Here is a 72089-nt window from a genome sequence, read left to right on the forward strand (position 1 = left end):
CCGTGAGTCCCCTTGAGCCTGTCTCCCTTATGCTTGTGTCCCCATGTGCCAGTCTCCCTTGCCCATTAGTCCCTGTGTGTCCCCATGTGCCTGTCTCCCTTGTCCCCTTATGCTTGTGTCCCTTGTCCCCGTGTGCCAGTCTCCCTTGCCCATTAGTCCCTGTGTGTCCCCTTGAGCCTGTCTCCCTTATGCTTGTGTCCCCGTGTGCCAGTCTCCCTTGCCCATTAGTCCCTGTGTGTCCCCATGTGCCTGTCTCCTATGTCCCCTTGTGCTTCTGTCAGTCTCCTTTGTCCCCTTGTGCTTGTGTCAGTCTCCTTTGCCCACTAGTCCCTGTGTGTCAGTCTCCCTTTCCCACTTGTCCCTGTGTGTCCCCTTGTGCTTGTATCCCTTGTCCCCTTGTGTCAGTCTCTTGCTCACTAGTCCCTATGTGTCCCCTTGTGCCTGTCTCCCTTGTCCCCTTGTGCTTGTCCCTTGTCCCCGTGTGTCAGTCTCCATTGCCCACTAGTCCCCTTGTATCAGTCTCTCTTGCCCACTATTCCCCGTGTGTCAGTCTCCCTTGCCCACTAGTCCGTGTCCCCGTGTGCCAGTCTCTCTTGTCCACTAGTCCCCGTGTGCCCTTTGTGTCAGTCTCCCTTGCCCACTTGTGTCAGTCTCCCTTGCCCACTAGACCCCTTGTATCCTTCTCCCCTGCCTCCTAGCCCCCATGTGTCCCCTAGTGCCTGTCTTCCTTGCCCCCTTGTTCCCTCTCCTCTGCCCCCTCGTCACCATTTGCTCGTGTCTTTGTCACTGCCCTTTGTAGTTACGCCACTGATTAGATACACAGCTCAGCAGACAGTATCACACAGGATAGGATTAGATACACGGCTCAGCAGTCAGTATCACAGAGGAGAGGATTAGATACACTGCTCAGCAGATAGTATCACACAGGAGAGGATTAGATACACGGCTCAGCAGACAGTATCACACAGGATAGGATTAGATACATGGCTCAGCAGACAGTATTACACAGGATAGGATTAGATACACAGCTCAGCAGATGGTATCACACAGGATAGGATTAGATACATGGCTCAGCAGACAGTATCACACAGGGTAGGATTAGATACATGGCTCAGCAGACAGTATCACACAGGATAGGGTTAGATACACGGCTCAGCAGACAGTATCACACATAATAGGATTAGATACACGGCTCAGCAGACAGTATCACACAGGAGAGGATTAGATACACGGCTCAGCAGACACTATCACACAAGATAGGATTAGATACAGAGCTCAGCAGTCAGTGTCACACACGAGATAGGATTAGATACATGGCTCAGCAGGCAGCATCACACAGGATAGGATTTGATACACGGCTCAGCAGACTGTATCACACAGCATAGGATTAGATACACGGCTCAGCAGACAGTATCACACAGGATGGGATTAGATACACGGCTCAGCAGACAGTATCACACAGGAGAGGATTAGATACACGGCTCAGCAGACAGTATCACACAGGATAGGATTAGATACATGGCTCAGCAGACAGTATCACACAGGATAGGATTAGATACACAGCTCAGCAGACAGTATCACACAGAAAAGGATTAGATGCATGGCTCAGCAGTCAGTATCACACGAGATAGGATTAGATACATGGCTCAGCAGACAGTATCACACAGGATAGGATTTGATACACGGCTCAGCAGACAGTATCACACAGGAGAGGATTAGATACACGGCTCAGCAGACAGTATCACACAGGATAGGATTAGATACATGGCTCAGCAGACAGTATCACACAGGATAGGATTAGATACACAGCTCAGCAGACAGTATCACACAGAAAAGGATTAGATGCATGGCTCAGCAGTCAGTATCACACGAGATAGGATTAGATACATGGCTCAGCAGACAGTATCACACAGGATAGGATTTGATACACGGCTCAGCAGACAGTATCACACAGGAGAGGATTAGATACACGGCTCAGTAGACAGTATCACACAGGATAGGATTAGATACACGGCTCAGCAGTCAGTATCACAGGAGAGGATTAGATACACTGCTCAGCAGATAGTATCACACAGGAGAGGATTAGATACACGGCTCAGCAGACAGTATCACACAGGATAGGATTAGATACATGGCTCAGCAGACAGTATTACACAGGATAGGATTAGATACACAGCTCAGCAGATGGTATCACACAGGATAGGATTAGATACATGGCTCAGCAGACAGTATCACACAGGGTAGGATTAGATACATGGCTCAGCAGACAGTATCACACAGGATAGGATTTGATACACGGCTCAGCAGACTATCACACAGGAGAGGATTAGATACATGGCTCAGTAGACAGTATCACACAGGATAGGATTAGATACATGGCTCAGCACACAGTATCACACAGGATAGGATTAGATACATGGCACAGCAGACTATCACACAGGAGAGGATTAGATACACGGCTCAGCAGACAGTATAACACAGGATAGGATTAGATACACGGCTCAGCAGACAGTATCACACAGGATAGGATTAGATACATGGCTCAGCAGACAGTATCACACAGGATAGGATTAGATACACAGCTCAGCAGACAGTATCACACAGAAAAGGATTAGATGCATGGCTCAGCAGTCAGTATCACATGAGATAGGATTAGATACATGGCTCAGCAGACAGTATCACACAGGATAGGATTTGATACACGGCTCAGCAGACAGTATCACACAGGAGAGGATTAGATACATGGCTCAGTAGACAGTATCACACAGGATAGGATTAGATACATGGCTCAGCAGACAGTATCACACAGGATAGGATTTGATACACGGCTCAGCAGACTATCACACAGGAGAGGATTAGATACATGGCTCAGTAGACAGTATCACACAGGATAGGATTAGATACATGGCTCAGCACACAGTATCACACAGGATAGGATTAGATACATGGCACAGCAGACTGTATCACAGAGGAGAGGATTAGATACACGGCTCAGCAGACAGTATAACACAGGATAGGATTAGATACACGGCTCAGCAGACAGTATCACACAGGATAGGATTAGATACATGGCTCAGCAGACAGTATCACACAGGATAGGATTAGATACACAGCTCAGCAGACAGTATCACACAGAAAAGGATTAGATGCATGGCTCAGCAGTCAGTATCACATGAGATAGGATTAGATACATGGCTCAGCAGACAGTATCACACAGGATGGGATTAGATACACGGCTCAGCAGACAGTATCACACAGGAGAGGATTAGATACATGGCTCAGTAGACAGTATCACACAGGATAGGATTAGATACATGGCTCAGCAGACAGTATCACACAGGATAGGATTAGATACATGGCACAGCAGACTGTATCACACAGGATATGATTAGATACACGGCTCAGCAGACAGTATAACACAGGATAGGATTAGATACATGGCTCAGCAGACAGTATCACACAGGATAGGATTAGATACACAGCTCAGCAGACAGTATCACACAGAAAAGGATTAGATGCATGGCTCAGCAGTCAGTATCACATGAGATAGGATTAGATACATGGCTCAGCAGGCAGTATCACACAGGATAGGATTTGATACACGGCTCAGCAGACTATCACACAGGAGAGGATTAGATACACGGCTCAGTAGACAGTATCACACAGGAGAGGATTAGATACATGGCTCAGTAGACAGTATCACACAGGATAGGATTAGATACATGGCTCAGCAGACAGTATCACACAGGATAGGATTAGATACATGGCACAGCAGACTATCACACAAGAGAGGATTAGATACACGGCTCAGCAGACAGTATCACACAGGATAGGATTAGATACATGGCTCAGCAGACAGTATTACACAGGATAGGATTGGATACACAGCTCAGCAGATGGTATCACACAGGATAGGATTAGATACATGGCTCAGCAGACAGTATCACACAGGGTAGGATTAGATACATGGCTCAGCAGACAGTATCACACAGGATAGGATTTGATACACGGCTCAGCAGACTATCACACAGGAGAGGATTAGATACATGGCTCAGTAGACAGTATCACACAGGATAGGATTAGATACATGGCTCAGCACACAGTATCACACAGGATAGGATTAGATACATGGCACAGCAGACTATCACACAGGAGAGGATTAGATACACGGCTCAGCAGACAGTATAACACAGGATAGGATTAGATACACGGCTCAGCAGACAGTATCACACAGGATAGGATTAGATACATGGATCAGCAGACAGTATCACACAGGATAGGATTAGATACACAGCTCAGCAGACAGTATCACACAGAAAAGGATTAGATGCATGGCTCAGCAGTATCACATGAGATAGGATTAGATACATGGCTCAGCAGACAGTATCACACAGGATAGGATTTGATACACGGCTCAGCAGACAGTATCACACAGGAGAGGATTAGATACATGGCTCAGTAGACAGTATCACACAGGATAGGATTAGATACATGGCTCAGCAGACAGTATCACACAGGATAGGATTTGATACACGGCTCAGCAGACTATCACACAGGAGAGGATTAGATACATGGCTCAGTAGACAGTATCACACAGGATAGGATTAGATACATGGCTCAGCACACAGTATCACACAGGATAGGATTAGATACATGGCACAGCAGACTATCACACAGGAGAGGATTAGATACACGGCTCAGCAGACAGTATAACACAGGATAGGATTAGATACACGGCTCAGCAGACAGTATCACAAAGGATAGGATTAGATACATGGCTCAGCAGACAGTATCACACAGGATAGGATTAGATACACAGCTCAGCAGACAGTATCACACAGAAAAGGATTAGATGCATGGCTCAGCAGTCAGTATCACATGAGATAGGATTAGATACATGGCTCAGCAGACAGTATCACACAGGATGGGATTAGATACACGGCTCAGCAGACAGTATCACACAGGAGAGGATTAGATACATGGCTCAGCAGACAGTATCACACAGGATAGGATTAGATACACAGCTCAGCAGACAGTATCACACAGAAAAGGATTAGATGCATGGCTCAGCAGTCAGTATCACATGAGATAGGATTAGATACATGGCTCAGCAGACAGTATCACACAGGATGGGATTAGATACACGGCTCAGCAGACAGTATCACACAGGAGAGGATTAGATACATGGCTCAGCAGACAGTATCACACAGGATAGGATTAGATACATGGCACAGCAGACTGTATCACACAGGATATGATTAGATACACGGCTCAGCAGACAGTATAACACAGGATAGGATTAGATACATGGCTCAGCAGACAGTATCACACAGGATAGGATTAGATACACAGCTCAGCAGACAGTATCACACAGAAAAGGATTAGATGCATGGCTCAGCAGTCAGTATCACATGAGATAGGATTAGATACATGGCTCAGCAGGCAGTATCACACAGGATGGGATTAGATACACGGCTCAGCAGACTATCACACAGGAGAGGATTAGATACACGGCTCAGTAGACAGTATCACACAGGAGAGGATTAGATACACGGCTCAGTAGACAGTATCACACAGGAGAGGATTAGATACATGGCTCAGTAGACAGTATCACACAGGATAGGATTAGATACATGGCTCAGCAGACAGTATCACACAGGATAGGATTAGATACATGGCTCAGCAGACAGTATCACACAGGATAGGATTAGATACATGGCACAGCAGACTGTATCACACAGGATATGATTAGATACACGGCTCAGCAGACAGTATAACACAGGATAGGATTAGATACATGGCTCAGCAGACAGTATCACACAGGATAGGATTAGATACACAGCTCAGCAGACAGTATCACACAGAAAAGGATTAGATGCATGGCTCAGCAGTCAGTATCACATGAGATAGGATTAGATACATGGCTCAGCAGGCAGTATCACACAGGATGGGATTAGATACACGGCTCAGCAGACTATCACACAGGAGAGGATTAGATACACGGCTCAGTAGACAGTATCACACAGGAGAGGATTAGATACATGGCTCAGTAGACAGTATCACACAGGATAGGATTAGATACATGGCTCAGCAGACAGTATCACACAGGATAGGATTAGATACATGGCACAGCAGACTATCACACAGGATAGGATTAGATACACGGCTCAGCAGACAGTATAACACAGTATAGGGTTAGATACATAGCTCAGCAGACAGTATCACACAGGAGAGGATTAGATACACGGCTCAGCAGTCAGTATCACACGGGACAGGATTAGATACACGGCTCAGCAGACAGTATGTCTAATGTACCCTGGTGTGACAGGTGAGTAGGTGTAGCTGACACTTGTAATGACTGTGGTGGAGGAGGACGATGTCTCACTGCTGGTTATTACCAGGAATCTTCCTGCTCCGTCCTAGAAGATAAACATGAGGCTCATGCACTTCTGTAGCTTTTATGAGCAGCTTTTCATGGCCGGTCCCACCCCGTAAGAACCACTGTAAACATATGACCCAGTGGTGGTTCCCTGTGCTTGTAGAGCACACTGGGCCTTGGGCCAAGACTCCAAGAGCCTCCGCTGCTTCTGAGAAAGAGCTTTATGTTGACTCAGAGATTGTGAACTGTTATCTCAGAAGAGGGTGTGAGGAGCTAAGGATTTATTCAAGAATGAAGAACCGAGATGGCGCCAAGTTCCAACCAATGGCCGCCAGAAGAATGGGGCGAACATAGAACATTTATAACATGTAGAACACAGGAATCGGGAATGGTTACATCTGCTGTATTTACAAATACACAGCACACTGTAAACACTGCAACATTGTATCCAGCACATGTTCAGCAGCAGCAACAATGTCCTGCATCCAGCACTTTGTGACCCACATAACATTTTGTTACCACCATTGCAGATCAAGGTGGGCCTAAAGAACAACATTTGATAAAAATGCAAAAGCATCAAATGTCTCATTGATAAATGTCCAAGGTTGAGTAAAGCAAAGATAAAGGAAGGCGTCTTTACCAGACCTCAGATTTCTAAGCTCCTTCAAGATGAGAAGTTTCTCCGTACAAAGGACAAAGAAAAGTCTGCATGGGTCGTATTCACATTAATGGGAACTCAAGAGCAGATAACTATGAAGAGTTGGTGGAAAATCTCCTGAAAACATAGAAGGATCTTGGCTGTAACATTTCCTTAAAGATTCATTTCTTACATTCACATCTAGACTTCATTACACTAAACTGCGAAGCAGAGAGCGACGAGCACGGCGAGAGATGTCACCAAGATACTGTGGCTATGGAGAAAAGATATCAAGGAGAATGGCATCCATCAATGATCGCAGATTACTGTGGACGACTGTAAGAAATGATCCAATGCCGGAGTACAAGAGACAAGAAAAAGCCATCACTGAATGTGGAGCAAATGCTGTAGAGCAATTTCTGTAACTGATCATAATCAATAGTGATTAAATGTTTTATTAATTGGAATTGTTGTTAAGTTTCCTCTAAGTAAAGATCAGAAAGTTGTCATCAAAATAGTCTGTATTTTTATATTTGCAAAAATATATATATTTTTTTATATAATGCAGCTATCGCAGCTGGCACCTGTTCACACCTAGGAGGTGCTGGTCAGGTTTTTTCTTTATCTAGATAATAGATGGATAGACAATAGATAGATAATAAATAATACAGATAATAGATAGATAGATACTTTAGATAGATAAATAGATAGATGGATAGATAATAGATAGATAGATAATAGATGGATGATAGATAATAGATAGATAATAGATAGATAGATAATAGATAGTGGATATATAATAGATAGATAGAGAGATAGATAGATAAATGATAGATAATAGATAGATAATAGATAGATGGATAAATAGATAGATAATAGATAGATCGATAATAAATAGATTGATAATAGATAGATAGATAATAGATAGATGATAGATAATAGATAGATCTATAGATAATTGATAATAGATAAATAGATAGATATATAGATAATAGATAGATAACAGATAGATAGATAGATAAATACTTTAGATAGATAAATAGATAGATGGATAGATAATAGATAGATAATAGATAGATAGATAGATGATAGATAATAGATAGATGGATAGATAATAGATAGATAGATAATAGATTGATAGGTAATAGATAGTGGATAGATAATAGAGAGATAGATAGATGATAGACAATAGATAATAGATAGATGGATAGATAATAGATAGATAATAGAAAGATAATAGATAGATAACAGATAGATTGATAATAGATAGATAATAGATAGATAGATAGATAGATAGATAGATGATAGATAATAGATAGATAATAGATAGATGGATAGATAATAGATAGATAGATTATAGATAGATAACAGATAGATAATAGATAGATAATAGATAGATGATAAGAAGAGGCAGCACTTGAGAAAGGTTCTGTGATAGGACTGACACGTAGCCACATGGGCTAATAAAGTCCACATTTTTGCCGTATTAATGGAGTCCAGCCTCTTCTCATGTCTATATATGTAATGGATTATGGGAGTGTTACTCCAGGGGGCTTGCATGTGAGGTTTTTTTTTATTTTTTGCATTTTTTTGGCATTTTGTTCTGCTTCATTCTCCTGCAGATAAATAGATAATGACACACATATTTGCAGATCCTAAACCTTGAATAAATACTCTACAGTCCAGGCAAAATTGTGACTTGGCCTCCATGCTGAGTATTTGATGTCTAGGAGGAACCCTTGGGTGTTTTACGCTTCGGTTCACCAGGGGATTTCATGCTTTATACCACCTGAATTAGAACAAATATCGAAAGCAAATTGTGCGATGATCCAGGAATTATTCTGTTGCTTATTTAATCGTTTCACTTTCTTGTTAATTCGTGAGGAATTTTCTTAGAAATCTCTGCATTGGTAATGACTTTTGTGAATGTCGGGAGCCTGAATCCTGGTGCATCTAATCTTCCATTTTTAGATACCATTAATTCTGTTTAGGTAATTAAACAAAAATTATCATGAATACTACAGACCTTCATATAGAAGAAGTCCCTTGCTGTATTTTCTTCATTTCCCATACTATACAATCCCATTAAACCCCATAAAGAAGAAGCTGCAGCATCACACCCCTCCTACCTCTCATCTCTCCTGTCTTCTCCTCTGCTCGCCACTCCTCTTCTCACCTCTCCTCTGCTCTACTTTCCTCTTCTCTCCTCTCCTTTCTTCTCTGCTATCCTCTCCACTGCTCTCTCACCTCTGCTCAGCTGTCCTCTGCTCTCTTCCTCTTTCCTCTCCTCTCCTGCACTCTTCTCTGCTCCTCTCTCCAATCGCCTCCTCCTCACCTTACCTTTCTCCTCTCCTGTCTTCTCTTTTCTTCTCCTGTGCTCGCTGCTTCTCTTATCTCCTCCCCTCTTTTACCATCTCCTGTCCTCTCCTCTGTTCTCCCCTTTTCTCTCCTGTCCTCTTCACTCCTCTCCATTCCAGTTCTCTTCTCTCCTCTCCTCTTTCCTCTTTTGTCCTTTTTTCTCCTCTCCTCTCTTGTTTTCAGCTATTCTCCCTTTCCTCGTCTGTCCTCTAAACTCCTTTCCGGTTCTTTCCTCATCTCTTCTCTCCTCCCCTTTCCTCTCCTGCCCTCTTCTCTCCCCTCCTCTGCTCTCCTCTCTTCTTCTCGGCTCTTCTCCCTTTCCACGTCTGTCCTCTACACTCCTCTCCATTCCGGTTCTCTCCTCTCCTCCACTTTCCTCCCCTCTGCTCTCCTTTCTTCTTCCTCCCCTTTTCTCCTGTCCTCTTCACTCCTCTCCTTTCCAGTTCTCTCCTCTCCTCTGCTCTCCTCCTCTTTCCGCTCATGTCCTCTTCTCTCCTCTCTTCTTCTCAGCTCTTCTCCCTTTCCACGTCTGTCCTCTAGACTCCTTTCCGGTTCTCTCCTCTCCTCTCGTCTCCTCCCCTTTCCTCTCCTGTCCTCTTCTCTCCTCTCTTCATCTCGGCTCTTCTCCCTTTCCTAGTCTGTCCTCTACGCTTCTCTCCTTTACTGTTCTCTCCTCTGCTCTCCTCCCCTTTCCTCTCCTGTCCTCTTCTCTCCTCTGCTCTCTTCTTCTCAGCTCTTCTCCCTTTCCTCATCTGTCCTCTATACTCCTCTCCGGTTCTCTCCTCTCCTCGGTACTTCTCCCTTTCCTTGTCTGTGCTCCACACTCCTCTCCTCTCTGGTTCTCTTCTCTCCTCTGCTCTCTTCTCTTCTTCTCAGCTCTTCTCCCTTTCCTTGTCTGTTCTCTACATGCCTCTCCGGTTCTCTCCTCTCCTCTGCTCTTCTCCCTTTTCTCGTCTGTCCTCTACACTCCTCTCCTTTCCTGTGCTCTTCTCTTCTCCCCTTTCCTCTTCTTTCCCCCCCTCTGCTCTCCTCTCTTCTTCTCTGCACTTTTTCCTTTCCTTGATTGTCCTCTACACTCCTTTCCTGTTCTCTCCTCAGCTCTCCACTCCTCTTCTCTCCTCTCTTCTGCTCTCCTCACCTTTTCTCTCCTCTCCTCTTCACTCCTCTCCTTTCCTGTTCTCTCCTCAGCTCTCCACTCCTCTTCTCTCCTCTCCTCTCTTCGCCTCTCCTTTCCTCACTTATACTGTTTTACACTAGCTGGAGTTTTCCAGTACTCAGACTGCTGGAAATAAAAGTGCCGCCCTGATAAGATAAACTTCGATGTAATAACCTGTAGACTACAATGCTCCTGCTCTTTACCTGCAGACAGGTAGCGCCTAGCCAGATAGATAAGACTTTTTATGTATCAAATCTACAGTGTTCTGCTGCAGAGTATCACCCTGAATTATCTTATTGTTCCCTGCATGAAGCTTAGTGGCAGAACTGTGGCTGTTGTATCCGCACATTGTCCAGGATTTAATTACCCTCAGATTACACTTTCCCAAGATTTTCCCAAGAACTCAGGTCTTTCAGGTGGAGCCTTCTTATGAATGAAACCACTTTGGATGCCAAGGATCTAAACAATGAAATACACAGAGGGTGGGTGACCCATAGGAAAGATGAAAAGACTAATAGGTAACTAACTGGGAAAATATGAGATATGGATAGAAATAAAACCCTCGATACACAATAGAAAGCTGTCCGCTGGATAATGGAGTTCCCCATACCTAGAACGTTCATATTCTCTCTGTGGGATCCCCCCCTGGCGGACCCCACTGGTAACAGCTAATTACTTGGAGAAATCTCTCCCCTGATATCATCTGTTGGGGAGAGTCAGTAGACCCCACACATGGGGACTTTATTAGCCAAAATGTCATGCTTCAGTCCTAGGCCTTTTCTCTGAAAACCATTTTTAGGATAGCTAGAAAGATAGATGCAGTAGATAGACAGACAGTAGATAGATACTGTAGATAGATAGATAGATAGATAGATAGACAGACAGACAGACAGACAGACAGATAGATAGATAGATAGATAGATAGATAGATAGATAATAGTAGTCCAAAAAAGGAAGCAGCACATCACTGTCTGTGAATAAGGAGCTATTTTATTTAGCCCATGATGGCGACGTTTCGGTTCAGTGTAGCGAACATTTTTCAAGCTTGCAATATTACTCGGCCCCTTTAACTTAATACATTGTTGCGCCACCTTTTGCTGCGATTACAAGCCGCTTAGGGTATGTCTCTATCAGTTTTGTACATCGAGAGACTGAAATTCTTGCCCATTCTTCCTTGGCAAACAGCTCGAGCTCAGTGAGGTTTGATGGAGATCGTTTGTGAACAGCAGTTTTCAGCTCTTTCCACAGATTCTCGATTGGATTGAGGTCTGGACTCTGACTTGGCCATTCTAACACCTGGACACGTTTATTTGTGAACCATTCCATTGTAGATTTTGCTTTATGTTTGGGATCATTGTCTTGTTGGAAGACAAATCTCCATCCCAGTCTCAGGTCTTTTGCAGACTCCAACAGGTTTTCTTCAAGAATGGTCCTGTATTTGGCTCCATCCATCTTCCCATCAATTTTAACCATCTTCCCTGTCCCTGCTGAAGAAAATCAGGCCCAAACCATGATGCTGCCACCACCATGTTTGACAGTGGGGATGGTGTGTTCAGGGCGATGAGCTGTGTTGCCTTTACGCCAAACATATCGTTTGGCATTGTTGCCAAATAGTTTGTTTTTGGTTTCATCTGACCAGAGCACCTTCTTCCACATGTTTGGTGTGTCTCCCAGGTGGCTTGTTGCAAACTTTAAACAACACTTTTTATGGATATCTTTGAGAAATGGCTTTCTTCTTGCCACTCTTCCATAAAGGCCAGATTTGTGCAGTGTACGACTGATTATTGTCCTATAGACAGACTGTCCCACCTCAGCTGTAGATCTCTGCAGTTCATCCAGAGTGATCATGGGCCTCTTGGCTGCATCTCTGATCAGTCTTCTCCTTGTTTGAGATGAAAGTTTAGAAGGACGGCCGGGTCTTGGTAGATTTGCTGTGGTATGATACTCCTTCCATTTCAATATGATCGCTTGCACAGTGCTCCTTGGGATGTTTAAAGTTTTGGAAGTCATTTTGAATCCAAATCCGGCTTTAAACTTCTCCACAACAGTATCACGGACCTGCCTGTTGTGTTCCTTGGTCTTCATGATGCTCTCTGTACTTCAAACAGAACCCTGAGACTATCACAGAGCAGGTGCATTTATACGGAGACTTGATTACACACAGGTGGATTATATTTATCATCATTAGGCATTTAGGACAACATTGGATCATTCAGAGATCCACAATGAACTTCTGAAGTGAGTTTGCTGCACTGAAAGTAAAGGGGCCGAATAATATTGCACGCCCCACTTTTCAGTTTTTGATTTTCCACAAACATTTAAAATAACCAATAAATTTAATTCAACTTTACAATTGTGTTCCACTTGTTGTTGATTCTTCGCCAAAAATTTACATTTGGTATCTTTATGTTTGAAGCATGATATGTGGGAAAAGGTTGAAAAGTTCCAGGGGGCCTAATACTTTCACAAGGCACTGTATATAGATAATAGATAGAAAATAGATAAATAGTAGATAGGTAGATAGATCCCAGCTGGAACTCCATTTCTCAGATACAGAACACCACAATCTCAGCTGGGACTCCATTTCCCAGATACCGAGAACCACAATCTCAGCTGGAACTCCATTTCCCAGATACCGAGAACCACAATCCCAGCAAGGACTCCATTTCCCAAATACCGAGAACCACAATCTCAGCTGGAACTCCATTTCCCAGATACCGAGAACCACAATCCCAGCTGGAACTCTATTTCCCAGATACCGAGAACCACAATCCCAGCTGGAACTCCATTTCCCGGATACCGAGAACCACAATCCCAGCTGGAACTCCATTTCTCAGATACCGAGAACCACAATCCCAGCTGGAACTCCATTTCCCGGATACCGAGATGTTGTGAATTCTGCTCTTGGGTTCGCTCCGGTGGTTGTTGTTGGTAGTGCAGTTGTCCCTGGGTTGCAATCCTGGGCAGGTGTCCCTGCTGATTGCAGCTCTGACTGGGGTATTTAGGTGTGCAGGATTCATTAGCCCTTGCCAGTTGTCCATAGTTCTTGAAGGTTTTGCATCTCTGTCTGGCTCCTCCTGACCTGCTGCCAATTCAGCAAAGATAAGTGTCTGGTTTTTGTTTCTACAGCACACATGCTGTGTGCTTTACAATTCAGTGCTATTCATTGTTTTTTCTTGTCCAGCTTAGACTGTGTTTGGATATTTCAGTCAAGTTGGATTCTCAGGAGATGCAGATATACATTCCATGTCTTTAGTTAGATGGTGGAATTTTTGTATTATCTGCTGTGGATATTTTTAGGGTTTTAATACTGACCACTTAGTATTCTGTCCTATCCTTTCCTATTTAGTTAGCGTGGCCTCTTTTACTAATCCTGATTTCTGCCTGCGTGTTTCTTTCCTCTTATACTCACAGTCAATATTTGTGGGGGGCTGCCTATCCTTTGGGGTTCTGCTCTGAGGCAAGATAGAATTCCCATTTCCATCTATAGGGGTATTTAGTCCTCCGGCTGTGTCGAGGTGTCTAGGATGTGTTAGGTACACCCCACGGCTACTTCTAGTTGCGGTGTCAGTTTAGGGTTTGCGGTCAGTACAGGTTCCACCTACTCCTGAGAAAGTCTCATACGGCTCCAAGGTCACCGGATCATAACAGTACAACTGGCCAACAATGAGTTAAATGCATCTCAGAAGAAGGGAAGAAAGAGCCATTTTTTTTCTGTAGCCTGCTTTGTCTTTTCTTCCCTCTTTTTCTCTGGGTGGCTGAGGAGTCTTGTGCTAGCATGGATGTTCAGGGATTAGCTTCTCGTGTAGACCAGCTTGCTGCTAGGGTACAGGGTATTTCTGATTATATTGTTCAGACTCCAGTTTTAGAGCCTAAGATTCCTACTCCTGATTTGTTTTTTGGGGACAGGTCCAAATTTTTGAGTTTTAAAAACAACTGTAAACTGTTTTTTGCTCTGAGACCTCGATCCTCTGGTGATTCCATTCAGCAGGTTAAAATTGTCATCTCCCTGCTGCGTGGCGATCCTCAGGATTGGGCATTTTCCCTGGAATCTGGGAATCCGGCCTTGCTTAATGTAGACGCCTTTTTTCAGGCTTTAGGATTATTATATGATGAACCAAATTCTGTGGATCAAGCGGAGATGACCTTGTTGGCCCTGTCTCAGGGTCAAGAAGCGGCAGAATTGTATTGTCAGAAATTTAGAAAATGGTCTGTGTTGACTAAATGGAATGATGATGCTTTGGCGGCAATTTTCAGAAAGGGTCTTTCTGAATCCGTTAAAGATGTTATGGTGGGGTTTCCCACGCCTTCCGGTCTGAGTGATTCTATGTCTCTGGCCATTCAGAGTGATCGGCGCTTGCGGGAGCGCAGAACTGTGCGCGCTGTGGCGTTGTCCTCAGAGCAGATGCCTGAGTCAATGCAGTGTGATAGGATTCTGTCTAGAACGAAACAACAGGGATTCAGACGTCAGAATAGGTTGTGTTTTTATTGTGGCAATGCTTCTCATGTCATTTCAGTCTCCCCTAAGCGTACAAAGAGGATCGCTAGTTCATTTACCATCAGTACTGTACAACCTAAATTTTTATTATCTGTGTCCTTGATCTGCTCATTGTCATCATTTTCTGTCATGGCGTTTGTGGATTCAGGCGCCGCCTTGAACTTAATGGACTTTGAGTTAGCCAGGCGTTGTGGTTTTCCCTTGCAGTCTTTGCAGAACCCTATTCCTTTAAGGGGCATTGATGCTACACCTTTGGCTAAAAATAAGCCCCAGTTCTGGACACAGGTGACCATGTGCATGGCGCCAGCCCATCAAGAAGATTGTCGATTTCTGGTGTTGCATAATTTACATGATGCTATCGTGCTGGGTTTTCCGTGGTTGCAGGCACATAATCCTGTGTTGGATTGGAAGTCTATGTCTGTGACTAGTTGGGGATGTCAGGGGGTTCATAATGACGTTCCTTTGATGTCAATCTCCTCTTCTTCCTCTTCTGAAATTACAGAGTTTTTGTCTGATTTTCAGGATGTATTCGATGAGCCCAAGTCCAGTTCCCTTCCACCGCATAGGGACTGTGATTGTGCGATTGACTTGATTCCAGGCTGTAAGTTTCCTAAGGGCCGACTTTTCAACCTGTCTGTGCCTGAACATACCGCCATGTGGAGTTATGTTAAGGAGTCTTTGGGAAAGGACATATTCGGCCATCTTCTTCACCGTTGGGAGCGGGATTTTTTTTTGTTGCTAAGAAGGATGGCTCCTTGAGACCCTGTATTGATTATCGCCTCTTGAATAAGATCACGGTCAAGTTTCAATACCCTTTACCTCTGCTTTCCGATTTGTTTGCTAGGATTAAGGGGGCTAGTTGGTTTACGAAGATTGACCTTCGGGGGGCATATAATCTTGTTCATATTAAGCAGGGTGATGAATGGAAAACTGCGTTTAATACGCCCGAAGGCCATTTTGAATACCTTGTGATGCCATTCGGGCTCTCTAATGCTCCATCTGTTTTTCAGTCCTTCATGCACGATATCTTCCGGACTTATTTTGATAAATTCATGATTGTATATTTGGATGACATTTTAATTTTTTCCGATGATTGGGAGTCTCATGTGGAACAGGTCAGGATGGTATTTCAGATCCTTCGTGATAATGCTTTGTTTGTGAAGGGGTCTAAGTGTCTCTTTGGAGTGCAGAAGGTTTCTTTTTTGGGCTTCATTTTTTCTCCCTCATCTATAGAGATGGATCCGGTTAAGGTTCAGGCCATTCATGATTGGATTCAACCCACATCTGTGAAGAGCCTTCAGAAATTTTTGGGCTTTGCTAATTTTTATCGCCGTTTCATTGCTAACTTTTCCAGTGTGGTTAAACCCTTGACCGATTTGACGAAGAAAGGCGCTGATGTGACGAATTGGTCCTCTGCGGCTGTCTCTGCATTTCAGGAGCTTAAACGCCGATTTACTTCTGCCCCGGTGTTGCGTCAACCGGATGTTTCTCTTCCGTTTCAGGTTGAGGTTGACGCTTCTGAGATTGGGGCAGGGGCCATTTTGTCTCAGAGGGATCCTGTTGGTTCCTTGATGAAACCGTGTGCCTTCTTTTCCCGTAAGATTTCGCCCGCTGAACGCAATTATGATGTCGGCAATCGGGAGTTGTTGGCTATGAAGTGGGCGTTTGAGGAGTGGCGACATTGGCTCAAGGGAGCTAAGCACCGTATTGTGGTCTTGACCGATCATAAAAATCTGATTTACCTCGAGTCTGCCAGGCGGCTGAATCCTAGACAGGCTCGATGGTCCTTGTTTTTTTCCCATTTTGATTTTGTGGTCTCGTATCTTCCGGGTTCTAAGAATATTAAGGCTGATGCCCTCTCTAGGAGTTTTTTGCCTGATTCTCCTGAAGTCCTTGAACCGGTCGACATTCTGAAAGAAGGGGTGGTCCTTTCTGCCATTTCCCCTAATTTACGACGGGTTCTTCAGGAATTTCAGGCTGACAAACCTGACCGCTGTCCAGTGGGGGAAACTGTTTGTTCCTGATAGATGGACTAGTAGAGTGATTTCTGAGGTTCATTGTTCTGTGTTGGCTGGCCATCCTGGTATTTTTGGTACCAGAGATTTGGTTGGTAGGTCCTTTTGGTGGCCTTCTTTGTCACGTGATGTGCGTTCTTTTGTGCAGTCCTGTGGGACTTGTGCGCGGGCCAAGCCTTGTTGTTCCCGTGCTAGTGGGTTGCTTTTGCCTTTGCCGGTCCCTGAGAGGCCCTGGACGCATATTTCTCTGGATTTTATTTCTGATCTTCCGGTTTCCCAGAGGATGTCGGTTATCTGGGTTGTTTGTGACCGGTTTTCTAAGATGGTCCTTTTGGTGCCTTTGCCTAAATTACCTTCCTCTTCTGATTTGGTTCCGTTGTTTTTTCAGCATGTGGTTCGTTTGCATGGTATCCCGGAGAATATTGTGTCCGACAGAGGTTCCCAGTTTGTTTCTAGGTTTTGGCGGGCCTTTTGGGCTAGGCTGGGCATTGATTTGTCTATTTCTTCCGCATTTCATCCTCAGACAAATGGCCAAACCGAGCAAACTAATCAGACTTTGGAAACTTATTTGAGATGCTTTGTGTCTGCTGATCAGGATGATTGGGTGGCTTTCTTGCCATTGGCCGAGTTTGCCCTTAATAATCGGGCTAGTTCGGATACCTTGGTTTCGCCCTTCTTTTGTAATTTTGGTTTTCATCCTCGTTTTTCTTTGGGGCAGGTTGAGCCTTCTGACTGTCCTGGTGTGGATTCTGTGGTTGACAGGTTGCAGCAGATTTGGGCTCATGTGGTGGACAATTTGGTGTTGTCTCAGGAGGGGGCTCAACGTTTTGCTAACCGTCGTCGGTGTGTTGGTTCCCGGCTTCGGGTTGGGGATCTGGTCTGGTTGTCTTCCCGTCATGTTCCTATGAAGGTTTCTTCCCCTAAGTTTAAGCCTTGGTTTATTGGTCCTTATAGGATTTCTGAGATTATTAATCCGGTGTCTTTTCGATTGGCCCTTCCGGCCTCTTTTGCTATCCATAATGTCTTCCATAGATCTTTATTGCGGAAATATGTGGTGCCCGTTGTTCTCTCTGTTGATCCTCCGGCCCCTGTGTTGGTTGATGGGGAGTTGGAGTATGTGGTTGAGAAGATTTTGGATTCTCGCTTTTCGAGGCGGAGGCTTCAGTACCTTGTCAAATGGAAGGGTTATGGCCAGGAGGATAATTCTTGGGTTTTTGCCTCTGATGTCCATGCTGCTGATTTGGTCCGTGCCTTTCATCTGGCTCGTCCTGATCAGCCTGGGGGCTCTGGTGAGGGTTCGGTGACCCCTCCTCAAGGGGGGGGGTACTGTTGTGAATTCTGCTCTTGGGTTCCCTCCGGTGGTTGTTGGTGGTAGTGCAGTTGTCCCTGGGTTGCAATCCTGGGCAGGTGTCCCTGCTGATTGCAGCTCTGACTGGGGTATTTAGGTGTGCAGGATTCATTAGCCCTTGCCAGTTGTCCATTGTTCTTGGAGGTTTTGCATCTCTGTCTGGCTCCTCCTGACCTGCTGCCAATTCAGCAAAGATAAGTGTCTGGTTTTTGTTTCTACAGCACACATGCTGTGTGCTTTACAATTCAGTGCTATTCATTGTTTTTTCTTGTCCAGCTTAGACTGTGTTTGGATATTTCAGTCAAGTTGGATTCTCAGGAGATGCAGATATACATTCCATGTCTTTAGTTAGATGGTGGAATTTTTGTATTATCTGCTGTGGATATTTTTAGGGTTTTAATACTGACTGCTTAGTATTCTGTCCTATCCTTTCCTATTTAGTTAGTGTGGCCTCTTTTACTAATCCTGATTTCTGCCTGCGTGTGTCTTTCCTCTTATACTCACAGTCAATATTTGTGGGGGGCTGCCTATCCTTTGGGGTTCTGCTCTGAGGCAAGATAGAATTCCCATTTCCATCTATAGGGGTATTTAGTCCTCCGGCTGTGTCGAGGTGTCTAGGATGTGTTAGGTACACCCCACGGCTACTTCTAGTTGCGGTGTCAGTTTAGGGTTTGCGGTCAGTACAGGTTCCACCTACTCCTGAGAAAGTCTCATGCGGCTCCAAGGTCACCAGATCATAACACCGAGAACCACAATCCCAGCTGGAACTCTATTTCCCAGATACCGAGAACCACAATCCCAGCTGGAACTCCATTTCCCAGATACTGAGAACCACAATCCCAGCTGGAACTCCATTTCCCAGATACCGAGAACCACAATCCCAGCTGGGACTCCATTTCCCAGATACCGAGAACCACAATCTCAGCTGGAACTCCATTTCCCAGATACTGAGAACCACAATCCCAGCTGGAACTCCATTTCCCAGAAACCGAGAACCACAATCCCAGCTGGAACTCCATTTCCCAGATACCGAGAACCACAATTCCAGCTGGAACTCCATTTCTCAGATACCGAGAACCACAATCCCAGCTGGAACTCCATTTCCCAGATACCGAGAACCACAATCTCAGCTGGAACTCCATTTCCCAGATACTGAGCACCACAATCCCATCTGGGACTCCATTTCCCAGATACCGAGAACCACAATCCCAGCTGGAACTTTATTTCCCAGATACCGAGAACAACAATCCCAGCTGGAACTCCATTTCCCAGATACCGAGAACCACAATCCCATCTGGAACTCCATTTCCCAGATACCGAGAACCACAATTCCAGCTGGAACTCCATTTCCTAGATACCGAGAACCACAATCCCAGCTGGAACTCCATTTCCTAGATACCGAGAACCACAATCCCAGCTGGAACTCCATTTCCCGGATACCGAGAACCACAATCCCAGCTGGGACTCCATTTCCCAGATACTGAGAACCACAATCCCAGCTGGAACTCCATTTCCCAGATACCGAGAACCACAATCCCAGCTGGAACTCCATTTCCCAGATACCGAGAACCACAATCCCAGCTGGAACTCCATTTCTCAGATACCGAGCACCACAATCCCAGCTTGAACTCCATTTCCCAGATACCGAGAACCACAATCCCAGCTGGAACTCCATTTCCCAGATACTGAGCACCACAATCCCAGCTGGGACTTCATTTCCCAGATACCGAGAACCACAATCTCAGCTGGAACTTTATTTCTCAGATACCGAGAACAACAATCCCAGCTGGAACTCCATTTCCCAGATACCGAGAACCACAATCTCAGCTGGAACTCCATTTCCCAGATACCGAGAACCTCAATCCCAACTGGAACTCCATTTCCCAGATACCGAGAACCACAATCCCAGCTGGAACTCCATTTATCAGATACAGAACACCACAATCCCAGCTGGGACTCCATTTCCCAGATGCCAAGCACCACAATCCCATCTGGGACTCCATTTCTCAGATACAGAACACCACAATCCCAGCTGGAACTCCATTTCTCAGATACAGAACACCACAATCCCAGCTGGAACTCCATTTCTCAGATACAGAACACCACAATCCCATCTGGGGCTCCATTTCCCAGATACCGAGCACCACACTCCCAGCTGGGATCCCATTTCTCATATACTGAGCACCACACTCCCAGCTGGGATTCCATTTCTCATATACCAGGCACCACAATTCCAGCTGGGACTCCATTTCTCAGATACCAAGCACCACACTCCCAGCTGGGATTCTATTTCTCATATACCGAGCACCACAATCCCAGCTGGGACTCCATTTTTCAGATACCAAGCACCACAATCCCAGCTGGGACTCCATTTATCAGATACAGAACACCACAATCCCAGCTGGTACTCCATTTCCCAGATGCCAAGCACCACATTCCCATCTGAGACTCCATTTCTCAGATACAGAACACCACAATCTCAGCTGGGGCTCCATTTCCCAGATACAGAACACCACAATCCCATCTGGGGCTCCATTTCCCAGATACCGAGCACCACACTCCCAGCTGGGATTCCATTTCTCATATACTGAGCACCAAACTCCCAGCTGGGATTCCGTTTCTCATATGCCAGGCACCACAATTCCAGCTGGGACTCCATTTCTCAGATACCAAGCACCACACTCCCAGCTGGGATTCTATTTCTCATATACCAAGCACCACAATCCCAGCTGGGACTCCATTTATCAGATACAGAACACCACAATCCCAGCTGGGGCTCCATTTCCCAGATACCGAGAACCACACTCCCAGCTGGAACTCCATTTCCCAGATACTGAGAACCACAATCCCAGCTGGAACTCCATTTCCCAGATACCGAGAACCACAATCCCAGCTGGAACTCCATTTCCCAGATACCGAGAACCACAATCCCAGCTGGAACTCCATTTCCCAGATACCGAGAACCACAATCCCAGCTGGAACTCCATTTCTCAGATACCGAGAACCACAATCCCAGCTGGAACTCCATTTCCCAGATACCGAGAACCACAATCCCAGCTGGAACTCCATTTCCCAGATTCTGACCACCACAATCCCAACTGGAACTCCATTTCCCAGATACCGAGAACCACAATCCCAGCTGGAATTCCATTTCCCAGATACCGAAAACCACAATCTCAGCTGGAATTCCATTTCCCAGATACCGAGAACCACAATACCAGCTGGAACTCCATTTCCCAGATACCGAGAACCACAATACCAGCTGGAACTCCATTTCCCAGATGCCAAGCACCACAATCCCAGCTGGGACTCCATTTCTCAGATACCAAGCACCACAATCCCAGCTGGGACTCCATTTCTCAGATACCAAGCACCACAGTCCCAGCTGGGACTCCATTTATCAGATACAGAACACCACAATCCCAGCTGGGACTTCATTTCCCAGATGCCAAGCACCACAATCCCATCTGGGACTCCATTTCTCAGATACAGAACACCACAATCCCAGCTGGAACTTCATTTCTCAGATACAGAACACCACAATCCCAGTTGGAACTCCATTTCCCAGATACCGAGCACCACACTCCCAGCTGGGATTCCATTTCTCATATACCAGGCACCACAATTCCAGCTGGGATTCCATTTCTCAGATACCAAGCACCACACTCCCAGCTGGGATTCTATTTCTCATATACCGAGCACCACAATCCCAGCTGGGACTCCATTTCTCAGATAACAAGCACCACAATCTCAGCTGGGACTCCATTTATCAGATACAGAACACCACAATCCCAGCTGGGACTCCATTTCCCAGATGCCAAGAACCACAATGCCATCTGGGACTCCATTTCTCAGATACAGAACACCAGAATCCCAGCTGGGGCTCCATTTCCCAGATACTGAGCACCACACTCCCAGCTGGAACACCATTTCCCAGATACCGAACACCACACTCCCAGCTAGGATTCCATTTTTCATATACCGAGCACCACAATTCCAGCTGGGACTCCATTTCTCAGATACAGAGCACCACAATCCCAGCTGGACCTACATTTTCAGCTTGCACTTTATTTTTCTGATACAGAACCCAACATTTCCATCTGGTTCTGCATTTTACATAATTTTCGAAGAGAATATTAATCTAACTTTTAGAGTATTGTCACAAAGGTTTCAATGATTATGCATGAAATATTTTGGATACTTGGTTTTGCAGTTTTTTATCTTTTTAATTTGAAAGTCATCTCCGGAAAATGTGTACAGTGGGAGGCAGGAGGGACCGGCTCTGTGGCAGGGCTTCATTCCTCACCCTGGGGCACTAACATAACAGGGCTGTTGATGCATTGCAATACTTCAGGACTGCACCTCCCAAACTTCAGAACTGATCCATCAGTAAACATCTAGTCCAGTCCTGCAGCCATGTATTTAGCAGTTGGGCATTTTACCTGCCAAACTTGTTTTAGAATCAGTGTTATCGGAGACTGATACATTGTAGCAAGCCCTCGGCTGTTAGCAACGTTGGGTTTTATCACCAGCAAACAGGTCTTTAGAATGTTCCAAACTTTGACTACAATTCGGTCACATTTTTGCATCTATCGATGGCATTCTTTTAGAAAAAGAGAAGACTTACTTGGGCAAATGTATCAAATCTGGGTTTGGTACGTCGGCATTAAAAATTAGATCATTGGTTTGCACCACATTCATGTACAGCACCATGGAATTAATGGCGCTATATAAATAAATAATAATAATAATAATAATTTTATTTATATAGCGCCAACATATTCCGCAGCGCTTTACAACTTATAGAGGGGACTTATACAGACAACAGACATTACAGCATAACAGAAATCACAGTTCAAAACAGATACCAGGAGGAATGAGGGCCCTGCTGCTCGCAAGCTTACAATCTATGAGGAAAAGGGGAGACACAAGAGGTGGATGGTAACAATTGCTTTAGTTATTTGGACCAACCATAGTGTAAGGCTCGGGTGTTCATGTAAAGCTGCATGAACCAGTTAACTGCCTAAGTATGTAACAGTACAGACACAGAGGCTATTAACTGCGTAAAGTGTATGAGAACATGATGGAGGAACGTGATTATGTTGTTGTTTTTTATTAATAGGCCACACAGGGATAATTAGGTTAATGCGTTGAGGCGGTAGGCCAATCTGAACAAATGAGTTTTTAGTGCACGCTTAAAACTGTGGGGATTGGGGATTAATTGTATTAACCTAGGTAATGCATTCCAAAGAATCGGCGCCGCACGTGTAAAGTCTTGGAGACGGGAGTGGGAGGTTCTGATTATTGAGGATGCTAACCTGAGGTCATTAGCAGAGCGGAGGGCACAGGTAGGTTGGTAGACTGAGACCAGAGAGGAGATGTAGGGTGGTGCTGAGGCATGGAGTGCTTTGTGGATGAGGGTAGTAGTTTTGTACTGGATTCTGGATTGGATGGGTAGCCAGTGTAATGACTGGCACAAGGTAGAGGCATCGGTGTAACGGTTGGCGAGGAATATGATCCTGGCAGCAGCATTCAGGACAGATTGGAGCGGGGAGAGTCTGGTAAAAGGTAGGCCAATTAGTAGAGAGTTACAATAGTCCACACGAGAGTGAATAAGTGAGACAGTAAGAGTTTTTGCAGAGTCGAAAGTAAGAAAAGGGCGAATTCTGGAAATGTTTTTGAGATGCAGATAAGAAGAGCAAGCCAGTGATCGGATGTGGGGGGTGAAAGAAAGCTCGGAATCAAGGATGACTCCAAGGCAGCGGGCATGTTGCTTTGGAGTAATGGTGGAACCGCACACAGAGATGGCAATGTCGGGCAAAGGTAGGTTAAATAATAATAATAAATAATAATAAAAAAATCTGTGCACCACTTCATAAATTGAGTGCAGTTTTAGTCCAAAAGTCAGAAAATTAACTCCCGGTAGCAGGTGCAGATTTGTGCCAAAATTTTCAACATCTTTCAAAATACAGCTTAAAGGTGTTTTCCAATGAACGATTAGATAATCTTATGACTGTGACCCTCCTAAACATTGTGTAATGGTTGTGTCTGACTGTGCAGGAACATGGGTGGCACATGCCAAATCTCTGGGGTAGGGGAGGAAGCAAAAGAGAGGCTACAGGCAGGACAGCATGTCCTGGGAAATTACATAATAAAGGGAAATTACATAATACACAGTTCTTTTCGAAATCAATGGGATGGACCAGAGCTGGGTTTCTCACAGATATTTTGGCAGTAGGAGTCAGCAAGAAACTTGGTGGAGCTAGGTTTGTCAAAGAATCCAGGAAGAACGAGCCAGTGACAACAGTGTTTTCCAGTAGTAAAAGCAGTGCTGGGTAAGTGACAGAATTCCAGCAGAAGAGGGCAACGATGTAGCAGAGCTACCCAGCAGTTTGGCAGAGCTGGGTTTGTCACAGGGTTCTTGTTGAATCAGACAGAGATGTAGCACTATTACCCAGCAGTGCTGGATTTGCCAGTAGGTCAGTGCAAAGATGGCACAAGAAGGAAGTCCAGAGTAGTTACTGGATACAAATTACCCGGATGTCAATTACCTGAATACTCAGGCGGTGAACCGCCACCTGCGCTGGGCTATAAGACCTGAAGCCATGATGTCAGAGGTGCGCACCAGGTTTTTATGGCTTGTGGCAACTCTTGATGGCATGGAGATCATAGTGTTTTTACAGTTTTTAACTCCTCTGTTTCTTATGCTTTGGGGTCTGGAGAGAATCAAATTTCGAGCAAATCTGGCAAACTGAAATTTGGCTCCTCTCTACTCTAGAACCAAATATTCCTGGCTCCAATACAAAATAGATCGCTGACCCTGCCTGTCTTACTCCCGGCAATGTCTGATCTCATATTATGGTTTATTACGTGGACATTCGATTACATTTTGGTTGCTGGGGTCTAACCCATGGCATGACCAACAGGGCAAGCTTTGTCCACTTGCTGCAAAAATCGAATGGCTCGTCGTAGCCCCCGGGCTGCGTGTAGTGTACTTTGCAGCTGTCAGAGAAAATAATGGAAATATGTCACTTAAGTATACAATAAAACATTTTGTGAGTTGAAAAGTAAAGCAAACACACCGCAGGTAAGTGACTCACTCGAAAGTTACGCTGGCGCATACCAGGCCTCTCGGTAGAAGCCCTTGTTTTACCTGTCCAACAAGAATAGTCACCAAACCTTAGCAGCCGGTAGGGTCACCAAACCTAGAAGAATGAAGGAGCCGCAAGCTTGTCTACAACTGGAGCTGATCTGATCCAAAGCAGCAACTGGACGATAGAAGAGGAAAGTGACGGAACTATGGAGGCATTGGAGATCTGAAGAAACAACATGGAAGCTTCTGAAGATCTAACCCAATACAGATAACTGATAAACTGTGTGTGTGTGCTGGAACCAGCTGATACCACCAGCCCTGATTGTAGGCTGGCTGTCTCATTGGTATTACTGCACCTGTGTAGCTGTCATCTTTAATTGGGTCCACTGCACCCTCATAGTGCATTTGTTTTGAGACCCCTAATCCCCTCCCTGCACAATGACCTCTGCACAAATCACTGAGCATGCCCAAAAACTCTCACAGAAGTTAATATGTGATGTCACAGCTCCCTCCCTGCACAATGAGCTCTGCACAAATCACTGAGCATGACTAAAAACTATCACAGAAGTTAATATGTGATGTCACAGCTCCCTACCCGCCTGCACAATGAGCTCTGCACAGATCACTGAGCATGCACAAAAACTAACACAGAAGTTAATATGTGATGGCACAGCTCCCTCCCTCCCTGCACAATGAGCTCTGCAAAGATCACTGAGCATGCCCAAAAATGATCACAGAAGCTAATATGTGATGTCACAGCTCCCTCTCTCCCTGCACAATGAGCTCTGCACAGATCACTGAGCATGCCCAAAAACTATCACAGAAGTTAATATGTGATGTCTCTGCTCCCTCCCGGAACAATGAGCTCTGCACAGATCACTGAACATGCCCAAAAACGATCACAGAAGTTAATATGTGATGTCACAGCTCCCTACCCCCCTGCACAATGAGCCCTGCACAGATCACTGAGCATGCACAGAAAACTCAGTCGCAGAAGTTAATATGTGATTTTACAGCTCCCTCCCTTAACAATGACCTCTGCACAGATCATTGAGCATGCCCAAATACTTTCACAGAAGTTAATATGTGATGTCACAGCTCCCTCCCTGCACAATGACCTCTGCACAGATCACTGAGCATGTCCAAAAACGATCACAGAAGCTAATATGTGATGTCACAGCTCCCTCTCTCCCTGCACAATGAGCTCTGCACAGATCACTGAGCATGCACAAAAACTATCACAGAAGTTAATATGTGATGTCACAGCTCCCTCCCTGAACAATGAGCTCTGCACAGATCACTGAGCATGACCAAAAACTATCACAGAAGCTAATATGTGATGTCACAGCTCCCTCTCTCCCTGCACAATGAGCTCTGCACAGATCACTGAGCATGCACAAAAACTAACACAGAAGTTAATATGTGATGTCACAGCTCCCTCCCTCCCTGCACAATGAGCTCTGCAAAGATCACTGTGACGGTGCACGAAGAAAAAACGTAAAGTGGACCCACTGGACCATGACGACGATCCCCTCACGGACGAGCTGACCAGGTGGGCCGCCCCCTATACAGGGAGAGTTAGGGGCAGGCCCGTGAGGGACTATCACCTCGGAAGCTGGGGAAAACAATACAGATAAGGACCAAAGATGATGTGGGACCAGGAGAAACACCGAACGAGCGAGATAGGTAGAAACACGGGACTGAGGACAGGAGTGCTGAGATGCAGGATTGTATAGACAGAGGCTGCAGGGACACAGGACCGTAAAGGAGCTGGACAACTAAGAAAGGTAACTAACGGGACTGGACTGCAGACACCCACAGGGACACAGGACTGGCAGAACAGGGAGAGAAGGAGCACTGGAACGCAGGGACCCAGGGAAACAGAGACACAGGTGTGGCGCAGGAAGAAATAAAGAGAACCAGGATCTGGAGAAACGAGGACTACATGGAAGCAGCGAGGGGCCAAGAGCACTTGAAACCACAAATGATCTACAGGCACAGAGGGAAGAAGGAGAGCAGCTTACATACCAGCGCGACGCAGCACTTCCGAGTGAAGGTCCTCCAAGACGATCGAGAGGACGAGAAGGAGCGCCAGCAGGAAGATCAAAGGTGCGCACGCGCAGTGCTGAATCTGGCGTGTGTGCACGCGCCCGATGGGCAGGAGCGGCCGGGAGTGAGCGCAGAGAGGAGGACACCGCAGGAGAGGAGGTGTGCCGGAACGCCGAAGACAGGTGATTATGACAGGGCGCGGAAGGCGGCAGCGACAGCGGCATGACAGTACCTCCGTCCTTACGTCCCCCTCCTTTCTTAAGGCTGAAAAGAAACCTAGCTAAAATACGAGGAGCCTGAATGTTCTCCCGAGGCTCCCAGGACCTCTCCTCAGGACCAAAACCCTTCCAGTCCACCAAAAACAAAGTTCTACCCCTACGTTTTTTCATGGCCAAAATATCCTTTATCTTGAAGACATTATCTGCAGAGACAGGGGAAGGAGAAGACAAAGTCGAGGCATGAAATTGATTGAAAACTACAGGTTTAAGGAGAGAGACATGAAAGGAATTGGGAATACGAAGAGAGGCAGGTAACTTAAGCTTGTAAGAAACATTGTTAATACATGCCAGAACTTCGAAAGGACCAATGTAGCAAGGACCCAGTTTGTGCGAAGGGATTTGAAGGCGAATAAATATAGATGAAAGCCAGACCTTATCCCCTGGATGGAATATAGGAGAATCAAGATGTCTTTTATCTGCATGTCTCTTCATCCTAAGCTGAGCTAATTCGAGAGCAGACTTGGTCTCCTGCCAGATCCTGGAGAATTCCCTAGACAGAAGATCTGCCGCTGGCACAGAAGAGACAGGAGGAACCGGTAGAGGAAGTCCAGGATGTTGTCCGTAAACGACTAAGAATGGAAACTTGGTAGAAGCTTCGCTGGTATGATTATTATAGGAAAATTCAGCCCACGGTAGTAAGTCGGACCAATCATTTTGATGAGCGTTGGAGAAGTGCCGGAGATAAGTCACCAGAATTTGGTTAGTATGCTCCACTTGACCGTTGGACTGAGGAAGATAGGCCGAAGAGAAGTCTAGCGAGATATTCATGGACTTACAGAGAGACCTCCAGAATCGAGCGGTGAACTGGACTCCTCGATCAGAAACGATATGCTGTGGTAGACCATGAATGCGAAAAATATGTTGAACAAAAATCTTCGCCAACACAGGAGCTGAAGGTAAACCTGGGAGAGGAATGAAATGAGCCATTTTAGAAAAACGGTCTACGACCACGAGGATGACGGTGCAACCAGAAGAACAGGGAAGATCAGTAATAAAATCTATTGCAATATGTTGCCACGGAGTAGTAGGCACAGGAAGAGTGTGCAGAAGACCTGAAGGCAACTGCCTTGGAACCTTGTTCTTAGCACAGGATGGACAAGACTCAACAAAACCTCGGACATCCTTCGAAAGAGTTGGCCACTAGTAATAGCGGGATAAGAGATTGAAGGTCTTCTTGAAACCGACATGACCCGCCTGCTTGGAGGCATGTCCCCAAAGTAGAACAAGTCTCCTGTTCCTCTCAGAGACAAAGGTCTTTCCCGGAGGTTATGAGGTCAGAGCGACTGGAGCAACCGTGATGACTCTGGTCGGGTCAATGATGTGCGTAGTCTCCTCCACAGCATCCACTGGCGAGAAGGATCTGGATAGAGCGTCAGCCTTGAAGTTTTTCTCACCAGAAAGCGAAGTTCAAAGTCGAACTGAGCGAAGAATAAAGCCCACCTGGCTTGTCGAGTGTTCAGGCGATGCGCTGAACGGATGTACGCCAAATTCTTGTGGTCCGTATAGATTACAAAGGAATGTAGAGCTCCCTCCAGCAGATACCTCCACTCCTCCAGCGCCAGTTTGATGGCCAAAAGTTCTCTGTCGCCAATGGAATTATTTCTTTCTGAAGACGAGAAGATCTTGGAGAAGAATCCACAAGGCACAAGGCGACCAGAAGAGGATTTTTGAGAAAGCACGGCTCCAGCTCCGATAGCAGAAGCACCAACCTCTAGGAAGAAGGGTTTATTTGCTTCAGGGCGATGAAGTACAGGAGCCGAGGCGAAAGCTTCTTTGAGAGAGAGGAAAGCCTCTTCAGCCACAGCTGGCCAATGATGAGGATTGGCACCCTTCTTAGTCAGAGAAGAGATGGGGGCCGACAGAGAGGAAAAGTGAGGAATAAACTGCCGATAACACAGGTCAACAAAAAAAAAATTTTTTTCTGGTGTCCAAAATATTTTAATGAATTTGGGGTATTTTTGGGGTGCTGATTCTGAATATGCTATCAGTTTTGCCAGATTGGCTCAAGTTTTTGAGATTTTTGGTATCTTATTTATAGCACTTGTTGGTAAATGCGACGCATCATCTCATTAATTTCTTTGGATTAGTACTTGAACTGAGCAGTTCTCAATATAGTTTTGTGTTAATTAGTGTTCTAAAAGTTCGTTCATAGCTTGATTTTTGCACTAACTTTATGTTGTTGTCTGTTTTCCAGTGAAAAGCATGAACTCATCAAGAAGAAGTTGTCTTAACGATCCAGACTCATTCTGTTACATTTGTGGTGAATACACACTGCCAAAACATAGAAGAAACATAACAGACTTCGTAAAAAAAGTGTATTTTGCCTATTTTGGGGTTATGCTTGGGGACCAAGACAAGTTTTGGGCACCACACATAGTGTGCAAAGCATGTATCGAATTATTACGAAGTCTGTTATGTTTCTTCTATGTTTTGGCAGTGTGTATTCACCACAAATGTAACAGAATGAGTCTGGATCGTTAAGACAACTTCTTCTTGATGAGTTCATGCTTTTCACTGGAAAACAGACAACAACATAAAGTTAGTGCAAAAATCAAGCTATGAACAAACTTTTAGAACACTAATTAACACAAAACTATATTGAGAACTGCTCAGTTCAAGTACTAATCCAAAGAAATTAATGAGATGATGCGTCGCATTTACCAACAAGTGCTATAAATAAGATACCAAAAATCTCAAAAACTTGAGACAATCTGGCAAAACTGATGACATATTCAGAATTAGCACCCCAAAAATACCCTAAATTCGATGAAATATCTTTGGCACCAAAAATGCTGTTGACCAGTGTAATAGTTCGCAAATCCAAGAAAACGCTGGATTGCCCTCACTCCGAGTGGACGTGGCCAATTGAGCACGGCAGAGACGTTACCAGGGTCCATACGCAGCCCAGAATTGGAGATGACAAAACCCCAAAATGGCAGAGACGACTGTTCGAAGGCACATTTTTCTAGCTTTGCATACAGACGATTCTCTCTTAGACGAAGAAGAACTTGCTTGACATCTCTTCGATGAGAAAGTAGATCTGGAGAAAACACAAGAATATCGTCCAAATATACCACAACACAGGTGTAAAGTAGGTCCCAAAAACGTCATTCACCAGCTCTTGAAAGACTGCAGGAGCCTTACATAGGCCAAAGGGCATTACCAAATACTCATAATGGCCATCACGAGTGTTGAACGCAGTCTTCAATTCGTCTCCCGAGCGAATTCGGATCAAATTATAAGCTCCTCTGAGATCCAATTTAGTGAAGACGCGTGCTCCCCGTAGATGGTTGAAGAGTTACAGGATGAGAGGAAGTGGATACTTATTTTTAATTGTAATGTTATTGAGGCCACGATAATCAATGCAGGGTCGAAGGGAACCATCCTTCTTCTTAACAAAAAAGAAACCAGCCCCCGCAGGTGAGGAAGACTTTCGAATAAAGCCTCTGGCCAAATTCTCTTGGACATACTCGGACTAGAGTCTCAGAGGGAGACAGAGGATAAATTCGACCTCTGGGAGGAGAGGAACCAGGAACAAGGTCAATCGGACAGTCGTAAGGATGATGCGGTGGTAGAACCTCAGCCTCCTTCTTGTCGAAGACGTCCGAAAAAGATGAATAAACCGAGGGCAGATTCGCCAGTCTAGGAGCAGATGGAGCGGTACAAGTAGGCTTGACGGGAAGTAGGCATCTGTTCTGACAAGACTGTCCCCAGGTTAGAACATCTCCAGATCGCCAGTTGAGGGTAGGTTCATGGTTCCTTAGCCAAGGAAGTCCTAAAAGAAACGGATGGGACAAAGACGGCAGAACATAAAAAGCCAACTTCTCATGATGAAGAGCTCCAATTTGAAGCTCAACTTCCTCGGTGACTAAAGTAACGGACTCCCGCAAAGGCTGATCATCAACAGAAGCTATTTGTCTAGGAATCTCCAAGGACCTGACAGGAATCCCAAGTCTCTTAACAATCTCGAGTTGGACAAAATTCCCAGCCACACCAGAGTCTACATAAGCCTCCAGAGAGAAGCGACTACACCCCAGGTGTAAAATAACGGACAAGATTAGAGGAGGAGAGGAATCATAACTACCTAGGAAGACCTCTTGTAATGTGAATATAAAAATGGCTATTTTGAGTCCATTTTGAAATATAGAGAATGCATTTAGACCATTACAGAGCAGCATTTCTTGTCATACATTAACAGACAGACAATGCTCATTGTGACACAATCTTGAGAACTGTTTATTTATTGTCTGAAGACCTTTCAGTTCACAAACAGTTTTAAGTTTCTGTTTACTATTGTAAAACATTAAGGTTTATTTAACCTCTGTCTGTGGTAGCTTTATCTAAGGGTACCGTCACACAGTACCATTTACATCGCTACGACGGCACGATTCGTGACGTCGTAGCATCGTATGATTATTGCTCCAGCGTCGTAGACTGCGGTCACACGTTGCAATCACGGCGCTGGAGCGATGCCGAAGTCCCCGGGTAACCAGGGTAAACATCGGGTAACTAAGCGCAGGGCCGCGCTTAGTAACCCGATGTTTACCGTGGTTACCAGCGTAAAAGTAAAAAAAAACAAACCGTACATACTCACATCTGATGTCCGTCTGGTCCCTTGCAGTCTGCTTTCCGCTCTGACTGTCTGCCGGCCGGAAAGTGAGAGCAGATCACAGCGGTGACGTCGCCGGTGCACTCTGCTCTCACTGTACGGCCGGATCTCAGTCAGAGCAGGAAGCAGACGGCAAGGGACCAGACGGACATCAGATGTGAGTATGTACGGTTTGTTTTTTTTTACTTTTACGCTGGTAACCACAGTAAACATCGGGTTACTAAGCGCGGCCCTGCGCTTAGTTACCCGATGTTTACCCTGGTTACCAGCGTACGCATCGCTGGATCGCTGTCATACACAACGATCCAGCGATGACAGCGGGAGATCCAGCGCAAAAGAAAGTTTCAAACGATGTGCTACGACGTACGATTCTCAGCTGGGTGCCTGATCGCAGTAGCGTGTCAGACACTGCGAGATCGTAACAATATCGCTAGAACGTCACGAATCGTGCCGTCGTAGCGATAAAAATGCCACTGTGTGACGGTACCCTAACCCTTGTGGGCTTTTATATATCTATGGGTTTATGGCCCATTGTCTGATGTATGACTGATATCTTGGTCTCATCCTATCTTGAAAGCTGGCCACTTGAAGGGCAGGGTGAAACCAAATGAAGCATAGCGCAAATCAATATATAAGACCAGTAAAACATGACTAAAGGTACCTTCACACTGAGCAACTTTCCAACGAGAACGACAGCGATCCGTGACGTTGCAGCGTCCTGGATAGTGATCTCGTTGTGTTTGACACGCAGCAGCGATCAGGATCCCGCTGTGATAACGTTGGAGCTAGAAGTCCAGAACTTTATTTCGTCGCTGGATCACCCGCTGTCATCGCTGGATCAGTGTGTGTGACACCGATCCAGCGATGTGTTCGCTTGTAACCAGGGTAAACATCGGGTTACTAAGCGCAGGGCCGCGCTTAGTAACCCAATGTTTACCCTGGTTACCATTGTAAATGTAAAAAAAAAAAAACCACTACATACTCACCTTCTGATGTCTGTCACGTCCCTCGCCGTCAGCTTCCCGCACTGACTGTGAGCACCGGCCGTAAAGTAAACCGCTGTGCTGTGCTTTACGGCCGGCGTCAGTGCGGGAAGCTGACGGCGAGGGACGTGACAGACACCGGAATGTGAGTATGTAGTGTTTTTTTTTTTTTACATTTACAATGGTAACCAGGGTAAACATCGGGTTACTAAGCGCGGCTCTGCGCTTAGTAACCCGATGTTTACCCTGGTTACCCGGGGACTTCGGCATCGTTGGTCGCTGGAGAGCTGTCTGTGTGACAGCTCTCCAGCGACCACACAACGACTTACCAACGATCACGGCCAGGTCGTATCGCTGGTCATGATCGTTGGTAAATCGTTTAGTGTGAAGGTACCTTAAGACAGAAGCATAAGCTGGTGTACCTGTACTTACATGTACAGTGTTATGATACCTGCATAATTGGGGACGCCCATGCAGTGTTGTGAATTTTCCAGGGGTTCTCTGTCTTGGTGTTGCTTCTCTGATTTTCCAGACGGATGATGTTTAAAAGCTCCTTGGTGACGGATGATGTGAGTATACGTACTTAATCATTATATGTATTTAATCCTTATATGTACTTAATCATTATATGAATTTAATCCTTATAGGTACTTGTATCTTAAAATATACAAAGGTCTATGCGATCATACTATTCAATCATACCATTCCTTTAATTTTGTATTTTTAAATAAAATTGTGTTATATCACAAATAGTAGCCTTCTTTAAAGCCGTATCCGAACCTTAGTGTTAAAAACTTGGCAATACATATTTGGCGTAGTCGGCAGGATACGCAGAAGGGTCAGAAGTTTATAATATTAGCAGGACTCTGTGTGATAGGGTATGTGCACACGTCAGGATTTCATGCAGAAATTTCCTGAAGAAAACCAGAAATTTTCTGCAAAAAATCCGCAATTTTTTTTTTGCGTTTTTTTCCCGTTTTTTTTAGCATTTTGCAAGCGTAATTAGCTTGCAGAATGCTAAAGTTTTCCAAGTGATCTGTAGCATCGTTTGGAAAACTGATTGACAGGTTGGTCACACTTGTCAAACAGAGTGTTTGACAAGTGTAACCAACTTTTTACTATAGATGCAGCCTATGCAGCATCAATAGTAAAAGATAGAATGTTTAAAAATAATTAAAAAAAAAAAAAAAATGGTTATACTCACCTGCAGACAGCCGATCTCCTCAGCGGCTTCCATTCCTATAGATGGTGTGTGTGTGTGCAGGACCTTCGATGACGTTGCGGTAACGTGACCGCGACTTCATCGCAGGTCCTTCACACACACCATCTATAGGAACGGAAGCGGCAGCGTGCATCGATGAGAGGCGGGAAGACTCCGGGGGCCATCGAAGGTGAGTATATGACTATTTTTTATTTTAATTCTTTTTTTTTTACCAATTATATGGTGCCCAGTCCGTGGAGGAGAGTCTCCTCTCCTCCACCCTGGGTACCAGCCTCACATGATCTGCTTACTTCCCGCATGGTGGGCATAGCCACATGCGGAAAGTAAGCAGATCAATGCATTCCTAGGTGTGCGGAATCCTCGCAGTTCTGCAAATTTAATGAACATGTTGCTTTTTTTTTCCGCGATGCGATTTTTTCGCGGAAAAAAATGCAACATTTGCACAAGAAATGCGGAATACACTGAAAATAATGGGAGGCATACGGTTTTTTTTTGCATTTTGTTTGCGTTTTTATAGCAAACAAACGTGAAAAAATCGCGAAAAATACTGAACGTGTGCACATGGCCTCAGTGTGATATTGCGTATAACATGCCTCTCTTTATGAAAAAGTGGCGGTGAGTGAGTCTATTGAGATTCCAGGTTGGGAACAGGCTCATTATCATATTTTGGCAACCAAGTGGTCGCACGGTGCTGGTTTGGGTGAAGCATGGGACAAATGTTTGAAGGATGCTGAACCTGCTGATGTTGCATGCTTGCAGAAAGTGAAAGTGGAGAAATGTAAAGAGTTGGGCGCTGTTGCTAGGCACGGATGGATATTGTTGTCTGCATATAGAAAACAGCATGAGGAAAGAATACGTATGTTAACAAAAGTCCAGAAATTGGAAAAACAGTTGTGTGAGGCCCAGAATGCATTGGTTAGAGCACAATATCAGAATAAGTTATTAATGGACAGATGTGATGGGTATCAGCATGTTGCAGAAAAGGCTGCCGTACGTGTAGCAGAGTATAAGTGCAGAAAGAGGCGAGGGAAGGTGAATAAAAACAAAGTAGCTTTGCCCATAGCCAAAGCAGGGATAGAGTGGGACCCGGATCAGTGGGATGGTGATGTGTGGAATTCAACTGACTCCGAAAACATCACCGATCCTGAGTCTGAGGATAAACATTTCCATGGGAAGAGGAAAATTGATCCTCCTCTTAACCCAGTGAAAGCTCATCCTATATATCGGAGACGGATTGTAGAGACAGCGACATGTAGACGGAATGAGAATGTGGTAGAGGATTACAGTCAGAAGGAGCTTAATGACCTTCATGATCGTTTTTCTCAAAAGTCAAATGAATCCCTGGTAGCTTGGGCAGTCAGATTATGGGAGATGGGGGCTCATGGAGTACAGGTAAACGCTGTGGATGGCCCCAAATTAGTCCACCTCAGTCATGAGCCTGTAGTGAAGGAGGCATTCCGTAGCTTGATAATCCAGCAACCACATGTGGTGTGTAGTATGCTTGATGTTGTGGCTATGGCATTGCAGGATAAATACCCATATGAGGCGGACTAGCCGAACAATGAAAAACCATGGTTTACGTTAAAAGATTGTGCTCAGAGGTTGAAGGAGGAGGTCATGAAAAATGCTATTTCAGCAAACACCTATGATGACTATATGCAAGTTGTTGTAAGTGTATCTGTTAGAAATCGTATCATTAGAAATGCCCCTGCAGCTTATAAACATATCATGAGGACGCAAATGGTAAATCAGACTGGGAAAACAATCACCAGTACATTGGAGGCAATTCGACAGTTAAGGGATCTGGGAGATTGGGGTCCCAAACAAAAGGGTAATTTTCCATCTGAAGAGCAGCATGATGATGTAAAAAGTAATTACAGTCCTAGGACCCGTATTACCCGAAAATATATGTTTAGGGCCTTAATAAAGGATGGCGTCCACAGGGATGAAATAGATGGGATTGGTACTGACGAGATGTGGAAATTGTATCAAAAGAGAGGAATTAATAAAAAGTCAGCTGTGTCACATAATAAAAAGGTTACAGTAAAAGATTCTGAATCTCCACAGCAGGGGCGAGACAGGACACAGGGAGAGAGAGGGCCCGCTCCTGCTTCGTCTCCGTCAAAACCCACAGTACCGGGGATTGAGGATCTTTATGCTGAAGTGAAATCCTTGATACAGGAATTCAAAGCCCAACTGAGGGGGCTGTCATCTCCTACCAAGATGCCTGCATCTGAAATGGAGGATCAATGGGGAGGGGAAATAAGAGTGGTTAACTAGCTGGCCACGCCCCACAAATGGATAGATGCCATCATGTAGATTTAGTGATTAACGGGAAAAATAAAAACAGGCAACATGTTAAAGCTTTGGAAGATGCAAGGGTGGAGGCCAGTTTGATTTATGTAAATCCAAAATAGTTCAGTTGGCGCAAGGTTATAATTACAGAATTTATTAGAGAGCCGTGTGCTTGTACCTACTACTACTGAATGGAACAATCCTGTAGTGTGGGGAAAGTTGTGGCAAGATATCTGGGTAATTGCAAAGAATTAAAGTGACTGTGTTTAATGTTCATGATTATTGTACTTCAGATACACTGGAAAGACTTTTCAACTCAGTAGCAGATGAACATTCCAAAATATCAGTCGCTGAATCCAGTTCAAAGACTGACACCACTGAGGGACGGCTCGGATTGACTCAGTGGGCACTCCAGAAACGTGGACACCTGGGAGTAAAAGCTACTTACCAATGGGCACAGACCAGAGGCGTGCCCATCAGGTTAGATTTGCTAAAGGATTTGGATTCTCACATCCTATCAATGATGGTGTAAAAATCTGTGGGACAAAGGTCGTCCAGAACCTGCAGAAGTAATTGCTCGTGGAGCAGATAATATGCTGATAGTTATGAAGCTCGGGCAAGAGAAGTGGGAACACGTCTCAACAGACAAGTGTTATCTCAGAGAATAATATATATTTTCCCTTTAGATCAAAATCTGGAAATGGTGCACCGTTGCAGCCACCGAGTGCATGGTCCTTTCACGTTCGGTCACTACTCAAGAGATCTTCAGAAAGAAAACCAAGAGACCAACCATGGAAAGTGGAGCTTAATGAAGACCAAACAGAATCTATGGATTTACTTGGCTCAGCTGATGAACACTAGTTATTTTTATATGACAAAGACTACTGCTACCAATATATTAGAAATGTGTCTGGTGGCAGTACGGACCCCTTTACAGTTATGGACAAAGCTGATGGGGGTACTAACTCAAGATGAAGACATAGAAGAAGATGTGACTTAAAACTTTACATATACAGTTAGGTCCATATATATTTGGACAGAGACAACATTTTTCTAATTTTGGTTATAGACATTTGGAGCGCCCCCACACCGCCGCAGGGCCGAGGGGTACCCGGAGCCGGGCCTCTGAGTCTCAGTTCTGGGGTTGTCACGGTGGCTAGACCCGGTCCGTGGCCCTGTCTGTCAGTGGGGGACGTCCGGTGCAATAAGTGGTGTTGTAACGGTGCAGTTGTGGGGTGCAGGTCGCGGTAAATAACGAGGACACCAGGTTGCAGTCTCTTTACCTCTTTACTGGAGATCTCTGGGTCCTCAGTCCAGAATACGGTTCACCAGGCTGCGCAAGTCCGGCCGGTCCAATGACACCTCCAGAGTTCACTTCACAGGTGGAAATCGGTGCCTTCCTTCTTAGCGCTATGTGTTGTAGTCCTCCCCTGCTGTGCTTACGGAAAGTACCCCACAACTGTTGTGTCTGTTTCTTAAGTTCCCTCACAACTCGATTAAATTATGTTCTTCTAATCGTCCGTCCCTCCCTGATGTTACGGTTAGAACGGCACCCGTTTGTCGGGTAGGCCTGGAGTTCTTCCGGGACCCTAGAGACGCCCCTCTCCCGCAATTGCCTCCCAAGACTTCATAGGTGATATGTGTTAGACAGCCCGCCTTAAACTGACTGTCCTGCCGCTGTTTAGAGTATTGCTTGAAGCTGAATGTTATAATACTCCCTCGGCGTTCCGGCCACCGGTAGTGCGCCTCAGTAGGGTGTTGCTTCGGTCTTACAGCACGACCCCTACTGGAATTCTCCTATTGCTTGATCTCGTTTCTCACTCAGCACAATCTATCTCGCTTCTAGTCCTTTCTTGAATCCCGCCGCTTCCCGGAGCTGGCGCGGACCCGTTACGTTCTTTCCAATGCCAAGCCTCTGCCAGGATCCCACCCCTGGCAGAGACCCTACTGTCTCTTCCTCCACAACACCCTCTGCCACAAGGTGTTGCTTCGTTCAATCCAGTCAGCTTTCTCATCTAACTTCCTGCCTGACCCCCAGTTTACCCACTATGGTGGGGAGTGGCCTAATGAATAGAACCCTTAGCTCCCCCCGGAGGCCCGGCTGTGAAATGTATTGGTGTCTGTGATACCTGATCAGATGAACTCCTTCAGTGCCATCGGACGCACCATGGCTCCCCATAGTGGCGGAGCCACAGTACTGCAACGACCAGGACTCTGGGGCGCTGCACTCCCCCCTGGTTAAACACAGTACTCCGGGACTGGGAAGAAAACAACAATACAAGTTAGCAAAAAGACATACAATTTTTGTTGAGTGCAAAACAATAAGTATACTTGAACAGGCTTCCCTTTATGGGAGGTGAGGACACTTTAACGTTACAAACATAATTAAATATCATAGCAACAGGCTACAATTAACTCTCATTACCCAACCGGGTATTCTACTAAGTGCAATTTAATGAACAATAATTTAACATTGCCTTCAAGGAACATACACTCCTAGCTCGCTAAAGGCCTTCCCATAATCACATTACAGGGCAAGTTAACTTTTCATTCTCCTACTTTGAACCTGCAGGACCGCCTGTCCCTATGGCACCAGACCTACTGCCTCTCCTTTCTTTTACAGGACCGCCCCATTCAGCCAGGGCCTACTGCCTTTCTCTACTATACATGGTATAGACATAACATTCCTTTCAATTAGAGAACATGGAGCCGGCTCTACTTGGCTCCTATTAGGACTCACTCACTAACCCCTACGGGTTCACTTTCTGTCCTTAGTAACACATTATTAACTTTCTATGGGGACTCAGGGTTTACCTTCTATCCTCACCTTCATTATTACTTTCTTACTTTCACTTAAGCAGAACTCTAAATCTACCCCTACGGGCTTTCTGCATCTTTCCTTTTAAAGAACATTATCTAGGTTTCACATTTTAAACAAATTGAACACACATAACTTTCCTATATGCAAAACAGTTACATTTCTTCCAGAGCATCATCATCAGTATTTCTTCACATTTAACCAGTTAAAACACATACAACTTTTCTCATTCCAACATTACCATGGCATTACTGTTCTTAAAACAGTATCTCTCGTGAGTACGCTGTTGAACATCCCCTTTAAAAGAGGATCAAGTCTTTCTGAGGTAGCTCGTCTTCTCAGCCTACCAGTCTTTGTTCAGCAAAGGTTCCAGAACAGTATCTTCGCAAAGAGTCTTTAAATAAAACCAGTAGGAAGCGCCTTTAATAAGGTGCAAACTATTTACAAAAAGAGTTTGTATCACGCACAGTCCATGATTACAGCAGTTCTTTCAACTTTTGTGCAAACTTGGAAAAGATAAACAAAACAACAGGGATCCCGGATCAGCAGAGGGATCCATAAAGAATTAACCCTGGACAGGTTTAGCAGCAAACAGTAAACAAACAGTTAAAAGGAGAACTATTTACATTTTCAGGTTTCCGAGGTTTATCCTTATTCAGGCGGCCTTGACTCCTGGGCCCCGTCCACAGTGGCACGGATTCCAGCGGCAAGCCCCGCAGGGGCCACCAGGTCACTCGGTGTCTGGATTTGAAGGCTAATCCTGCTTGCGAGTTCGGTAGCCGCTACAAGACGTACCGTGGTGATGGGAACGAGGTCCGGCAAATCGGAATCAGTCATGATCGGGACAACAGGGGGCGCCCTCTCAGGCTCACACCGTCGAACGTTCCGGGCACACCATCCTTGTGCACTCCGATGGCGGGTGTAAGTCACCTGATCCCCTCTTTGTAACGGGTCACCATTTCGACTGCAGCAGGGGGTCTTCACATTATAGCTAGTGACAAAGACATCAGTTGGTAGCCCCGGTTCCTGTATGGAGCCCCATCCCCTCTTCGGGTGGTAGGCCAGTACAGTTCCCCGCTTTACCACGTCTTTCCTGCCGGGAGCAGACTTCTTACGTTGCGTGTCAGGTGGTTCGGTCTCGTCCCGATCTTTCCAGTGTTGGATCAGACATTGCTTATACTGCTCCCAGGTAAGTACCGCAAGGGTGAGGCCATCCTCCCGGGTCCCATCCGGCCCTGTCCAGGGGGTGTCCCACCGAAGGATTACCCCGTCTAGGCCCACACCTATGGGTTCTCCCATCTTGGTTGGTAGCGGAGGCACTAGCTTCCCCATCGCGTTGGAGGTGAGGATAACCCGCTCCACCAAGAAGGAACGATCATTGCCGGGGTGGGGAGCGGTCACGGGAGTGGGATCGATCAGGGGAGCCGGATCGGTCGGGGGAGCAGAATCGGCCAGGGGAGTAGGGATGTCGTCCATACCTGCGCCTGATGTGATTCCACCGATGTCGCTCCGGTCCATTGACAAGGACACTGGAATCGGCTGCAGCCCGGACCGCGGCTCCTCCGGAGTCATCTCTTGACGTAACTCCGCCCTCCATAATTCCGTGACTAGGATAGGCAGGCTCGGCTCCTCCACTGGTGTCTCCAAGGAGTCCAGGTCCCTCACCGGCGGTGGACGCGAGTCCTCTTCTGATGGGTGAGGACAAACCGGGATCACCTCGCCGTTGTTCGGGCACCTGCTGTTCATCGTCGCTGTCCGGCATTCGGCGGCAATGCATGCATCTGACTCTGCCATTTCTCCAAGGTCGGGCTTCTCCATCACCCGCTTCCTGCCGTTGCAAATCAGGGGGTTGTCCTCTGCTTTGGGGCAGGTCATCTCCTTGCAGCCAGAAGCGCAGGGGGCGGTATCCATTTCTCGCGCCATTCTGGTAGTCTCCTCCCATAGCACGCCCTCCTTCTTCTCCGAAGTAGCAATGGCGGCGGCTTTTGGCGGGAACTTCTCTTGGTCAATGGTAGCACACAGTCTTTGCAATAAAGTACAGTTCAAGCACAACAAATCACAGTCTCTAGGCACACATGACCTGATTCTTCAGGCTTAAGTAGATCCTGTTCGTGACGCCAAGATTTGGAGCGCCCCCACACCGCCGCAGGGCCGAGGGGTACCCGGAGCCGGGCCTCTGAGTCTCAGTTCTGGGGTTGTCACGGTGGCTAGACCCGGTCCGTGGCCCTGTCTGTCAGTGGGGGACGTCCGGTGCAATAAGTGGTGTTGTAACGGTGCAGTTGTGGGGTGCAGGTCGCGGTAAATAACGAGGACACCAGGTTGCAGTCTCTTTACCTCTTTACTGGAGATCTCTGGGTCCTCAGTCCAGAATACGGTTCACCAGGCTGCGCAAGTCCGGCCGGTCCAATGACACCTCCAGAGTTCACTTCACAGGTGGAAATCGGTGCCTTCCTTCTTAGCGCTATGTGTTGTAGTCCTCCCCTGCTGTGCTTACGGAAAGTACCCCACAACTGTTGTGTCTGTTTCTTAAGTTCCCTCACAACTCGATTAAATTATGTTCTTCTAATCGTCCGTCCCTCCCTGATGTTACGGTTAGAACGGCACCCGTTTGTCGGGTAGGCCTGGAGTTCTTCCGGGACCCTAGAGACGCCCCTCTCCCGCAATTGCCTCCCAAGACTTCATAGGTGATATGTGTTAGACAGCCCGCCTTAAACTGACTGTCCTGCCGCTGTTTAGAGTATTGCTTGAAGCTGAATGTTATAATACTCCCTCGGCGTTCCAGCCACCGGTAGTGCGCCTCAGTAGGGTGTTGCTTCGGTCTTACAGCACGACCCCTACTGGAATTCTCCTATTGCTTGATCTCGTTTCTCACTCAGCACAATCTATCTCGCTTCTAGTCCTTTCTTGAATCCCGCCGCTTCCCGGAGCTGGCGCGGACCCGTTACGTTCTTTCCAATGCCAAGCCTCTGCCAGGATCCCACCCCTGGCAGAGACCCTACTGTCTCTTCCTCCACAACACCCTCTGCCACAAGGTGTTGCTTCGTTCAATCCAGTCAGCTTTCTCATCTAACTTCCTGCCTGACCCCCAGTTTACCCACTATGGTGGGGAGTGGCCTAATGAATAGAACCCTTAGCTCCCCCCGGAGGCCCGGCTGTGAAATGTATTGGTGTCTGTGATACCTGATCAGATGAACTCCTTCAGTGCCATCGGACGCACCATGGCTCCCCATAGTGGCGGAGCCACAGTACTGCAACGACCAGGACTCTGGGGCGCTGCACTTTACCACAATGAATTTTAAACAAAACAATTCAGATGCAGTTGAAGTTCAGACTTTCAGCTTTCATTTGAGGGTATCCACAATAAAATTGGATGAAGGGTTTAGGAGTTTCAGCTCCTTAACATGTGCCACCCTGTTTTTAAAGGGACCAAAAGTAATTGGACAATTGACTCCAAGGCTATTTCATGAACAGGTGTGGGCAATCCCTTCGTTATGTCATTCTCAATTAAGCAGATAAAAGGCCTGGAGTTGATTTGAGATGTGGTGCTTGCATTTGGAAGGTTTTGCTGTGAAGTAAACATGCGGTCAAAGGAGCTCTCCATGCAAGTGAAACAAGCCATCCTTAAGCTGCGAAAACAGAAAAAAACCATCCGAGAAATTGCTACAATATTAGGAGTGGCAAAATCTACAGTTTGGTACATCCTGAGAAAGAAAGAAAGCACTGGTGAACTCATCAATGCAAAAAGACCTGGGCGTCCACGGAAGACAACAGTGGTTGGAGGATAGAAGAATAATCTCCATGGTGAAGAGAAACCCCTTCACAACAGCCAACCAAGTGAACAACACTCTCCAGGAGGTCGGCGGATCAATATCCAAATCTACCATAAAGAGAAGACTGCATGAAAGTAAATACAGAGGGTTCACTGCACGGTGCAAGCCACTCATAAGAATCAAGAATAAAAAGGCTAGACTGGACTTTGCTAAAAAACATCTAAAAAAGCCAGCACAGTTCTGGAAGAACATTCTTTGGACAGATGAAACCATGATCAACCTCTACCAGAATGATGGAAAGAGAAATGTATGGCGAAGGCGTGGTACAGCTCATGATCCAAAGCATACCAGATCATCTGTAAACACGGCGGAGGCAGTGTGATGGCTTGGGCATGCATGGCTGCCAGTGGCACTGGGTCACTAGTGATTATTGATGATGTGACACAGGACAGAAGCAGCCGAATGAATTCTGAGGTATTCAGAGCCACACTGTGTGCTCAGATCCAGCCAAATGCAGCCAAACTGATTGGTCGTCGTTTCATCCTACAGATAGACAATGACCCAAAACATGAAGCCAAAGCAACCCAGGAGTTAATTAAATCAAAGAAGTGGAATATTCTTGAATGGCCAAGTCAGTCACCTGATCTCAACCAAATTGAGCATGCATTTCACTTGTTAAAGACTAAACTTCAGACAGAAAGGCCCACAAACAAACAGCAACCGAAACCCACCGCAGTGAAGGCCTGGCAGAGCATCAAAAAGGAGGAAACACAGCGTCTGGTGATGTCCATGAGTTCAAGACTTCAGGCAGTCATTGCCAACAGAGGGTTTTCAACCAAGTACTAAAAATGAACATTTTATTTAAAATTATTGAATCTGTCCAATTACTTTTGGTCCTTTTAAAAACAGGGTGGCACATGTTAAGGAGCTGAAACTCTTAAACCCTTCATCCGATTTTAATGTGGATACCCTCAAATGAAAGCTGAAAGTCTGAACTTCAACTGCATCTGAATTGATTTGTTTAAAATTCATTGTGGTATTGTCTATAACCAAAACTAGAAAAATGTTGTCGCTGTCCAAATATATATGGACCTAACTGTAATAGTATTCTTGCTATAATTTGTGCATGCATTGCTTTGTGCTGTTGTATACAGTGCACACTTCCATTATTATCCTTATGCCAATCATCCACTTAAACCATCCCCTGAGGATACGGTACCTTGTATAAATAATGTTTGGCTCAAAATAGCCAAGGGTGGATTGTAATGTGAATATAAAAATGGCTATTTAGAGTTTATTTTGAAATATAGAGAATGCATTTAGACCATTACAGAGCAGCATTTCTTGTCATACATTTAAGGTACAGTTACACTAAACGACTTACCAACGATCACGACCAGCGATACGACCTGGCCGTGATCGTTGGTAAGTCGTTGTGTGGTCGCTGGGGAGCTGTCACACAGACAGCTCTCTCCAGCGACCAACGATCAGGGGAACGACTTCGGCATCGTTGAAACTGTCTGGTAACCAGGGTAAACATCGGGTTACTAAGTGCAGGGCCGCGCTTAGTAACCCGATATTTACCCTGGTTACCATTGTAAAAGAAAAAATAAAAAAACACTACATACTCACATTCTGATGTCTGTCATGTCCCCCGCCGGCGTCCACAGGGTTAAAACTGCTGTTGGCAAGAGCACTGCTAATATGCACGCGCTGCTGCCGAGAGCTTCCCTGCACTAAATGTGTCAGCGCCGGCAGTAACAGCGGTGACGTCACTGCTGTGCTCTGCTTTACGGCCGGCGCTGACACAGTCAGTGCAGGGAAGCTCTCGGCAGCAGCGCGTGCATATTAGCAGCGCTCTTGCCGAAAGCAGTTTTAACCCTGTGGACGCCGGGGGACGTGACAGACATCAGAATGTGAGTATGTACTGTTTTTTTTTTTAACTTTTAAAAAAAGCTGTGTGACGCCGATCCAGCGATGACAGCAGGTGATCAGCGACCAAAAAAAGGTCCTGATCATTCCCATTGACCAACGATCTCCCAGCAGGGGCCTGATCGTTGGTCGCTGTCACACATAAGGCCGGCCTCACACTAGCGAGTTTTACGGACGTATGAGCGCATAAACTACGTCCGTAAAATACGCATTACACACGGCCCAATGATTCTCTATGGCCCAGCTCCTATCTGCCGTATATTACGCATCCGTAATATACGGTCTTGTACGGCCGTAGAAAACCGCAGCATGCTGCGTTTGTCACCGTATTGCGCAAAAAAATCGCCAATGAAAGTCTATGGGGGCGAGAAAAATACGGATTACACACGGACCAGCAGTGTGACTTGCGAGAAATACACCGGTGTTAATGAAAAGCCGGTAATTCAATTGCCGGCTTTTCACTTCTCCTTCACAAACCCGACAGGATATGAGACATGGTTTACATACAGTAAACCATCTCATATCCCTTTTTTTTTTGCATATTCCACACTGCTAATGTTAGTAGTGTGTATGTGCAAAATTTGGGCGCTGTAGCTTGTAAAATAAAGGGTTAAATGGCGGGAAAAATTGGCGTGGGCTCCCGCGCAATTTTCTCCGCCAGAGTGGTAAAGCCAGTGACTGAGGGCAGATATTAATAGCCTAGAGAGGGTCCATGGTTATTGGCCCCCCGTGGCTAAAAACATCTGCCCCCAGCCACCCCAGAAAAGGCACATCTGGAAGATGCGCCTATTCTGGCACTTGGCCACTCTCTTCCCACTCCCGTGTAGCGGTGGGATATGGGGTAATGAAGGGTTAATGCCACCATGCAATTGTAAGGTGACATTAAGCCAGATTAATAATGGAGAGGCGTCAATTATGACACCTATCCATTATTAATCCAATTGTATGAAAGGGTTAAAAAAAACACACACATTATTAAAAAGTATTTTAATGAAATAAACACACCGGTTGTTTTAATATTTTATTGCTCTCTCAATCCACCTGAAGACCCTCGCTCTGAAAAATAATAAACCAACAATATACATACCTTCCGAGGATCTGTGACGTCCCACGAAGTAAATCCATCTGAAGGGGTTAAATCATTTTACAGCCAGGAGCTGTGCTAATGCACTCGCTCCTGCCTGTAAACCCCCGGGTGCTGAATGGAAAGCTGGGTGATCTGTAGTTACCTTGAGTTGCGGTGATGCGCCCTCTGCTGGATGTCCTCATATGAACTCGAGCGTGGGAACTTTTCCAAGGCTCCAGTTCATGAGGGCCAGGGGGGGCCAATAACCATGGACGCTCTCTAGGCTATTAATATCTGCCCTCAGTCACTGGCTTTACCACTCTGGCGGAGAAAATTGCGCAGGAGCCCACGCCAATTTTTTCCGCCAATTAACCCTTTATTTTACAAGCTACAGCGCCCAAATTTTGCACATACACACTACTAACATTAGTAGTGTGGAATATGCAAAAAAAAAAAGGGGATATGAGATGGTTTACTGTATGTAAACCATGTCTCATATCCTGTCGGGTTTGGGAAGGAGAAATGAAAAGCCGGCAATTGAATTACCGGCTGTTCACAGATATCGCGCTGAACTAAATATAAATACAGAATATATATATATGTGTCTCAATGACATATATATATATATATATATATATATATATATATATATATATATATATACTGTATATATGTTTTAACGAACATTTGAGCACATAAATCCATTAGATGTCGGTTTTGCAAGCCTGTGAGAAAATATCGCAGTACGGATGCCATACGGATTACATACGGAGGATGCCATGCGCAAAATACGCTGACACACCCTGTATACGGATGACATACGGATCACTATTTTGGGAACTTTTCTGCGTATTACGGCCGTAAAAAACGGACCGTATTTACATACGCTGAGTGTGAGGCCGGCCTAACGAGATCGTTAGCGGGATCGTTGCTACGTCACCAAAAGCGTGACGTTGCAACGATATCGTTAATGATATCATTATGTGTGACTCAGCCTTAACAGACAGACAATGCTCATTGTGACACAATCTTGAGAACTGTTTATTTATTGTCTGAAGACCTTTCAGTTCACAGTTTTAAGTTTCTGTTTACTATTGTAAAACATTAAGGTTTATTTAACCTCTGTCTGTGGTAGTTTTATCTAAAGGTACCGTTACACTAAACGACTTACCAACGATCACGACCAGCGATACGACCTGGCCGTGATCGTTGGTAAGTCGTTGTGTGGTCGCTGGGGAGCTGTCACACAGACAGCTCTCTCCAGCGACCAACGATCAGGGGAACGACTTCGGCATCGTTGAAACTGTCTTCAACGATGCCGAAGTCCCCCTGCAACACCCGGGTAACCAGGGTAAACATCGGGTTACTAAGTGCAGGGCCACGCTTAGTAACCCGATATTTACCCTGGTTACCATTGTAAAAGTTAAAAAAAAAAAAAAACACTACATACTCACATTCCGATGTCTGTCCCGTCCCCCACTGTCATCAGCTTCCCGCACTGACTGTGTCAGCGCCGCCCGTAAAGCAGAGCACAGCGGTGACATCACCGCTGTGCTATGCTTTACGGCCGGTGCTGACACAGTCAGTGGACGCCGGGGGACATGACAGACATCGGAATGTGAGTATGTAGTGTTTTTTTTTTTTTGAACTTTTACAATGGTAACCAGGGTAAATATCGGGTTACTAAGCGCGGCCCTGCACTTAGTAACCCAATGTTTACCCTGGTTACAAGTGAACACATCACTGGATCGGCGTCACACACGCCGATCCAGCGATGACAGAAGGTGATCAGCGACCAAATAAAGGTCCTGATCATTACCTACGACCAACGATCTCCCACCAGGGGCCTGATCGTTGGTCGCTGTCACACATAATGAGATCGTTAGCGGGATCGTTGCTACTTCACAAAAAGCGTGACAACGATATCGTTAACGAAATCGTTATGTGTGAAGGTACCTTTACCCTTGTGGGCTTTTATATATCTATGGGTTTATGGCCCATTGTCTGATGTATGACTGATATCTTGGTCTCATCCTGTCTTGAAAGCTGGCCACTTGAAGGGCAGGGTGAAACCAAATGAAGCATAGCGCAAATCACTATATAAGACCAGAAAAACATGACTAAGACAGAAGCATAAGCTGGTGTACCTGTACTTACATGTACAGTGTTGTGATACCTGCATAATTGGGGACGCCCATGCAGTGTTGTGAATTTTCCAGGGGTTCTCTGTCTTGGTGTTGCTTCTCAGATTTTCCAGACGGATGATGTTTAAAAGCTCCTTGGTGACGGATGATGTGAGTATACGTACTTAATCATTATATGTATTTAATCCTTATATGTGTACTTAATCACTATATGAATTTAATCCTTATAGGTACTTGTATCTTAAAATATACAAAGGTCTATGCAATCATACTATTCAATCATACCATTCCTTTAATTTTGTATTTTTAAATAAAATTGTGTTATATCACAAATAGTAGCCTTCTTTAAAGCCGTATCCGAACCTTAGTGTTAAAAACTTGGCAATACACCTCTCTTACCTGTCCTAGGCGGAGACGTTTCCCTGCTTCTGAGGGCAGGAACGCAGAAGATGAGAGGCACTACCGCAATAGAAGCATAAACCCTGTGCAAGTCTCTCCTTACGGCGAAGTTCAGCGGACTTGAGGCGATCCACCTGCATGGGCTCAGGAGAAGAAGCGGTAGAAACAGTAGTGGTTTGAGGGAAAGAAGCACCCCGAGTAGCAGAGGTCAAACGAGGAGACCTCCTCTCTCTGACAGCCTCATGAGAGCGCTCCTGAAATCGCAAATCAATGCGAGTATCCAAAAAAATAAGGTCATCCAAAGTAGTAGGAGTATCACGCCCCGCCAGCTCATCTTTAATTCGGGAAGATAGACCTCGCCAAAACGCCCCCACCAATGCTTCATTGTTCCACCCTAAATCAGATGACAGTGTCCGGAAACGGATGGCGTACTGAGCCACAGAAAGGGTACCCTGGTGAAGGTTGAAAAGAGACTCTGTGGTAGAAACCAGACGGCCGGGTTCATCAAATACCTTGCGAAAGGTATCTAAAAAAAGATTAAGATGGGAAACCACCGGATAATCCCTCTCCCAGAGGGGGTTAACCCAGGCCAAAGCCTCTCCTTCTAAATGGGAAACCACAAAAGCTACTTTTGCTCGATCCGTGGGGTATAGCAGCGGAGACAACTCAAAGTGTAATTGACATTGATTGAGAAACCCACGACATAATTTAGGATCTCAACTATAGCGGGGAGGTCTGGCCAGACGAGGTGAGGGCTGCGGAGCGGAGACCTGGGTTGGAGACGAAGAGGCACCCTGAAGGGAGAGAAGTCGATTGTCGACAGAGGCCATAAAATTCAAAATATGAGACTGAGTGTCCCGTTGTTGGCTAAGCTCCTGCTGAAGAGCCGCCAGCTGTGAGGCGTTACTAGGGTCGGTGGACTGTAAAACTGCGAGACGAGACTCCATATTCTTTAGGAAGGACATGATTCTAGACTGGTTCTCTCGCAAAAAAAGTAACTCCTTTTGGGTGGCGGAGACACCAGCGGGGTCCATGGCCTGTAGATACTGTGACGGTGCACGAAGAAAAAACGTAAAGTGGACCCACTGGACCGTGACGACGATCCCCTCACGGACGAGCTGACCAGGTGGACCGCCCCCTATACAGGGAGAGTTAGGGGCAGGCTCGTGAGGGACTATCGCCTCGGAAGCTGGGGAAAACAATACAGATAAGGACCAAAGATGAAGTGGGACCAGGAGAAACACCGAACAAGCGAGATAGGTAGAAACACAGGACTGAGGACAGGAGTGCTGAGATGCAGGATTGTATATACAGAGGCTGCAGGAACACAGGACCGTAAAGGAGCTGGACAACTAAGAAAGGTGACTAACGGGACTGGACTGCAGACTCCCACAGGGATACAGGACTGGCGGAACAGGGAGAGATGGAGCACTGGAACGCAGGGACCCAGAGAAACAGAGACACAGGTATGGCGCAGGAAGAAATAAAGAGAACCAGTATCTGGAGAAACGAGGACTACATGGAAGCAGCGAGGGGCCAAGAGCACTTGAAACCACAAATGATCTACTGGCACAGAGGGAAGAAGGAGATCAGCTTACATACCGGCGCGACGCAGCACTTCCGGGTGAAGGTCCTCCAAGACGATTGAGAGGACGAGAAGGAGCGCCAGCAGGAAGATCATAGGTGCGCACGCGCAGTGCTGAATCTGGTGTGCACACGCGCCTGACGGGCAGGAGCGGCCGGGAGCGAGCGCAGAGAGGAGGACACCGCAGGAGAGGAGGCGTGCCGGAACGCCGAAGACAGGTGAGTATGACAGGGCGCGGAAGGCGGCAGCGACAGCGGCATGACAATCACTGAGCATGCCCAAAAATGATCACAGAAGCTAATATGTGATGCCACAGCTCCCTCTCTCCCTGCACAATGAGCTCTGCACAGAACACTGAGCATGCCCAAAAACTATCACAGAAGTTAATATGTGATGTCACTGCTCCCTCCCGGAACAATGAGCTCTGCACAGATCACTGAACATGCCCAAAAACGATCACAGAAGTTAATATGTGATGTCACAGCTCCCTACCCCCCTGCACAATGAGCTCTGCACAAATCACTGAGCATGCACAGAAAACTCAGTCACAGAAGTTAATATGTGATGTCACAGCTCCCTCCCTCCCTGCACAATGAGCTTTGCACAGATCACTGTGCATTCCTAAAAACTATCACAGAAGCTAATATGTGATGTCACAGCTCCCTCCCTGCACAATGACCTCTGCACAGATCACTGAGCATGCCCAAATACTTTCATAGAAGTTAATGTGATGTCACAGCTCCCTCCCTGCCCAATGACCTCTGCACAGATCACTGAGCATGCTCAAAAACTATCACAGAATTTAATGTGATGGCACAGCTCGCTCCCTACACAACAAGCTCTGCACAGATCACTGAGCATGCCCAAAAACTATCACAGAAGCTAATATGTAATGTCACAGCTCCCTCCCTCCCTCCCTGCACAATGAGCTCTGCTCAGATCCCTGAGCATGCACAAAAACTATCACAGAAGTTAATATGTGATGTCACAGCTCCCTCCCTCCCTGCACAATGAGCTCTGCACAGATCCCTGATAGTGTTGAGCGATACCATCCGATACTTGAAAGTATCGGTATCGGAAAGTATCGGCCGATACCGGCAAAGTATCGGATCTAATCCGATACCGATACCCGATACCAATACAAGTCAATGGGACTCATGTATCGGATGGTATTCCTGATGGTTCCCAGGGTCTGAAGGAGAGGAAACTCTCCTTCAGGCCCTGGGAACCATATTAATGTGTAAAATAAAGAATTAAAATAAAAAATATTGCTATACTCACCTCTCCGACGCAGCCTGGACTTCAGCGAGGGAACCGGCAGCGTTGTTTGCTTAAAATTCGCGCTTTAACTTCCTTACTTTAAGTCCCGGCTTGTGATTGGTCGCGCGCCGCCCATGTGACCGCGACGCAACCAATCACAACGCCGGAACGTAATTTTAAAATCCTGAAGGACCTAAAATTACGTCAAGGCTTGCTGTGATTGGTCGCGTCGCGGTCACATGGGCGACGCGACCAATCACAAGCCGTGACGTCACGGGAGGCAGGACACGCGCGCATTTTAAAATGCGCGCGTCTCCTGCCTCTTGTGACGTCACGGCTTGTGATTGGTCGCGTCGCCCATGTGACCGCGACGCAACCAATCACAACGCCGGAACGTAATTTTAAAATCCTGAAGGACCTAAAATTACGTCACGGCTTGCTGTGATTGGTCGCGTCGCGGTCACATGGGCGGCGCGCGACCAATCACAAGCCGGGACTTCAAGTAAGGAAGTTAAAGCGCAAATTTTAAGCAAACAACGCTGCCGGTTCCCTCGGTAAGGTGCAGGCTGCGTCGGAGAGGTGAGTATAGCAATATTTTTTATTTTAATTCTTTATTTTACACATTAATGTTGTTTCGATACCGATACCCGATACCACAAAAGTATCGGATCTCGGTATCGGAATTCCGATACAGCAAATATCGGCCGATACCCGATACTTGCGGTATCGGAATGCTCAACACTAATCCCTGAGCATGCACAAAAACTATCACAGAAGTTAACCCGTTTTCCCCCAAGGGTGGTTTGCACGTTATGGACAGGGCCAATTTTTACAATTCTGACCACTGTCCCTTATGAGGTTATAACTCTGGAACGCTTCAACGGGTCCTGGTGATTCTGACATTGTTTTCTCGTGACATATTGTACTTCATGATAGTCATAAAATTTCTTTGATATTACCTGCATTTATTTGTGAAAAAAATGGAAATTTGGCGAACATTTTGAAAATTTCGCAATTTTCCAACTTTGAATTTTTATGCAATTAAATCACAGTGATATGTCACACAAAATACTTAATAAGTAACATTTCCCACATGTCTACTTTACATCAGCACAATTTTGGAACCAAAATTTTTTTTTGTTAGGGAGTTATAAGGGTTAAAATTTGACCAGCAATTTCTCATTTTTACAACACCATTTTTTTTAGGGACCACATCTCATTTGAAGTCATTTTGAGGGGTCTATATGATAGAAAATACCCAAGTGTGACACCATTCTAAAAACTGCACCCCTCAAGGTGCTCAAAACCACATTCAAGAAGTTTATTAACCCTTCAGGTGTTTCAGAGGAATTTTTGGAATGTATAAAAAAAAATGACATTTAACTTTTTTTCACAAAAAATTTACTTCAGCTCCCATATGTAGGGGTAAACCACTGTTTGGGCGCATGGGAGAGCTTGGAAGGGAAGGAGCGCCGTTTGACTTTTCACTGCAAAACTGACAGGAATTGAGATGTTGCATTTGGAGAGCCACTGATGTGCCTAAACATTGAAACCCCCCCACAAGTGACACCATTTTGGAAAGTAGACCCACTAAGGAACTTATCTAGAGGTGTGGTGAGCACTTTGACTCACCAAGTGCTTCACAGAAGTTTATAATGCAGAGCCGTAAAAATAAAACAAACATTTTTTCCCACAAAAAATTATTTTTTAGCCCCCAGTTTTGTATTTTCCCGAGGGTAACAGGAGAAATTGGACCCCAAAAGTTGTTGTCCAATTTGTCCTGAGTACGCTGATACCCCATATGTGGGGGGGAACCACTGTTTGGGTGCATGGGAGGGCTCGGAAGGGATGGAGCGCCATTTAGAATGCAGACTTAGATGGAATAGTCTGCAGGCGTCACATTGCGTTTGCAGAGCCCCTAATGTACCTAAACAGTAGAAACCCCCCACAAGTGACACCATTTTGGAAAGTAGACCCCCTAAGGAACTCATCTAGATGTGTTGTGAGAGCTTTGAATCCCCAAGTGTTTCACTACAGTTTATAACGCAGAGCCGTGCAAATAAAAAATATTTTTTTTTCCACAAAAAATATTTTTTAGCCCCCAGTTTTGTATTTTTCCAAGGGTAACAGGAGAAATTGGACACTAAATATTGTTGTCCAATTTGTCCTGAGTACGCTGATACCTGATATGTGGGAGGAACCACCGTTTGAGTGCATGGCAGAGCTCGGAAGGGAAGGAGCATCATTTGGAATGCAGACTTAGATGGATTGGTCTGCAGGCAGCACGTTGCGTTTGCAGAGCCCCTAATGTGCCTAAACAGTAGAAACCCTCCACAAGCGACCCAATATTGGAAACTAGACCCCCCAAGGAACTTATCTAGTTGTGTTGTGAGAACTTTGAACCCCCAAGTGTTTCACTACAGTTTATAACTGAAATAGATTGGGGAACAGAAACCTGCAATTCCAGTAAAGGTAGTCGGTTTTTGACAACTATGAGAGACAATTACCTTTCACAACTGGTTCAGGACCCAAAAAGAAGGGGGGCACTGCTAGACCTAATATTAACCAACAGGCATATCAAATATAAGGGTTGGGGGTCACTTGGGGAATAGTGATCACAAAATAATACGTTTTCATGTCTCCTTTAATAAGATGTGTAGTAGAGGGGTGACAAGGACACTAAACTTCAGGAGGGCAAATTTCCAACGGATGAGAGAGGATCTTGGTGCAATTAACTGGGACGATATCCTGAGACATAAAAGTACACAAAGAAAATGGGAGACGTTTATTAGCATCCTGGATAGGACCTGTGCACAGTATATACCTTATGGGAATAAACATACTAGAAATAGGAGGAAACCAATATGGCTAAATAGAGCTGTAAGGGGCGCAATAAGTGACAAAAAGAAAGCATTTAGAGAATTAAAGGAAGTAGGTAGTGAGGAGGCATTAAATAAATACAAAAAATTAAATAAATTCTGTAAAAAGCAAATCAAGGCAGCAAAGATTGAGACAGAGAGACTCATTGCCAGAGAGAGCAAAAATAACCCCAAAATATTCTTTAACTACATAAATAGTAAGAAACTAAAAAATGATAGTGTTGGCCCCCTTAAAAATAGTCTGGGTGATGAGGAAAAAGCCAATATGCTAAATGACTTTTTTTCATCAGTATTTACAAAAGAAAATCCAATGGCAGCGAATATGACTAGTGATAAAAATTCCCAATTAAATGTTACCTGCTTAACCCAGCAGGAAGTACGGCGGCGTCTAAAAATCACAAAAATTGACAAATCTCCGGGCCCGGATGGGATACACCCTCGAGTACTGCAGGAATTAAGTACAGTCATTGATAGACCATTATTTTTAATCTTTAAAGAGTCCATAATAACAGGGTCTGTACCACAGGACTGGCGTATAGCAAATGTGGTGCCAATATTCAAAAAGGGGACAAAAACTGAACTCGGAAATTATAGGCCAGTAAGCTTAACCTCTACTGTGGGTAAAATCCTGGAGGGCATTCTAAGGGATGCTATACTGGAGTATCTGAAGAGGAATAACCTCATGACCCAGTATCAGCACGGGTTTACTAGGGACCGTTCATGTCAGACTAATTTGATCAGCTTCTATGAAGAGGTAAGTTCCGGAATAGACCAAGGGAACCCAGTAGATGTAGTGTATATGGACTTTTCAAAAGCTTTTAATACGGTGCCACACAAAAGGTTGATACATAAAATGAGAATAATGGGGATAGGGGAAAATTTGTGCAAGTGGGTTGAGAGCTGGCTCAGGGATAGGAAACAAAGGGTGGTAATTAATGGAGCACACTCGGACTGGGTCGCGGTTAGTAGTGGGGTACCACAGGGGTCAGTATTGGGCCCTCTTCTTTTTAACATATTTATTAATGACCTTGTAGGGGGCATTCAGAGTAGAATTTCAATATTTGCAGATGACACTAAACTCTGCAGGGTAATCAATACAGAGGAGGACAATTTTATATTACAGGATGATTTATGTAAACTAGAGGCTTGGGCTGATAAATGGCAAATGAGCTTTAATGGGGATAAATGTAAGGTCATGCACTTGGGTAGAAGTAAGAAGATGTATAACTATGTGCTTAATTCTAAAACTCTGGGCAAAACCGTCAATGAAAAAGACCTGGGTGTATGGGTGGATGACAAACTCATATTCAGTGGCCAGTGTCAGGCAGCTGCTACAAAGGCAAATAAAATAATGGGATGCATTAAAAGAGGCATAGAGGCTCATGAGGAGAACATAAGTTTACCTCTATACAAGTCACTAGTGCGACCACACTTAGAATACTGTGCACAGTTCTGGTCTCCGGTGTATAAGAAAGACATAGCTGAACTGGAGCGGGTGCAGAGAAGAGCAACCAAGGTATTTAGAGGACTGGGGGGTCTGCAATACCAAGATGGGTTAGTACACTTGGGGCTGTTTAGTTTGGAAAAACGAAGGCTAAGGGGTGATCTTATGTTAATGTATAAATATATGAGGGGACAGTACAAAGACCTTTCTGATGATCTTTTTAATCATAGACCGGTGACAGGGACAAGGGGGCATCCTCTACGTCTGGAGGAAAAAAAGGTTTAAGCATAATAACAGACGCAGATTCTTTACTGTAAGAGCAGTGAGACTATGGAACTCTCTGCCGTATAATGTTGTAATGAGTGATTCATTACTTAAATTTAAGAGGGGACTGGATACCTTTCTGGAAAAGTATAATGTTACAGGGTATACTGTATATATTAGATTCCTTGATAAGGCATTGATCTTATTATTATTGAAATTATTTTTTAGCCCCCAGTTTTGTATTTTCCCAAGGGTAACAGGAGAAATTGGACCCCAAAAGTTGTTCTCCAATGTGTTCCGAGTACGCTGATACCCCATATGTTGGGGTAAACCCCTGTTTGGGCGCACGGGAGAGCTCGGAAGGGAATGAGCACTGTTTTACTTTTTCAACGCAGAATTGGCTGGAATTGAGATCGTACGCCATGTCGCGTTTGGAGAGCCCCTGATGTGCCTAAACAGTGGAAACCCCTCAATTATAACTGAAACCCTAATCCAAACACACCCCTAACCCTAATCCCAATGGTAACCCTAACCACACCTCTAACCCAGACACACCCCTAACTCTAATCCCAACCCTATTCCCAACCGTAAATGTAATCCATACCCTAACCCTAACTTTAGCCCCAACCCTAAACCTAACTTTAGCCCCAACCCTAACTGTAGCCTTAACCCTAGCCCTAACCCTAACCCTAATGGGAAAATGGAAATAAATACATTTTTAAAATTTTTTAATTTTTCCCTAACTAAGCGGGTGATGAGGGGGGTTTGATTTACTTTTATAGCGGGTTTTTTAGCGGATTTTTATGATTGGCAGCCGTCACACGCTAAAAGACGCTTTTTATTGCAAAAAATATTTTTTGCATTACCACATTTTGAGAGCTTTAATTTTTCCATATTTGAGTCCACAGAGTCATGTGAGGTCTTGTTTTTTGCGGGACGAGTTGACATTTTTATTGGTAACATGTTCGGGCACGGAAGATTTTTTGATCGCTTTTTATTCTGATTTTTGTGAGGCAGAATGAACAAAAACCAGCTATTCATGAAAATCTTTTAGGGGAGGCGTTTATACCGTTCCGCGTTTGGTAAAATTGATAACGCAGTTTAATTCTTCGGGTCAGTACGATTACAGCGATACCTCATTTATATCATTTTTTTATGTTTTGGCGCTTTTATACGATAAAAACTATTTTATAGAAAAAATTATTATTTTGGCATCGCTTTATTCTGAGGACTATAACTTTTTTTTTTTTCGCTGATGATGCTGTATGGCGGCTCGGTTTTTGCGGGACAAGATGATGTTTTCAGCGGTACCATGGTTATTTATATCTGTCTTTTTGATCGCGTGTTATTCCACTTTTTGTTTGGCGGTATGAGAATAAAGCGTTGTTTTTTGCCTCTTTTTTTTTTTTACGGTGTTCACTGAAGGGGTTAACTAGTGATATAGTTTTATAGGTGGGGTCGTTACGGACGCGGTGATACTAAATGTGTGTACTTTTATTGTTTTTTTTAAAATTTAAATAAAGAAATGTATTTATGGGAATAATATATATATTTTTTTTCTTTATTTAGGATTTTTTTTTTCTTTTTTTTTACACATCCCTCCCTGCAGGACTCGGATGCCGCGGCCATTTTGGATCCGGGTCTGCTGCAGGGAGGAGAGGTAAGAGACCCTCGCAGCAATGCGATCACATCGCGTTGCTCCGGGGGTCTCAGGGAAGCCCGCAGGGAGCCCCCTCCCTGCGCGATGCTTCCTTGTACGGCTGGCACACCGCGATCATGTTTGATCGCAGTGTGCCGGGGGTTAATGTGCTGGGAGCGGTCCATGACTGCTCCTGGCACATAGTGTCGGATGTCAGCTGCGATAGGCAGCTGACACCCGGCCGCGATCGGCCGCGCTCCCCCTGAGAGCGCGGCCGATCGCGCTGGATGAACTATCCCGTCGGTGGTCATATGGGCCCACCCCACCTCGACGGGATAGTACGTCCAATGTCAGAAAGGGGTTAATATATGATGTCACAGCTCCCTCCCTGCACAATGAGCTCTGCACAGATCACTGAACATGCCCAAAAACTATCACAGAAGTTAATATATGATTTCACAGCTCCCTCCCCCTGCACAATGACCTCTGCACAGATTACAGAGCATGACCAAAAAAACTCTTACCACAAAAGTCAATATGCAATGTCACAGCTCCCTCTATCCCTGCACAATAAGCTCTGCACAGATCACTAAGCATGCCCAGAAAACTCAGTCACATAAGCTATGTGATGTTACAGCTCCCTCCCTCCCTGCACAATGAGCTTTGCACAGATCACAGTGCATTCCTAAAACTATCACATAAGCTAATATGTGATGTTACAGCTCCCTCCCTCCCTTAAAAATGACCTCTGCGCAGATCATTGAGCATGCCCAAATACTTTCACAGAAGTTTATGTGATGTCACAGCTCCCTCCCTCCCTGCACAATGACCTCTGTACATATCACTGAGCATGCCCAAATACTTTCACAGAAGTTTATGCGATGTCACAGCTCCCTCCCTCCCTGCACAATGAACTTTGCTGAGATCACTGAGAATGCCAAAAAACTATCACAGAAGCTAATATACAAAACAACAGAACGGAGTATACAAGTCCCAATACGCATTTTATTTAAAAATTGTATAATTTTATTTATATTATCAAAATATATAATTCAAACTGAGTAATCAAATATAAATACAATACATATAAATAACAGGATTAGTGGAGGAGGAAACACTATAATAGTGGCGGAGCGGATGACAACACCTATCACATCATATCACAAGGACTATTGTGGGAGCCATAGTATGAAAAAAAAAAAAAAAGTTGCAACAGTGCAGGTTGTATCACTAGCTAAAGTGCCATAGTGCCTACAGGACTCATCACCTCATATCATATAAAGCAGCTTACCCATTAGGTCTGAGATGTCTCACCACGCTCCACACACCACCCCCTTGACGCACGTTTCGCGGTCGCTTTCTCAAAAAGGGGTTTGTCAACAAACCCCTTTTTGAGAAAGCGACCGCGAAACGTGCGTCAAGGGGGTGGTGTGTGGAGCGTGGTAGGCACTATGGCACTTTAGCTAGTGATATAACCTGCACTGTTGCAACTTTTTTTTTTTTTTTTTTTTTTCATACTATGGCTCCCACAATAGCAGTCCTTGTGATATGATGTGATAGGTGTTGTCATCCGCTCCGCCACTATTATAGTGTTTCCTCCTCCACTAATCCTGTTATTTATATGTATTGTATTTATATTTGATTACTCAGTTTGAATTATATATTTTGATAATATAAATAAAATTATACAATTTTTAAATAAAATGCGTATTGGGACTTGTATACTCCGTTCTGTTGTTTTGTATTTATTGGGGAGTTTCCTAGACTGTCCTATTGTTTCGGACAGAAATATTGGGAGAGATATAACAATCCTTGTCTCTCGGCCACGCATATGTATTAATTTTTGTGAGTTTTGTATTGAGCACAGAAGCTAATATGTAATGTCACAGCTGGCTCCCTCCCTGCACAGTGAGCTTTGCACAGATAACAGAGCATGCCCAAAAACTATCACAGAAACTAGTATGTGAAGTCACAGCTCCCTCCCTGCACAATGACCTTCACAGATCACTGAGCATGCACAGAAAACTCAATCACAGAAGTTAATATGTGATGTCACAGCTCCCTCCCTGCACAATGAGCTTTGTACAGAACAAAGAGCATGCCTAAAAACTATCACAGAAGCTAGTATGTGATGTCACAGCTCCCTTTATCCCTGCACAATGACCTCTGCACAGATTACTGAGTATGCCCAAAAACTCAATCACAGAAGTTAATATGTGATGTCACAGCTCCCTCCTTCCCTGCACAATGATCTCTGCACAGATCACTGAGCATGCCCACAACACTTTCTCATAGAAGTCAATCAACAACTCCTTCAGCTTATGAATTAAAGATGCCTCCAAAATCATGATTACAACATTAACCCCTTAACGACCACCGATACACCTTTTAACGGTGGCACTTAAGGGGCATTATTTCTCAGCGCCATTAAAAAGCCCTGAGAAATAAGTGTATAACGCCACCCAGGGTTTGAAAACCTCCAGGGTCTCAGCTAATGGGGGTAGCTGAGAGCCCTTAGAGCATGATTCGGGTCATTTTTACCATCCCTAGTCTTGTGGTCACCATTATTCACCGAATAACGGCAATCACAGAAAAAGTTAGATTTTCCATTCATTTCTCTCTTCTGAGATATGATCTAGAATACCAAAGGAGAGAGAAATGAGGTCCCCCAAGAACCTCCAGTACCTCCGCCATCCCAGGACAATCCTGCTCCCTCCCCAGCCCTCCGCGTCATCTTCCTGGAATAAAATGGTGGGTGCATAATCCTGTGCATGCCAAGATCTGCCGGCCAGTACCCGGCAACAATAGGAGATTTTTCCTATTGGTTTATTTTGATCACTGTGATAGACCCTATCAAAGTGATCAAAATAAAAAAAATAGTAAAGCAAATCCCCCTTTGTCACCCCGTTAGTTAGGTAAAAATAATAAAATTATTTTTTTTATTTTTTTTCCATTCTTTGCAGTTAGGGTTGGGGCTAGGGTTAGGGTTGGGGTTAGGGTTGGGGTTAGAGCTAGGGTTAGGGTTGGGGCTGGGGTTAGGGTTAAGGCTAGGGTTAGGGCTGGAGCTAGGGTTAGGGTTGGGGCAAGTGCTAGGGTTGTGTTGGGGTTATGGTAGGGGTTACGGTTGTGTTGGGGTTAGGGTTATGTTGGGATTACGGTTGTGTTGTTGGGGTTAAGGTTGTGTTGTTGGGGTTAAGGTTGTGGTGTTGGGGTTAAGGTTGGGTTGGGGATAGGGTTGGGGTTAGGGTTGAGGTTAGGGTTAGGGTTGTGTTGAGGTTATGGCTGTGGTTAAGGCTAGGGTTGGGATTAAGGTTAGGGGTGTGTTGGGGTTTGTGTTGGGATTGTGGCTGGGTTAGAGTTGGTGTTAGAATTGGCACATCAGAAGGTCTCCAAACGCAACATGGTGCCCGCCATCGATTCCAGCCAATTTTGCTTCCACCCTTCTGAGTCCTGCCATGTGCCCAAACAATGGTTTACCCCCACATATGGGGTTTCGGTAAACTCAGGAGAAATTGCACAAAAAATGCTATGGTCTATTTTCTCCTGATACCCTTGTGAAAATTAAAAAGCTTGGGTCTAAAATAATTTTTTTTTGTGAAAAATGTTAAATGTTAATTTTTTTCCTTCCACATTGATTTAGTTCTTCAGGTAATGAAGGCAGGGTTCACCGCCGAAAAGCTTTGTGAGGAGATAATGACCAAATAAAGAAGTTTCTTTTCTATCTAAAGCCCCCATCACACTAAGCGAGGTCGCTAGCGAGATCGCTGCTGAGTCACAAGTTTTGTGACGCAACAGCAACCTCAGTAGCGATCTCGCTATGTTTGACATGTAGCAGCTGTAGGGGACAGGGACCTGGTGAGCTGTGCAGACGGGTGGAACCATTGTTGCCGGGAGTCGGGGTTCCGGGGGACGGATTTGAGGGGTGCATGGGAAGCCAGGCTCATGTGACAGGAGGCAGAGTGACGCAGGGAGAGGAGAGGATAAAAAGCAAAACGCGCGAAAGCAGGGGCAGAGAAGCGCGGGAAATCTCTGAGGAGAGGAAACTGCAGCGCAGTTGGTGTGAGTGTGCAGGCCGCAGTGAGACTTGCAGGAAGCAGGGGGAAAACGTGCAACAGACACTGCGGGCAATTACTGGAGCCCCCAAAAAGAGACGCATTCGTCGTCAGCGACCCCCCAGGCAGAGGGGTAGTGCTGACCAGCTCAGGGACAGTATTACCGCGCTCCCTGAGAACACCTTGCCAGAGAGTGCTACAGACTCGCATGGTTTCGTCTCAGCTGTGACTGATACTGATTATTCTCCTAATCCTCCTCAAAAAGACTCTTCTCTGGACTGGGAGGCTGTTACCTCGGATCAACGTCCGCCTGCAGGAGGGAACGCAGCACCGCAAAAGACATTCTGGACTCGACTCTACGCCTGGGCCCGTCGCCAGAAGACACCTCCTTCCTCCGCCATCAGGACTACGGCGTTGTCGGAGCCTCCCCGTCAGGACTACATCGCTGAACCAGCACTGATAAGTGACCGTTGTTGACTTTATCTTAGTAGGGAGTCACTAGTGAGGCGCTGCCGCGTTCTACGGGTGTAGTTCGGGGCGGCCATATAATAATTGGGATTTACTGCGAGATTGTGTTCTTGTATATAAGTTCCCTGCGTGGAAAACGTTTGTTATCTTTTTGGTTGGAAGTTAAAAAGAAAGTTAAAAACGCTATTTGCTTTCTGGCTCCTATTTGTCCCTGCATCCTTCTTTACCTGCGGTCTCTACATTTGGCGTAGTCGGCAGGATGCAGGATCCAAAGAAGGAGCCAGAAGATACGGAGGATGGGGCTGGGCCTAGAGCTTCTCTCTCATTGGGGGCCATGTTAAACAATTTGCCCAAGTTTAATGGGAGCAACATGTTGTTGTGGAGCTGGACCGAGAGGATGAGGGGGCTGTTGAGAATGCATCCTAAGACCCCGGCCCTGGAAGCTGAGGTAGCCATTATGGCATTAGACGGAGAGGCCCGAGATTCAGTGATGTTGAGACCCCCCACAGAGCGGAATACTTTTACCGGGGTGTTACATGTGTTAGAGGGGACGCACGGGGATCCCACCGACGTGGGAGAGCTGCGGGCCCGGTTGTTTGGACGGCGACAAAAAGAGGGCGAGACTGTCACTCAGTACATGAATGCTCTGCAAGAGCTAAACATTGCAATCGTGCGGAAAGATGGTATGGGGATGGGACATGTCGACGTGACCCTGCGCGACCAACTGGTGACGGGACTGCGGGATGAGTTGACCAAACAGGCTCTACGTGAACGAGTGCGGGTCGACCCGCGCCTGACTTTCTCCGACATAGGCAATGAGGCCCGCACCCGGGAGCAAGAGAGGGGGTGACGGTCCTGACAGGAGAGGCTCGGGTTATCCAGACCGCTGCACCAGGAGGGGGTGAGCCGTCGTGGGTTCAGGAGATGCGGCAGGAGCTCAAACAAATCCGAGACGAACTGGCCGAAGTAAAAAAAAAAAAAAATGCGCGAAGCCCAAGGGAGCTACCCCGGGGGCAAGGGTCTGGGAGTCCAGCTCGTGGCGCTCGTTCAGGATATTATCCGGTCTCCGGTGCTTGCTATGGTTGCAGGGAGGCAGGACATTTCGCACGGGAGTGCCCCCGGAGAGGGAGGGCCTCGTCACGGCGGGCGTTAAACTAGAGGACTCCGAGCTAAGGGGACGACGCTCGGAGTCAGAATCCCCGCGGATGGGTGGTGAAAGTCCCGAAAATTTGGTTGCCAGCTGCCCCCTGGTTTGGGCAGAGTTTGAAGGGCGGGCTGTACGTTGTCTGGTGGACACCGGATCTCAAGTCACGACTATGCCCGAGGCCTATTTTAGAAAACACTTCCCTGTGTCAGTCAGACCCCAATGGGGCCCCGTAATCCGGTTGCAGGCCGCCAATCAGCTGCCCATCCCAGTGGAAGGGGTCACCTGGATGCAAATATCTTTATGTGGGAAAGACCTGGGCCGCCGGGGGGTTGTGTTGACACGGGGGGATCCCAGCCCACAACATATCGTGACTTTGGGGATGAATGTATTGAAGGACTTTGGCAGTTTGCTGTTAGGGGAGACCACACAAGAGACACTCAATCAGTGGGGGACCAGTACACCTCAAGGCTCCGTGTTCAGACAGTTAGTGAGGGAAGTCCGTGTGCAAGAGACCTTTCAGGAGGGAGACATACTAGGGAAAGTAATCACCTCCCCGACAGCAGAAGTGACGTTTCCCCCAGGACAGACTGTTATATCCCTGCCCATCCGAGCTCGCATCCCTCTGGAAGGAGTGCAAGTGCAGGTTGAGCCCACCTTTACGTCCCCTTTGCCCACAGGACTGCTGGTGGCCCGATCTCTGGCTACTGTTAAAAATGGGGCCGTACCAGTGCGATGTGTGAATGTGGACGAACACGATGTCGTGCTACGGGTCCGAAGTGAGATGGCCAAAGTGTTACGACCGTTAGAAGTGATGCCTCCTCCAGATACTTTACAGTTAAAGGTGGATTCCCCTGATCCCTGGATGGTCAGTGTCCGGTCTACACAGGATCCTGAGCTGATAGCGTTACGAAAAGGTCAAACTATTCTGGAACATATGCGAGCAGAATTACCGGGTCTGGATCCATCCCAAGTCTCGCGAGTGCAGCGGCTCCTTGGACACTATGCTGAAGTGTTTGCGCAACATGAAGATGATTTTGGCTGTACCACGGCCATCGAACATGGAATTCCGACCGGAGATACAGTGCCCATCAGGGAGCGGTACAGACAGATTCCCCCGCAGATGTACCAGGAAGTAAAGACGTTGTTAGGCCAGATGCTACAAAAGGGAGTGATCCGCGAGAGTCAGAGCCCGTGGGCTGCCCCGATCGTGCTGGTGCGGAAAAAGGACGGCACGCTCCGGTTCTGTGTGGACTATCGTAAGCTAAATGCATGCACCGTCCGAGACTCTTATCCACTTCCCCGTATCGAGGAGTCTCTCTCCGTGCTGGGTCGGGCCAAATATTTTTCCACCTTAGACCTAGCCAGCGGATACTGGCAGGTCCCGATGACAGAAGCAGATCGTCCTAAGACAGCGTTCATCCTTCCCATGGGACTATTTGAGTTCAATCGAATGCCGTTTGGGCTGGCCAATGCTCCAGGCACCTTCCAACGATTAATGGAGCGGTGTCTGGGGGATTTGAACTTCGAGGCCACTCTCATTTATCTGGATGACATCATCATCTACGCCCCAACATTCGAGGAACATCTGTGCCGACTGGAACAGGTACTAGACCGGTTGCTGAAATGTGGGCTTAAGGTGAAGCCCCAGAAGTGTCACTTGTTCCGGGAACAGATCGAGTACCTGGGGCATGTGGTGTCCGCCGAAGGAGTCCGGCCATCGCAGGAGAAGATTGCTGCAATCCAGGAGTGGCCCACACCGGAGACCGCTAAAGATGTACGAGCGTTCTTGGGCCTCGCTGGGTACTACCGGCGCTTCGTGAAGAATTTTGCTCGCCGTTCTCACAATCTACAAGTCCTGCTGAAAGGAAGCTCCCCCAAGGAACGGGGAAAGAAGATACAATGGCAGGAGCCACAAGAAGCAGCGTTCCGGGACTTGAAGACAGCTCTCATGGAGCCGCCGGTGTTGGCTTATGCGGACTTTTCGCAACCGTTCATCCTACACACCGACGGCAGCTCTCAGGGATTGGGGGCTGTGTTGTCTCAGGTTCAGGATGGGCGGGAGAGAGTGATCGCCTATGCGAGTCGGTCTCTTCATGACTCTGAGTTGAACCCAGACAATTACAGTTCTTTCAAGGTGGAGCTGCTGGCCGTGGTGTGGGCTATGACGGAGCGGTTCGCTGAGTACCTGGCTGGTTCCGAGGTGCTGATACGCACGGATAACAACCCATTGGCACATCTGGAAAATGCGAAATTGGGTGCCCTAGAACAGCGCTGGGTAGCCCGGATGGCCAAGTACAGATACCGTATCCTTTACAAGCGAAGAGCGGAGAATGTTCATGCTGACGCATTATCTCGTCTGCGGAAAAATCCCTCAAGAACTAACCGAGATGAGGAGCTGGAGGGAGAAGAAATCCCCTACGCCATCGGGGGCGCTGCTCAGACGGCTGTGAGTCGGGAACAGACCGGGAACGGAACGGCTGCAGGACTGTTGGTTCAGAGTCGGGACGAATGGATACGGCTACAACAGGAAGACCAGGAACTAGCTCCATTGCGACAGTGGATAACGAATGGTCTATTGCCCGTGAGAACCCCTGGACAAATTCTCCCGTCAGATCTGAACCTTCTTCTGCGGCAGTGGGAGCGCCTAACTCTTCAGGACGGGCTCTTATGCCACTTAACCATGGCTCTGGCAGATTCTGAGCCGACCTGGCAGATGGTCTTACCAGGGCCTGTGGTGGCCGCAGTTGCTAAAGAAGCTCATGAGTCCGGGGCACACTTCGGAGTGAAGAGGACGTTTAAGTGGCTGCAAACTCGGTTCTATCATCCTCGGCTGCTTGCGGAAGTACAAACTGCCTGTAGACAATGTCGACAATGTGAGCTAACCAAGTCACCGGAGGAAAGGGCGCCTGTGCAGAGCATCACGACGTCTGCCCCTTTTGAAGTATTAATGATAGACTACATTACCATTGGAGCAGCGCATCAAGGCTACGAACACTGCCTCGTTATGGTAGATCATTTTTCAAAATTCGCGGTAGTCATCCCTACCCGTGATCAGACAGCTGAGTCGGCGGCGAGCGCTATCTGTAAGAACTTTATTCAAGTTTACGGCTGTCCGAGGCGAATACATTCGGATCAAGGCGCCTGTTTCTTGGGCAAGGTCATGGAAGAGCTGCATCGCCTCTACGGCATTGATAAGTCACGCACCACACCGTATCATCCCCAGGGAAATGGGGCTTGTGAGCGGTTTAACCGGACTTTGCTTCAAATGCTGCGTGCGCTAGAACAAGATCAGAAGGCCCGCTGGCCGGAGTACGTGTCTGACCTAGTGTGGGTCTACAACAATAGAGTTCATCAAGTCACAGGACGCACCCCGTATGAAGTGGTCTTTGGGCGCCCAGGAAAAGGCATGACAGATCTGGAACTGTCTTCGGAGGAAGAAGGCCCCCGAACAGGGATGGCTTCGTGGGTGCGTAATCATCGGCATCGGCTGCAGACCTTACACCGACTGGTACACACTCGAATTCGGGAAGTGGAGCATCGGAGCACCCCTACAGCAAAACCCCCAGAGTTCCGGCCAGGTGATCGAGTACTCGTTCGAGAGCAAAGACCGCAAAACAAGTTAGACCATCGTTGGGAAAAAAACACCCTATCGGGTGCTTCGCCGTATAGACCCGCATGGACCTGTATATGAAGTGCAGTCTGAGGCCCTCGGAAGTACAGGTACTCGCATTCTTCATCGCAACATGCTCCGGTTGTGTCGCTCTGTTGACTCGGACATCCCGAAATCCGCAATCAGGGAAGAGCCACCTACGACTGAGTCCCCCAACAACCATTGGTGGGATGAAGAAGATGATGAAGAAGAAGAACGGCGTCAAAATACTCCCCCTATCTCGACTACTACACTACCCCTGACCAGTCACCCTTCCGCTGACGACATTCCCCCAACACCCCCTACACAAGGACCCGAGCCACGACGTTCTGAACGTTCTACTGCCGGTAGACCCCCAACTCGCTACAGTCCTGACTTACACACTAGACAGACCCAAGTGTGGAACAATCCATCAGGTGGGCGACCTGTCAGTGCGAAGGCCTCGCCCAGGGACTGGCGAGCATACAGGGTGGGGGAATGTAGGGGACAGGGACCTGGTGAGCTGTGCAGACGGGTGGAACCATTGTTGCCGGGAGTCGGGGTTCCGGGGGACGGATTTGAGGGGTGCATGGGAAGCCAGGCTCATGTGACAGGAGGCAGAGTGACGCAGGGAGAGGAGAGGATAAAAAGCAAAACGCGCGAAAGCAGGGGCAGAGAAGCGCGGGAAATCTCTGAGGAGAGGAAACTGCAGCGCAGTTGCTGTGAGTGTGCAGGCCGCAGTGAGACTTGCAGGAAGCAGGGGGAAAACGTGCAACAGACACTGCGGGCAATTACTGGAGCCCCCAAAAAGAGACGCATTCGTCGTCAGCGACCCCCCAGGCAGAGGGGTAGTGCTGACCAGCTCAGGGACAGTATTACCGCGCTCCCTGAGAACACCTTGCCAGAGAGTGCTACAGACTCGCATGGTTTCGTCTCAGCTGTGACTGATACTGATTATTCTCCTAATCCTCCTCAAAAAGACTCTTCTCTGGACTGGGAGGCTGTTACCTCGGATCAACGTCCGCCTGCAGGAGGGAACGCAGCACCGCAAAAGACATTCTGGACTCGACTCTACGCCTGGGCCCGTCGCCAGAAGACACCTCCTTCCTCCGCCATCAGGACTACGGCGTTGTCGGAGCCTCCCCGTCAGGACTACATCGCTGAACCAGCACTGATAAGTGACCGTTGTTGACTTTATCTTAGTAGGGAGTCACTAGTGAGGCGCTGCCGCGTTCTACGGGTGTAGTTCGGGGCGGCCATATAATAATTGGGATTTACTGCGAGATTGTGTTCTTGTATATAAGTTCCCTGCGTGGAAAACGTTTGTTATCTTTTTGGTTGGAAGTTAAAAAGAAAGTTAAAAACGCTATTTGCTTTCTGGCTCCTATTTGTCCCTGCATCCTTCTTTACCTGCGGTCTCTACACAGCGACCAGGCCCCTGCTGTGAGATCGCTGGTCGTGTCGGAATGGCCTGGACCTTTTTTTGATCGTTGAGGTCCCGCTGGGTAGCACACATCGCTGTGTTTGACACCTTACCAACGACCTCGTTGACCACAACGTCACACAGGACGTCCCTCATCGAGGTCTGAATCGTCATAATAGCTGCCATGTGACAGGGTCACAACGACCAACGACATCGTTGTACAGGTCGCTACAGGTCGCCGCATCGCTGCTGCGTCGTTGGGAAGATCTCACTGTTTGACATCTCACCAGCGACCACATAGCGACGCAGCAACGATCCCTGACAGGTCGTATCGTTGTCGGGATCGCTTTAGCGTCGCTAAGTGTGACGGGGCCTTAAAGCAAGTGTCTGTCTTGGTCTCAGCGCCCTAATCAGCCGTACTTTTCCTTCCTTGCATTAAGGTCAAAATTAGCTCTGTCACTAAGGGGTTAAAATTAGATTTAAAAATTATTATTTATCAGTATTTGGTTTAAAAAAATATCAGTGTATAAGTAGTTATTAAAACCCTTTAAAGAGTATAGATATTTTTAGTAATGTTTCAGTAGAAGCTATCTGTGCATGTACATAAGGAATAACTTTATATCTAGACTTTATATGACTTATATCCTGCATTTTCACAAGTTGTACCCTCTGCTGGCTCCATCTCTATTTTGCAATCCACTGAGAGCTCAAGAGAGGAGGCAAGGTCCTATGATGTCTGCCATACATAGCATAGGGAGAGGGAGTCTTGTTCTTCGTTCATTTTCTTGCACACAGAGACAATCAACAAAATGGAAGATAATATGGAGCAGAGCTGAGCAGTCTGGCTGTGAGTCAGCTCCGGGGTGAGGTAAATGACTTGCTAGAAAGCTCATCATCATCTTTCTATATTCCCCTCTCCCTGCTACTCAATCCTCTTCCATCACCCTCTCTTTATGTGTTACATGACACCACATTGAGCCCGAAGTCTTTCTTGTCTGAACAAGATGGAGCAGAGCTGGGGTTTTTTTCAGAGTGGATGACAAGTTCATGAGGTCAGAAGGAGAGGAAGACGTTCCCTGTTAAGTGGGGAGGGGAGTGGATATATCTGATAAGATCCATTATAAAATGTCTAATATTTGCCTGTACTGTTGATTTATGCAATGTTTGTTGAAAACACAGTTCCATGTTAAGCATGAGCAACATGACCTGATGACACACCTTCCCGAAGAAGATCTTATTGAGATAAGATACCTTCATGGCGATACTGTAGTTCATAAAGTATTAAAACGAAGATTATGGACAGTTCAGATGGACCTCAATCCAATAAAAATCCAAACATATAATGAATTTTAAATTTGAACTGTAGAACGGGTTTGGGTTCCACCATCTGGTCAAACTATTTTTTTTTGTTTTGTTTTGGAAACCACAAGTGAAACATTGTAATAGTAATGTATCAGCAGTAGAGATGAGCGGATCAGACAAAACTCTGATTCACCAGTTTTCACAGATTTACCAAGAAATTCGATTCACAGAGAACTTATTATTTGCAAATTTAATGTCTCTTATTATTTTCTGTCATCTCTAGACCCAAGAGCATAACAAATGTAAGATGTAACAGATAAAAATATTATTAATACTCACCTTTTGCTCACCAATCCGACCTGCCACCAAAGTTCTTTGCCCTCTGTCTATTCCTTCACGTCTCTGTCCTGTTGCATCTCTGGCAGGGGCTTCCAGCAGTGAGTAGGCTTCACAGCATTCACATTGATCTCCAGGACCTGCTCTCGGCTGGAAGCCATGGCTAAGACTGGGTAGAAATGTAGACATCGATGACCAGACGGCAGGCAGGAAGAAGTGGGGGGTAGCCAAAGAGATGAGTGATGAGGTGAGTATGCTCTTGCTTTTCTTTTTAACTTTTTTCCCCAGCCTTCTAGGTTTCAGCAAGATGGCAGCACCAGAGGTCAGATGGAGCAGAGGACTTGACGGTGGACTGCGGCGGCAGCAAGGCTGAGCGGTGAAGTGAGTATCCTATCAACTTAGCAAAATTACAGCCAGATTAAATTTTCCTAAATTCTTAAGACTAAAATTGAAAAAAAATTTAGATTCTGGAGAATCAATTTTTTTGTTGTAAATTTCGAGGTGATTTCAATTAGAACTTGCTCATCTCTGCTTGTGGACAATAGATGTGACCAATATTTTTGACTTAGGAAAAAATTAAAATAAAAAATTTGCAATAAATTCTGATTACTCTCTATATAGTTTGCAAACTATGGAACTATCAAACATAAAAAATTGCGGTCAGATGGTCACCATATAGACAGATGAGCTTGTCACGGGCCGCTGCCCACAAAGCACACATTTCACATACAAAGGGTGGAGATTGAGCCCATATAGATCTTATGTCAGAATGAAATATGAGTCACCAAATGCCTCATGTCTCACTCAATCAGTTGAGGGGTCAATATTGGCAAAGAAAACAAAATCCCCAACTTTACACGAAGGACTTAGACACCTTACCCTATCGACATAAGTGCATGACATTGAGTCAATATTTAAGGGCTAGGAACAAAGAAAATAATATAACACAATCCAAATAGTAATGTGATAGGTTATTTAATGACAGCGCACAAATGCTCCCAGACGTGTATAAAAGAAACTCACACGCCTCCAATGTACACACGCAGACTAAATACAAGACTTCTGAGGAAGGACCATTGTCCCACGCGTAATATGTCATTAGGTATATTGTACAGTAGAACAATCCAACTTCCCGAAGTCAAGTTATACAAATGCTGCAATTACCAAGACAAATAATTGCTTGCTCTAGCATAAAATTACTGAGACAGGTGGCCAAAACACGATAATGCTGCCAAATCTCATGTCTACCTGGTCACCAAGAGCAGTCCATAGACCACTAGGTAGCCCGAGGATCTCAAGAGATGTTGAGATGTATAGTAAATCACTAGTGGAATGTACTCCAGTCACCTTGGAGGAATATTTTCCAGGTACCATTCAAAAGGTGTGGATGATTCAATCTACATCCAATCTCTAAAAATAGATGTTATCCAGGTACTAATTACCAGTGATGGATGTTATCCAGGTACTAGTTACGAGAGATGGATGCTCTCCAGGTATTAGCTTGCATAGATGTATGTTCACCAGGTATTAGTTACAAGAGATGGATGTTCTCCAGATACTGGTTACCAGAGATGAGATGAATGTTCTCCATTTACTAGTTGAAGAGATGGATG

This window comes from Ranitomeya variabilis, chromosome 4, assembly GCF_051348905.1.
Source record: "Ranitomeya variabilis isolate aRanVar5 chromosome 4, aRanVar5.hap1, whole genome shotgun sequence".
Lineage (NCBI taxonomy): Eukaryota > Metazoa > Chordata > Amphibia > Anura > Dendrobatidae > Ranitomeya > Ranitomeya variabilis.